Source organism: Nicotiana tabacum, chromosome 16, assembly GCF_000715075.1.
Source record: "Nicotiana tabacum cultivar K326 chromosome 16, ASM71507v2, whole genome shotgun sequence".
Classification (NCBI taxonomy): domain Eukaryota; kingdom Viridiplantae; phylum Streptophyta; class Magnoliopsida; order Solanales; family Solanaceae; genus Nicotiana; species Nicotiana tabacum.
This window is the reverse complement of record NC_134095.1, coordinates 45796626-45868714: the sequence shown is the minus strand read 5'-3', so window position 1 is coordinate 45868714 and position 72089 is coordinate 45796626. Positions and strand designations below refer to the sequence as shown.

The following is a 72089-nucleotide window of genomic DNA, read 5'->3' as shown; positions in this document are numbered from 1 at the left end:
CGTACGCCAAAGCACCTGGTTGAGCTTTATCAAGCCTCCCTGAAGAAGACAGAGAAAAATGCTGAAGCAAATTTTATTTCTGAAGATAATTTAGACTTCATGCATTTGGATGTAGCTGATTACTTTGCACTCCCAGAAGGAGAAACAAGTCATGTAATCGGTGGTGAATCTGTAGAAATGTAAATATTTTAATTTTTGTTATTTGTAATAGATAGTATGGTTATGTAATTGTTGTACATAAAGAAAAATTATGATTTGATAATGATGTTTACTATAATATATCTTATTTATGTCATTTTAAAGAATATGGATAATATTATTAGATCAACTTAAATTCTAGCAGAGTTTGCAAGAAATATACAACCACCAGAAGTAGTTATATTTCATATATCTCATTGTAATTATATTTTGTTAACCACCAGAAGTGGTATATGTCTATGATCACCAGAAGTGATAATTTAGGTTTTCTATAGTTACAATTGAAGATAAGCTACATAAATATTCTCTATATTAAATGCACCCCTCGATTTGCTCCTGAAGTAGTAAATATTTTAAAAGAGGTTGAGGCATCACAATTTGATGTGATTAATGCGCATTCAGATAATTATGTTCGATTTCCTGAAGGATGAGAACTTTTGATAATATTAATCCATTCCCTGAAGTGAATGTGACAATACTAATAAGTCGGGTAAATATGAACGCGCTCTTGATGTGAATACATTACAATTCACCTCCAGAAGAGTTAATATAATTGAGAGAATATATACTCAATATTTCGTATTTTAAATTTGCTCCTGAAGAAGTAACACAGTTGAAATTGCCTCCTGAAGTGGAAAAATATTATGAAGAAGAGTTTTCGTGTGCTTAAACAATTGTTTTACATTGTTTATTTGATTGTGATTTTCTCTCATGACACCAGCAGTGTCTGAGCAATATTTGATAGTACAAAATGTATCAATAACTCCTGAAGAGCTAAATGTTTGCCTAAAGAATACATGACACCAGTAGTGCCAGATAAATATTAGATTGTGGATAATAAATTAAGGCTCTCGAAGAGCTTATATACAAATATGTCATTCATATTATATGATTATGGTCAAAACATATGTTGTAGTAAACCTTGAAGTTTACTAATACAAATGGCTATCATATTGAGACTACAAATGATTGGAAGATTGATAATCTTCATGTTTCCACAATCATAGGGGTAAAATAATATGTATGTGAGAAGTTACCTGCCTTATTCTTTAATTTGTACTATATCATGTATCACAGTAAACCAGAAGTTTACTAAAGCAAAAGTTTATGCCATAGTAAACCAGAAGTTTACTAAGAGATAACACATGACATGATAAACTTGAAGTTTTCATTTGCCATTTTTAAATGAGCTATTTGAGAATTCAGATAAGCATATACTAAAGAACTAGAAGATTCTTCAGGAATTCTCATGTGTTGCTTGTTCTCATAATGAATTGATTATACCAGTTAAAGTTGGGACTAAGACCCCTGATTCTGAAATATATAAAAGGTGAATATGAGCTCGTTCACCTATCATGTGAACCACTTATAGGTGCATATATGAGATGGTTACATGTGTAATTATTGTCAACCTGCAGTTTGGCATTTGGAATTGCTTTTCTCGATTAAGAGCATAATTTTCAGATTATGAAATCAAGACAGTTCATCTTGATAATGTTGGTTTATATCCAAGCTGGTTTAGCATTGAATACCTCCTATTAATGTCTAAACCATTGCTTATGAGAACAAAGTTTCATGTGTTGGTCTAAGATTTTCTAAATTGCATATAGCAGCACTTGTATGCATCAGATCAATAATATATGATAAGTCCTCCCTTCACAATTGGTTTAGGATCAGAAACCAAATATTTTTACTATCTTTTGTTTCGTGGTATATGATTAATTTCTCTACCATAATACACAAAGATATGTTTCCCAAAGATGATTGGGGATATATGTTAGTTTTTCTAACATTTGGGGGATGGAATAAACAGTTGAAAAATATGCTATATGAAACGAATTATCATGATCCTCACTTAGAAGATAATTCAAGTCGAATGCCAGAAGCATTTGCTGATCCAAAATTAAATAGCATATTTCAGCTGCAAATGCTCCTATTAAAATTAAAGTCCCTGAAGGATAGAGTTTACTGTACGCATGAAGCGTGGTAGACCAATCGGTTCCAAAGGTAACAATCCTTGAAAAATAGTAGGAGCTAATGATCATAATGATCATAATGAGGAGGAAATATGCTCTAGAAGAGCCCACGACATAACATTTCATGAAACTCCCGGAAAAGTTCAGGTACCTGAAAATAAAGAAAGTGATGAGATCTCCACAAGTTATGTCATTTCGAAACTGACACAAAATGATCATCGACGATACATTTAATACAATATAGTGCACAATATTGTAAACGATTGTGAGGATCGGACTAGCAGTCCAGACACTTGAAGATGTCGTACCATTTAGATACAAGTCTTAACCTATATGACTTATTTGGCTAAATCTATATGAAGATCCTTGAAGGATTGAAAATGCCCGAAGCATATAATTCAAAGTCTTGAGAAATGTACTAGATCAAATTATAAAGATCTTTGTACGGTTTAAAGCAATCTGGGCGCTTGTGGTATAATCGCCTTAGTGAATATTTGCTGAAAGAAGGTTACATAAATGATGTTATTTGTCCATGTATTTTTATAAAGAAAATGACATCAGAATTTGTTATACTTGCTGTTTATGTTGATGACATAAATCTTGTTGGAACTCCAGAAGAGCTTCAAAAGGCAATTGAATATCTTAAGAAAGAATTTGAGATGAAAGATTTTGGAAAGACAAAACTTTGTCTTGGTCTGCAAATTGAATATTTAGAAGATGAGATCTTTATCCATCAATCTGCTTATACAGAAAGGGTCTTAAAATGCTTTTACATGGACAAAGCGCACCCATTGAGTACACCAATGGTTGTTCGATCACTTGAAGTAAATAAGGATTTGTTCCGACCTCCAGAAGAGGACGATGAACTCCTTGGTCCTGAAATACTCTATCTCGGTGTAGATGATGCACTTATTTATCTTGCTAATGCTAACAAAAGTGGTGCAGATCATATTGGTAATGCAGGTTATTTATCCGATACCCATAAAGTTCGATTTCAAACCGGCAAGCAGGGAATGCATATGATTGAGATCAGTGATTCATTCGAGAAACATGTGGGTTGGAATGTGATAAAAGACCCACAATATTATACAGAGACAATGTTTCATGCATAGCACTATTAAAGGGAGGATTTATAAAAGGAGATAGAACGAAGCACATTTCACCAAAATTGTTCTACACACACGATCTTCAGAAAAGTGGTGACATTGATGTGCAACAAATCCGTTCAAGTAATAATCCAGCAGATTTATTCACTAAATCTATGCCAACTTCAACTTTTGAGAAGATGGTATACAAGATTGGAATGCGGAGACTCAAATATTTGAAACAATGTTTTCATCAGGGGGAATAAAATACGCGATGCACTCTTTTTCCCTTAATAAGGTTTTTCCCATGGGGTTTTCCTTATAAGGTTTTTAATGAGACACCTAGCAATGCGTCTTACTAAATATGTGTACTCTTTTTCCTTCACTGGGATTTTTTTTCCTCGTGGTTTTTCCTAGTAAGGTTTTGATGAGGCACATTATCTTTTAATGAACATCCAAGGGGGAGTGTTATGAATATATTATATTATGGATGTTCATTTAGTACTCCGTTGTAAATAAGCTTCCTGAAGAAGCTTATCCATATGGGACTCCACCGTAAATATGTTTATCTATTTAGTACTATATTGGAAATAAGCTTCCTGAAGAAGCTTATCACTTCGGTATCCGGTTATGGATAAACATTACCCCCAGTAGAAGTTTATCCATACCGGGTATAATAAGCTTATCTTTTCAGTACCCAGTTATGGATAAATATTACCCCCGGTAGAAGATTATCCATACCGGGTATAATAAGCTTATCACTTCAGTACCCAATTATGGATAAACATTACCCCCGGTAGAAGATTATCCATACCGGGTATAATAAGCTTATCTTTTCAGTACCTGATTATGGATAAACATTACCCCCGGTAGAAAATTATCCATACCGGATATAATAAGCTTATCCATTCAGTACTCTGTTATGGATAAATATTGCTCTCAGTAGAAGATTATCCATATCTGGTATAGCAGCAGCTTACACAACAGCTTGTAGCAGCTTACACAACAACTTGTAATAGCAGCTTACACATCAGCTTATAGTAGCTTACACTGCAGCTTGTAGTAGCAGCTTACACAGCAGCTTGTAGTAGCTGCTTATAGAGCAACTTCCTTTCTTCTATAAATAGAAGAGATTTCAGTTCATTATGTACATCAGTTTGAATTCGAATAATATATTAGTTTCTCTCTATACTTGTCTTTACTTTATAGTTTTTGTTTCATAACAAAAACATATATATTAGCCTTTTAATTAGTTTCTCATTCCATGTACTCTCGAGATGCTAAGATTTCAAAAATGCTTTAGGAAATGATTAATATTAAAATTCTTTTTATTTAAATTTTAGAAAATTCTAGTAGATATGTGATGATTATGCTAACAAATTTATCAATATTTGTAATCAAATACTCCTTGATAAACAGTCAAAAATGACTTAGTTATTGGCTTATTATTTATTAGACTGAAAATAAAAATAAAAAAACCTGGAATAAGAAAACACTATCGAAAAATTGTGTTCTTCCGTTACTATAATTTTTGTGTAAGTTAGTGAAAGTTGTATGATTTTTGTGTAAGAAACAAAATTATATGACTTTGGTGAAAAAAAGTCACAATTATATGACCATTTGTGAAATTTACCCATAAATTTTAAGATATAAAAGAAATTTCGCATATTCCGTTAACATAATTTTAGGTCTATTTCGCTCATTTAATATAAGAATCATGCTAACCTTTGAAGGTAATTTAATATTTTTTACCTGGTGTACTAAGTTCCTGCTATGCACGGGGTCCGGGAAAGGGTCGGACCACAAAGATCTATCTTACTTCTAAATCTAAATAGTTGAATATTCGTCACATACATTTCCATCTTCTAAACATGAATTAAATATGTATGAATTATCTAATTTTATTTCCTCTATCTCCTCCTGTTTAACCAAAAAGAGTTAAGCTTTTTAGTTAAATCAATTAATGATAAAATAGAGGATAAATCTTAGCCAAACATAATCGACTTTAGATATAAGCATAATGGGTATTAAAATCAAAGAGACCTAGTTTATACAACATTTCTTAGAATGATTGAAAGACATTAAATGTAAATAATAAGCTTACATCTTTGATATAATGTTCCGTACTTGTAAAGGCAAAGAAGATAGCGAAGGAATATCGTTGATAACTATGAGATCTAGCTTTATTAATCCAACTATGGAGATTACAAAGGTTTGTAACCAAAAATCTAGACTTCTTCCTTTGTTCCTTGGAGGTCTCTTCCATGTCCTCTGCTATCCTCCTTCTTATTCCCAGATCCTCCTTATATATACTATCAATTTTCCCTTTTACCCAACAATTCTTAACTAGCATACTCTCTCATGAATGTACTCTCCCTCCCTTGCCCAAGTGTTATGCTCTGCTTTATAAACCTTCTGACGGCTCGATCTCGGCAGTGGCCGAGATACTCGTCGCCATTACGCCTTGTGGGCACGATCATGGCTTGGTCGATCTCTTACCATTCTTTAATTGATAGCCATTTGGTGGTCAGATTTTGACCCATACAGTTAGTCCCTCAGCCCGTTGGGGTTACTTTTGGCGAGCTCGATGGGCGGATTCTGTTGATTCAAGAGTTAGGAGAAATCTGAGCATTTTGCGGGGGACGAGGTCCTTATGGCGAGGTGGCGACGTGATGCTTCAAGGATTTTATTGGGTCGTTACGTCAGTTCAGAGTTGGATCATCACATCGATTCAGGATAACATGAATACCTGTTATGCGTCATTATGACGCACATTTCCCAGGCACCGTATCGTTTCCCATGCCCTTTCAGCTTTTTGATTGGCGGCTCTCGGGTTTCCCGCTAAGGACATTTGCGTTCCTATAAATAAGAGGAATCCCTCATTTGATTGTTATGTTTTTCAATTTACTTGAGAGAATTTTACAAACTCCCACCTTCTTCGGTCTTTCACACTTCTGCTTTCGTCAGAATTCGAAATGATCATTCTCCCTTTTCTTTCACCGTTCTTGTTTATTTCGATCAAGACAGACAAATGGCTGGTACTTCTTCTTAGACTGATAGATTTGTTGAAGCTCTGATGCCGGAAAATGATGTTCCCCTTCTTGAAGAGGGGGTGGAGGTGTGGAAGATGAGGGATTTCCGATAGTGGATGAGATAGTTCCCTGCACGGGGAAGATGAGGACTGACTTTAACAGCCTTGCCGAAAATGAACCGGAGCTTGTCCCTTCCACTATGGACGAAGTGATGATTACGGCGCTCAAGGCCAAGTGGGGAATCCCTGCTCATATCGAAATGGTACTAGCGGCGGGGAAAGACATTATACATTTGCACCGCCTGGGATACTGCGCATTTTACGTGTACCCCTTCGTTATTAGGTACACGCTTCCTCTCCCCTCTCTAATGATAGACTTCTGCCGCTTCTACGAAGTGTGCCCATCTCAGATCTCACTGTACGCGTACAAGCTCTTCCTCAAGCTCATCAAGTGTGCGGAGCTCGCCGATCGAGGGATTACTTTGGGGTACATACTTCATATTTTCTCCTCTCAATTTATTCATGGCACGATGATCCACGTGCGCCATCAAGGAACCAAGAGTTTGGTGGTGAAGATGTACGATAAGGCTAATCGCCTATTTTGGGAAAGCTATTTCTGAGTGCGGACAGAGCACCTTGTGGCGGACTCGACAGGGTTTCCAGAGATGTGGAACTTCGCTCGTGAGTTTTCCTTTATTTATTTTGTGATTCCTCTTAAGAAGGTCGTCGATCGTTCTCCCTTAGGTGATATTGTTAAGGACTTGTTTTTGTTTTTGCAGCCGAGAGACTACCTCCCTACTAGTTGACGATATCCGTAAGTGGGTGAGGCAATTCTCCCCCATACAATGAGGATTCGTGAGTGGGCGTCCTTCCATGAAAGTATGGGTGTAAGCCTCTCACTGGTAAGTCGGCTCGCTACAGTTTTTCTTTATTCTTTGCCTCATGGTTTAACCTTGTCGTTATATGATCGTCTTTCTTTGTTGATAGGGAAAGTGCGAAGGACGAGGGCTCCTACGCTCGTATTCTTTCAACTGGCGCCCCCTACCCGGCCTAAGCCAAGGGCCGTTGCCCGACCTACGACGATAGCTACTTCGCAATCTGTGCCTGCGGCCAAAGACATGTGTGCGGAGGCTACTCCTCAACCAGAGACTCCGGTTCCTGCTGTCCGCTCAACGGGCGAATCTTCTTGCACTGGTAGTGGAGAGTCCCCGTCGAAGAGATGACATGTGGTGTTGGAAGTGGCTCCTTAAGCCGAAACATCTTCGAGGGGCGACCTTGCCTTAGCGGTTCCCGAAATCGGCGATAGTGCCAACCCGGCCACAGAAGCTACGCCTGTTATGAGCGGTCAATAGATTGATGTGGCGGAGAGACGGAGTCCCGAGGCTGTTGTTGCTGTGTTGGGTAGCCCCTCGACATCCTGATAGAGCCGTACTTCTTTTTCAGCCGAAGAGAGGGGAAAAACGTCATGGTTGATGATTAGGAGTCTGAATCCGACATCGATCCTAATAACATTAGGATATTCGAGGAGGGATTTACCCGAACTGTAGTAAGAGCGAGAGGCCCTTCCCGAATTCTAGAAATTCCGTCGGATCTCAACCTTCTGCGAGACACGGTGGATTTTGTGCCGCAGTTTGACCTTCTATGCTCTGCCGCAAAAAGCGAAGCTCTTCAGGATGTCCGCTTCGCTGAATTGTCACGTGGTGTGGCCGCGATGGGCCTAAGGGTAAGTTCCTTTTTTTGTTTTTTTTTTGTTTTGTGACCTTGGTCTTTACCGACTTCTTTCTTCTCTTTGTTTTTAGTCTTACATGCTAGAGATCGAGAGTGCTCGTAGGGCCGAGACTCGGGGCGAGATTTTTCTAAAGATGCTCGAAAAGTATCAGCGGTATCGCAACAAATGTCATGAGATGCACAAGCGACTCAGGGCGGGTACTGGCACCCAATCCATCAGGGAAGAGTTAGAGAAAATGGATCAGAAGCTGATGCAGTCCATCTGCAGGTGTAGTGAGCTCGAGGAGCTGCTCCGTACCAAAGATGAGGAGCTTGAGGTAGGCAAAGGGGTTGCCGCGGAGTGCGAGGACCTTCAGGCGAATGTGTTGTCTCTACAAGCCGAACTCGAGCAGAATGCTACCAGAGTCGAAGCTTTGAGCGCAGAATGGATGGGGAAGTTGGCCGAGCTAGAAAAGAAAGTGGCCGAAATGGAGAGCGTCGGGGAGGCTCGGACATCGGCTCTAGCGAAGGCAGCGGCGCTGGAGGACACTATCCGCATCCTCCAATCTGAGTAAGAATCTGAGATGGCTACGGCCACGCTGAGAGAGGCGCAGCTCGAGGAGCGTATTGGTGAAATCGACCAGGAGGCTTCGAGCCTAGGAGACCGGGTCGTGGCACTCGAGGTTAAGAAAGAACAACTGTTGGACCAGGTCGAGTCTGCCTCTGTCGCGGTCCCACGCCGCCTATACGAGTTATGGGTTCACGCCAAGGCCTAGCGAGATATTTACAAGGGTTTGTAGGAGGCGGGGATTGTCCCAGAGACCACCTATGAAGATGCTCGGGCAAAGGCATGCGAGGCTCGCACTACCTGTGGATATGACCCTGCGACTCCGGAGGCTGGGGAGAGCATTGATAACGAGGATGAGCTCCCTTCTGATGGTGATGATGATGTTGTGGAGAACGGCGGTGGGGATGATGCGGAGTGAAGCTTATGCTGCATCCTATGTACTTAGTTTTTTTTTGTTCTTTCGTTGTTTTCATATTTTCCCAAGGGCCCGTTTCGGTCCTTTGTAAGGTGCGGCTATCGCGCATGTACATTTGAATAAAATAGTTGTTTGGTCTTCATTTGTGTATCTTTTGATTTTCACTATGATGAGTCCTTGACTCTTTTGATTGTAAATTCGAACTTATGAGTTTGGGCGAGATCGGCTTCTGATTTTCCAACTCAGATGGAACCAACCTTAATTCGGACGAGGTCGAATTTAGATTCGCTATCTTGGGCGAAGTCAGTTCCGATTTGTATACTCGAGTGGGACTGAATTTCGACCTACTAATTTAAGCGAAGTCAATTTTTCCGTGTATATTCAAGCGAGGTCGAACTTGGAGTCTCCATCTTGGGTGGAGTCAATTTCTGACATATATTCAAACAAGGTATAAATTATAACCAGCTGTAAATTCGGGTGAGACCGAACCTTCCTTTCATATGGTGATGGCCGATAGTTGTAGGGGCGTTATTTCGAGCGAGGTTGAAATTATAACCCATTGTGAATTCGAGCGAGGTCGAACTTCTCTTTTGGCGAAGGCCGATGGCCGTAGGGGTGTTATTTCGAGCAAGGTCGAAATTATAACCCGTTGTAAATTCGAGCGAGGTCAAACTTCTCTTTTGGCGAAGGCCGATGGCCGTAAGGGTGTTATTTCGAGCAAGGTCGAAATTATAACCCGTTATAAATTTGAGCGAGGTTGAACTTCTTTTTTGGCGAAATCCGATGGCCGTAGGGGTGTTATTTCGAGCAAGGTCGAAATTATAACCCGTTGTGAATTCGAGCGAAGTCGAACTTCTCTTTTGGCGAAGGCCGATGGCCGTAGGGGTGTTATTTCGAGCAAGGTTAAAATTATAACCCGTTGTAAATTCGAGAGAGGTCGAACTTCTCTTTTGGCGAAGGCCGATGGCCGTAGGGGTGTTATTTCGAGCAAGGTCAAAATTATAACCCGTTGTAAATTCGAGCGAGGTCGAACTTCTCTTTTGGCGAAGGCCGATGGTCTTAGGGGTGTTATTTCCAGCGAGATCGAAATTATAACCCGTTGTAAATTCGAGCAAGGTCGAACTTCTCTTTAGGCGAAGGCCGATGGCTGTAGGGGTGTTATTTCGAGCAAGGTCGAAATTTTAACCCGTTATAAATTCGAGCGAGTTCGAACTTCTCTTTTGGCAAAGGCCGATGGTCGTAGGGGTGTTATTTCGAGCAAGGTCGAAATTATAACCCGTTGTGTTATTTCCGCTGGGGAACATTACTCATCGCCATATTGTTTACGCGTGCATCGGGGCAAGTCCTGGTTTGCTTAATTTCTCTTTCATTTGGAGAGAACTGTGCATTTCCTAGGTGAGTCCCAGTTCGCTTGATCGCAGCAGACTCAACATAAGGATGAGTGGGCGCTAATACTTTTACCCAATAGCGATATCGGGGTCGATTTTCCACAGGGAACTTCAAATTGGAGTCGAGTATTTGTATGGTCTAGGATAGTGTTTTAGCTCATAATTGATCTTCTAACATTTTTGGTTTTCTTTTGTTTAAGAGCTACAATTTATCAACTACAGTTGTAAAACTAGGTTATGCTAAAATTATGATTCTAAATTGTATGCAAGATAGATAAAAACACTAGGGATGCAGCATTTACCTAGGTGGTCCACTAACGGGTAGAAATTCCTAATGCAAGAATGACGAATATGGGGCTTATGCTATAACCGTTGCACCTTTTACACCCACTCTCACACCTCTCGGTAGAGAGAGTGATTTTGCCCAATTGACTCTCTCGAGACCAATTGGGTAGGCTAATTTGCCCAAGCAACTTATGGTTCAAGTTGAGTAATTACTCTCTCGAGGTTTAACCCGTTAATTGGGACTACCATTCTCATGGGTCCATCCCGATTCCTTGTTGGAGTTAATCTTGAGGTCATAGACTCTCTTTCTCAAGAAGAGTCAAGACCCACTAAGCTAGACTTAGTGTTTGCAACCACCAAATCTTAGTGAAAACTTAAGATTAATCCAAATAGCAAACACCCAACATCATTCATGCACTAAACAATCACACCCATCAATTTCCCACACTAGGGTTGAGCCACAACCCTAGCTAATGGGTTTAGCTAGACATAGTAGTAACAAAAATCAAAGAAATAATAGATGAAATTGACATAATAGTTAACTACAATGTTAATCTACTTGATTCCACTTTAAAACTAGAAGAAATGACCCAAAATAGGGTGATAATAGGGTAACACGAGTTCAGCTGCTTTCTGCTCTCGAACCGCCTTCCAAAAAAAACTGCTGCTAAAAAGTAAAATATTCTATTTATACTACACAGGAAAAACCAGACAAAAATACCCCTGAGGGTCTGGCGCGGACCGCGCACAAATGACGCGCGGCCGCGTAGGGCTTTGGGTCTTCATTACTTGCATCTGGTACTGGGGGGCGCGGACCGCACAAAAGTGACGTGCGGCCGCATGAACTTCATCCACGCGGACCGCACTAATTAGGTGCGCGGTCGCATGGGCTTTTGTCTCGAGTGATTGCTTCTCTGATTCTCTTAGGCGCGGACCGCACAAAAAGGGATGCGGACCGCGTTGGAACTGGGCGCGGACCGCGCGAAAAGAGGCACGGACCGCACAGCTTATCTTAAAAATATCATGGCCTCTGAACTTTCCTGCGCGGCCGCGTGGCAAAACAGTGTGGTCCGCGCAAGTTGAACTTGGATATGCCCAGCTTCTGAACTCTCTTGCGCGGCCGCGTGACAGAATAGTGCGGACCGCGCAGGGCCTTTTGATCCCTCCTTTCAGTTGTCTCTTGACACTTGGCAGATTTCACTCCTTTTTGAGCCGATCTTTAGTATTTGTCATCTTGTCGCTCAAACCTGCAATCAAGTGTCATTTGTAAGCATTTTGGGACTATTATATGGCAATAAATGCACAAAGCTCAGGTAAGAATGGGTATAAAAAACATGCAGAAATCGCAGTTATCAACTCTCCCAAACTTAAACCTTTGCTTGTCCTCAAACAAATAAAATGAGACCTACCCCTCAATGGAAAACTACCAAGTAATTCCTATTTATCCTAAAGTAACCTCAGCAGGCATCAATTGGGACTAGAAATTGCCCTCAATGCAAATGCATCCTCAACATATTTAAACTTGCAAACTTGTGGATCAAGTGCGACACAAGAGCATCAAGAGTTGACACATTTCATCACGGAACCTTTCTCAATTTCTTTGGTCATCATGGAACCCAAACTCACACATCCTTGACTTTCCCTGAGTGAATCTCACCTATTAGGGTATTTGCACACAAATCGAGATGAATGGATTTCTCTCTCGTCTTTCACAAAGAAGAGGCCCTGAGTTCGGCTCTAAGTACCATATGCTTGCCCCTTATGTAAGTATCCACTAATGTAGGCTTCCCTCAACTCAAGATCATATAGGGCTTTTGAGGAGTCATTGTGAAGGCTTTTGGTAAAGGTAGGACGTGTTTTTGTTCAAATGAGTTTAATCTTCCCTTAAGCCCTTCTTTTGATTTATTTTGGCACACTTTCTTGACTCAATTGAGTAGTTCACTTCTTTCAAGGGGTTAGAGGGACACATTGTCACTCTTTCTTTTGCAATTCAAATCCTTTCTCCTTTTTATCACTTTTCTACACCTTTTTCACTTCTTTTTGTCGTCCTTGGATTCCCTTTTTGGTTTTATTCATTTTTGTCTTTCTTTTTGTCTTTTTCTCTTTTTCATTGCCTTCCTTTTCTTTTGCTTTTGCATCTTTTTAGCACATTGATGCCCTTCCTATCTCTCCCACCCAAACTTAGACATTTGCCATTTACTCAAGGGAAGATTTGGGTGCCAAGAGGGGGTTTCGTTAGGAACGGGTATAGGTTTTTAGCTTGGTTCATGAACGAAAAAGATTTAAGGCTCAAAAGGGTTGAACTAGGGATTATTTCATTGGTAGGTCATGAAAAGTGTTCAAATTTTGCATTTTGGATCAAGGAGAGCCTATACTCACGTCTCAAGTCAAGTTCTACCTATGATTTCGCCTCAACAAACATTCAGGGCAAGTTCTAGACCATCGGCTCGGTACTTGGGCTCGCGATTCGAATTCTCACCACACACACTCAAGGGTTGCCTAAGACGGAGTTGAGGGCCCACAACAACCTTAGATATGATTCAAGCACCCCATGGCCCAAAATGACCACGTGATGATTATTTGGTCAACACAAGAGTCTCAAGGCCACAACTTTCACCATCCTAAACACAACATAATGTCTTCGACCATAGGATCAAAGGCAAATGTGTTAGGCCCAAGTGAGGCTTTGCCTGAGGTATCCTTAACTACAAAAACTTGAAAATCAAAAAAGAAAAGAAAAATCAAAAACGGACTCAAACCCTTAAGAAAGGTTGTCACACCATCTATCATTGGGAAGAGCCACCCGGTTCGCACAATATCTACCCTTGGAAAGAACCGTGGCATTAAGAAAACCAAGGGCTTATTGCAAACGCCAAAACAAAACACAAAGGCTACGAGCCTAACTTTGCAACTAAAACAAAAAATAGAAAATCAAGATGAAAACCTAATGAATATGTACAAACGGGGAGTAGAATATACAACCAGGGGGAAATGAATATATACATAAACTCTGAAGATCATCTGGAATGAACAGTTATACACAAACCATCTATCCACTACTAATGTATAGAAATTAAAAGAAGGTAAAATAATATATACAGTCATCCTGACAGTTAATCCAAATAGTAGGGCCACACCCCCATGAATAAGAGCTAGCATTGTCCCCAATGCTAACTACCAAATAAGACATCAAAAATAAAAAATAAGCAAAGGATATAGAGCGGCCCCTCAAGCCTCACTAAACAATAGAAATCCAAACTAACAGTCATTAAGTCCAAATAATAAGTTATATTAGTAGAGAGTAATGAGAAGAAACAAAAAATTAGGCTATGCATGAAATGAACAAGATTTGTTACCAGGGATTAGTGAAAAATCGACTAAATGAGCAGGGAGTGTGGATGAACAGTGAAAATTTAGAGCTCCAGATTAAAATTTGCGAAAAGGTTCAAATGATGCCCAAGGCTTCTATTTATAGAAAAACCCTGGGGCTTTCAGCTTACCTACCAGCGCGGCCGCACAAAAATGGCCGCGGTCCGCGCTGGTTTTCTTTTAGTCATATTTTGACTACTCAGCCCACGCGGACCGCACTGCTTTGATGCGCAGCCGCGTGGGAGTTTATCAGAGACTTGGTAATTCCAGCTTCTCACACGCGGACCGCACAGAAAGGGACGTGGTCCGCGTTGAATTTTTTTCTGAGGATGAACTCACTGTTGCTCAAGCCCACGCGGACCGTACTGCTTTGATGTGCGGCCGCATGGGGCAATTTCCATGGACTGATCATTTTTTTGTACTTCTTCCCTGCACTGGTTCAACATAATCCCTGCAACACTTCCCAAATTATCAGCTCAAAAATCCTACTCTACAACAGAAAAACAAAGAAAAGGAAGAAGACATGGGTTGCCTCCCACGAAGCGCCTGATTTAACGTCGCGGCACGACGCATGTTACCATCACAGTCATTTCAAATGAATGCGCGCCACCACGTGACTGTCATCAATCTTTCCCAAATAATGCTTGACGCGATGCCCATTGACTCGGAAGACTTCACCATTTTTATTTTTGAGATCAATGGCACCAAAGGGAGTTATCCCAACCACTTCAAAAGGGCCGCTCCACTTGGACTTCAACTTGCCCGGAAATAACCTCAACCGGGAATTGAAAAGAAGAACCATATCACCCACTTTGAATTCCTTCCCTCTGGCATACTTGTCATGAAGGTACTTCATCTTGTCCTTATACAAGGACGAGCTGGAGTAAGCATGAAACCTAAACTCATCAAGTTCATTCAATTGCTCCACCCGAAAATTTGCAGCTGCATCCCATTCTAAGTTTAACTTTTTCAGCGCCCACATAGCTTTATGTTCCAATTCTACCGGAAGATGACAAACCTTCCCAAATACCAACCGATACAGCGACATACCAATCGGCATCTTGAAAGCTGTACGATAAGCCCAAAGAGCATCATCCAATTTCTTCGACCAGTCAGTCCTATTTGCATTGACAGTTTTGGATAAAATACTCTTAATCTCACGGTTGGACACCTCAACTTGGCCACTCGCTTGAGGATGATAAGGGGTGGTTACCTTGTGATTTACCTCATACTTGGCTATCAGAGAGTCAAAATCCCGGTTGCAAAAATGAAAACCCCCGTCACTAATTATGGCACGTGGAGTGCCAAACCTCGTGAAGATACCCTTTTTCAAAAATGCCACCACACTTCGAGCTTCATTATTTGGCAAAACTATGGCCTCAACCCATTTCGACACATAGTCAACCGCTACCAAGATGTAAGTGTTGCCACAGGAACTTACAAATGGTCCCATAAAGTCTATCCCCCAAACATCAAAGATGTCAACCTCTAGAATTGTGTTAAGGGGCATCTCATCTTTCTTCGAAATCCCTCCGGCATGTTGGCATTCATCACATCTTTTCACAAAGTCACCGGCATACTTGAACAACGAAGGCCAATAGAAACCACAGCTCAACACTTTAGACGTCGTCCTTGCCCCGCCATGATGTCCACCATAGGGCGAAGAGTAACAAGCTTCCACAATACTCAGTTGCTCTTCTTCAGGAACACACCGGCGAATTACACCATCGGTGCAGATTTTAAAAAGATACGGCTCATCCCAATAGTAATCCAAGCAATCCCGCTTGAGCTTCTTCCTTTGGTTAGAAGAGAGCTCATACGGAACCACACCGGTAACAAGGTAATTGGCAATGTCGGCAAACCATGACATGTCTAGCATTGAAACCGAGAGGAGTTGTTCATCCGGAAAAGCATCATTTATCTCAAGGCCATCCAAAGGCCTGCCTTCCTCCTCCAATCGAGGCAAGTGGTTCGCCACTTGGTTTTCACTACCTTTTCTATCAATGATCTCCAAATCAAATTCTTGAAGAAGAAGCACCCATCTCATTAACCTCGCTTTAGAATCTTTCTTCGTCATCAAATACCTAAGGGCGGCGTGATCGGTATAAATAATCACTTTGGCCCCCATAAGGTATAGGCGAAACTTCTCCATGGCAAAAACAATGGCAAGCAATTCCTTTTCGGTGACCGTATAGTTCCTTTGAGCTTCATTCATTGTCTTACTTGCGTAGTACACCGGATGGAACATCTTGTTGATTCTTTGGCCCAAGACCGCCCCCACCGCAACATCACTAGCGTCGCACATGAGCTCAAAGGGCAAGCTCCAATTTGGTGCGGTAATAATGGGGGTAGTCGTCAACTTTTGCTTTAGAAGCTCGAAAGCCTCCATACATTTCTCATCAAACACATATTTGACATCTTTCTCAAGCAATTTACACAACGGGTTAACTACCTTAGAGAAGTCTTTGATGAATCTTCGGTAGAAACCCGCGTGTCCAAGAAAACTCCTCACCCCTTTGACAGAAGTAGGGGGAGGGAGCTTCGAGATAACCTCAATTTTCGCTTTATCAACCTCAATCCCTCTTTTTGAAATTTTGTGACCCAACACAATGCCTTCTTCTACCATAAAATGGCATTTTTCCCGATTGAGAACCAAGTTTGTATCTTCGTATCGGGCCAATACACGATCCAAGTTTTGCAAGCAATCACCGAAAGAGTCCCCGACCACACTAAAATCATCCATGAAGACCTCCAAAATGTCTTCCACCATATCGGTGAAGATTGCCATCATACATCGTTGGAAAGTCGCCGGTGCATTACATAACCCAAATGGCATTCGAGAGAAGGCGAATGTGCCATAAGGACATGTGAAAATTGTCTTTTCTTGGTCTTCCGGGGCAATGAGAATTTGGTTATAGCCTGAATACCCATCCAGAAAACAATAGAAAGCCCGACCTGCAAGACGATCAAGCATTTGGTCCAAGAACGACAATGGGAAATGATCCTTTCTAGTCACCTTGTTCAACTTCCGGTAGTCCATGCATACCCTCCAACCCGTCACAGTGCGAGTTGGAATAAGTTCATTATTGTCATTAGTCACCACAGTCATTCCTCCCTTCTTTGGCACACATTGTACTGGAGAAGTCCACGAACTATCAGAAATTGGATACACCACACCGGTGTCAAGCCATTTGATGACTTCCTTTTTAACCACATCTTGCATGACTTCATTGAGTCTCCTTTGATGTTCAAGAGACGGCCTAGCATCATCCTCCAATATTATCTTGTGCATGCAAAACGCGGGGCTAATACCCCGAATATCCGCCAAGGTCCATCCAATTGCCCGCTTGCGCTTTTGAAGAACCGCCAAAGTGGCTTCAACCTGCACGTTAGTCAAGCAAGAAGAAAGTATAACCGGCAAAGTAAAATTAGGACCAAGAAATTCATACCTGAGGTGAGGAGGAAGTGGTTTCAACTCCAACACCGGTGGCTCCTCAATAGATGGCTTGGTGGGAGGAGTTTTGCGATTTTCAAGATCAAGAGATAACTTCCTCGGTTCATAAGAATATGAGCCCATGCCATGTAATGCATTCACACACTCCACCCTTCTAGCATCATCATCAACATCCATGTTCAATAGCACGGCCTCAAGTGGGTCCTCAACATTAGCCATAGCGCTTGTGTCATCCACTATCACTGCCGTGACAATGTCAACAAACGAGCATACCTCGTTGCTATTTGGTTGCCTCATTGATTTGCATACGTGGAACACAACCTTTTTATCACCAACACGGAAGGTCAATTCTCCCACTTCCACATCAACCAAGGCCTTTCCCGTAGCTAGGAAGGGCCTCCCAAGAATGATAGGCACCTCAAAATCCACTTCACAATCCAAGATCACGAAATCGGTTGGCAATATGAACTTATCAACACGAACAAGGACATCATCAATAATTCCCAAAGGCCGCTTCATTGATCGGTCCGCCATTTGAAGCCTCATAGAGGTTGGACGAGGTTATCCGATTCCCAAGGTCTTGAAGACCGAATATGGCATTAAATTGATACTTTCCCCCAAGTCGCAAAGGGCTTTTGCAAAGTCGGCACTTCCAATGGTACATGGGATAGTGAATGCGCTGGGATCCTCAAGTTTTGGAGCCATAGAATGCACAATTGCGCTCACTTGATGGGTCATCTTGATTGTCTCACACTCCATTGATCTCTTTTTTGTAACCAAATCTTTCATAAACTTTGCGTATCCCGGCATTTGCTCGAGTGCCTCCACCAAAGGCACATTGATAGTCAAACTCTTCATCATTTCAATAAATTTCTTAAATTGGTTGTCACCCTTTTGATTGGCCAACCATTGAGGGTAGGGCAGAGGAGGTCTAGGCAAGGGTGCCTTGTCTTTTGGCACCTCCGGTTCGGGCATATCAATGACGTGTTCCCTAGACGGGTTCACGGCCTCTTGAGTCTCCTCCTCACCCTCATCAATTGCAATTCTCCCATCATCATTTGCACTTGGTTCGACAACATCCTCAACTACCAACGGGGTCTCATCATTTTGCAACTCATCTTCATCTACCGGAACTCGGTTATCTCTTGAGGCATGCACATCACCGCCTCGTCCACTTCGTGTTGTCACTGCCATCACATGATTGTTGTTCCCTCCCTTGGGGTTTACTACCGTGTCACTTGGTAGAGCACCCTTTGGGCGAGTATTTAAAGATTGAGAGATTTGGCCTAATTGCACTTCCAAGTTCCTGATAGATGTGTTATGCGAAGCTAATTGGGCCTCGGAATCTTGACTTTTTTTCATCATTTGTTCGAACATGCTCTCTATTCGACTCATGTCATTGCCCGACGAACTCGACCCTTGAGATTAGAACGGAGGCGGGTTATTGGGCTGTTGATACATTGGGAGCCTTTGATAGCCTTGCCCCCTATTACCTTGACCACCATTGTTGTTGTTCCAATTGTTGTTCCCGCTCCAATTTCCTTGATTCCCAGAATTATTGTTCCCCCAATTACCTCATTGATTGTTGTTGTAATTCCAATTTCCGCCTTGTTGATTGCCCCAATTACCTTGGGGTCTCCATTACTGATTCCCTTGGTTGCCTCTATTCCCTTGGTAGTTGTTGACATATTGGACTTCCTCACTTTGGTCATCAAAACCTTCATTCGAATACCCACCACCATCATTGTTGTTGTCATATTGTTCACAATTACCTTGAGGTTGTTGTCCTCTTTGCCTCCTTTTCAACATAGAAACACCTTCCATTGCATTGACTTGGCGCGAGTTTTGGACTTGTTGCAATTGCGCCTTTGCTAATTGATTCATAGTTGTTGTAAGTTCGGCTATCGCTTGGCCATGATCGTGCAATTCCTTGTGCAAATGGATGACCGTGGGGTCACCTTGTGGCACGTTTGCTCGGCTTTGCCATGCCGAAGAGGTGTCGGCCATTTCATCAAGTACATCACATGCCTCTTGGTAAGAAAGTTTCATAAAATTCCCTCTGGCCAATTGGTTCACAATGCATTGATTTGTGGTGTTGATGCCCCGATAAAAAGTTTGTTGAATCATAGCCTCGGTCATGTCGTTATTAGGGCACTCTTTCACCATTGTTCTATATCTTTCCCATATTTCATGCAAAGGTTCTGTTGGCTCCTGCTTGAAAGCTAGAATTTCATCCCGAAGAGCCGCCATATGACTTGGAGAGAAGAACTTGGCAATAAATTTGTCCGCCAATTCATCCCATGTTGTGATAGAATGATTGGGGAGCCTTTCTAACCAATCCAATGCTTTACCCCGAAGAGAGAACGGGAAAAGCCTCAATCTCAACGTGTCTTTGGACACGTTTGTCTGCTTGCTACCCCAACAAGTATCCACGAACCCCTTCAAGTGCTTGTAGGCATTTTGATCGGAGGCACCCGTGAAATAACCTCGTTGCTCGAGCAAGGTCAGCATAACATTTGTGATTTGAAAGTTCCCCGCCCGGATTCGGGGAGGAACAATAGCACTGGCGTATCCTTGATTTGGTAGAACTCTGGGAGCCACTCTCGGCGGTTGCGGAGGAGGGTCTGAAATGTTGTTGTTCTCATTTGCATTTATATTGACATTCCGGCCTCTCCGTGGAAGTTGAGGTAAGACCTCATCTTGTTCTAGATCTTCTACCTCCTCCCCCGCTATCACATTGCCGAGAGGGTCATTTGCATTAAGAGCCATGGTACCTGATTGATCAACACACAAAATTAGTAAATAAGAAGGAAAGAGAAGCAAAACACAATACTAGCTACACAGATAGTCAACACCGTAAAGTTCCCCGACAACAGCGCCAAAAAGTGATCGCAACAGACTCAACCTAAGGATGAGTGGGCGCTAATACTTTTACCCAATAGCGATATCGGGGTCGATTTTCCACAGGGAACTTCAAATTGGAGTCGAGTATTTGTATGGTCTAGGATAGTGTTTTAGCTCATAATTAATCTTCTAACATTTTTGGTTTTCTTTTGTTTAAGAGCTACAATTTATCAACTACAGTTGTAAAACTAGGTTATGCTAAAATTATGATTCTAAATTGTATGCAAGATAGATAAGAGCACTAGGGATGCAACATTTACCTAGATGGTCCACTAACTGGTAGAAATTCCTAATGCAAGAATGACGAATATGGGGCTTATGCTATAACCGTTGCACCTTTTACACCCACTCTCACACCTCTCGGTAGAGAGTGTCCCAATTGACTCTCTCGAGACCAATTGGGTAGGCTAATTTTCCCAAGCAACTTATGGTTCAAGTTGGGTAATTACTCTCTCGAGGTTTAACCCGTTAATTGGGACTACCATTCTCATGGGTCCATCCCGATTCCTTGTTGGAGTTAATCTTGAGGTCATAGACTCTCTTTCTCAAGAAGAGTCAAGACCCACTAAGCTAGACTTAGTGTTTGCAACCACCAAATCTTAGTGAAAACTTAAGATTAATCCAAATAGCAAACACCCAACATCATTCATGCACTAAACAATCACACCCATAAATTTCCCACACTAGGGTTGAGCCACAACCCTAGCTAATGGGTTTAGCTAGACATAGTAGTAACAAAAATCAAAGAAATAATAGATGAAATTGACTTAATAGTTAACTACAATGTTAATCTACTTGATTCCACTTTAAAATTAGAAGAAATGGCCCAAAATAGGTTGATAATAGGGTAACACGAGTTCAGCTGCTCTCTGCTCTTGAACCGCCTTCCAAAAAAAACTACTGCTAAAAAGTAAAATGTTCTATTTATACTACACAGGAAAAACCGGACAAAAATACCCCTGAGGGTCTGGCGCGGACCGCGCACAAATGACGCGCGGCCGCGTAGGGCTCTGGGTCTTCATTACTTGCATCTGGTACTGGGGGGCGCGGACCGCACAAAAGTGACGTGCGGCCGCATGAACTTCATCCACACGGACCGCACTGATTAGGTGCGCGGCCGCATGGGCTTTTGTCTCGAGTGATTGCTTCTCTGATTCTCTTAGGCGCGGACCGCACAAAAAGGGACGCGGACCGCGTTGGAACTGGGCGCGGACCGCGCGAGAAGAGGCGCGAACCGCACAGCTTATCTTAAAAATATCATGGCCTCTGAACTTTCCTGCGCGGCCGCGTGGCAAAACAGTGCGGTCCGCGCAGGTTGAACTTGGATATGCCCATCTTCTAAACTCTCCTGCGCGGCCGCGTGATAGAACAGTGCGGACCGCGCAGGGCCTTTTGATCCCTCCTTTCAGTTGTCTTTTGACACTTGGCAGATTTCACTCCTTTTTGAGCCGATCTTTAGTATTTGTCATCTTGTCGCTCAAACCTGCAATCAAGTGTCATTTGTAAGCATTTTGGGACTATTATATGGCAATAAATGCACAAAGCTCAGGTAAGAATGGGTATAAAAAACATGCAGAAATCGCAGTTATCATCGCTCAATTTTGCTTTTATTGGAGAATGCCGCATGTTTCATGGGTGTGTCCCAGTTTGCTTAGTTATGCTTTTACTGGAGAATGTTGCGTGTTTTATGGACGAGTCCCAGTTTGCTCGATTTTGCTTTCACTGGAGATTGTTTTTCGATAGTTGATCTGTACTGAGACATTTCTGTTATTTGTGATATGCTGCGACTTAGAGGGTTTTGCTCGATTGTTACTTGTGAGATGGCATGCTATGAAACCATTTCCTGGGGTGTTTTGGTGGCATTGGTCCCTTGCTTGCATACCTATGCGAGTGCTTGCGTTCCTGTTTTGAACCAACAAAAGAGTGAAGATAAACCCAAATGAAATTATCTGTTACCTCGACCCAGCAAGCTGGTGAAAGGAGAAGCGGTGTTGTAGGGTTACTCGCTCCGCCTAGTACTCGAATAGTGGTTTCTGATTTGGTAGCCACATTTAACTTTGCCATTTAGCTGCGCCTAGACTTTCGTGAGTTGGCTTACCTCACCCCACACCGAGGCCGAGTCCGAGTCCGATATGCGTAAACAATAAGGGAAACATGTCATGCTTTGTTTATAAATCATCCAACATGCGTGATACGAAAATAATATGGGATATGCCTGATCTTCCAAAGGGTCATGTAGTAGGTTATCATCCCTTCCCAAGGGGTGGAAGTACAGGTCGGTATACAGGGTGAATACATCGCATTGGATCGCGGTCATGACAAGCACATAATGATCGTGGTTCTACTTCGATCGTGTGTATGACCTGCTAAACCCATCGTTACGATTGGGGCATGGGTCTCGTATAGACATTGGTCATAATTTTTATTTTGTGCAGGGATCTGACCTAGATTGATACGGTTATTTCAAAAACTTATCTACCATTCTTTTCAAGTTGGCTTTGTCATCGAAATGGTGAGGTTGTAACAGCCTGGAAGTAATACTTGACTGGTTCTAGATCTAAAAGAAACTAAAAAGTTTAGCTAAGAAATCCTCACATACAGCGCCAAATTAACCAAAAAGTGTTCGGCCTTTTAGTTAAACCAATTAATGATAAAATAGAGAGTAAATCTTAGCCAAACTTAATCGTCTTTAGATCTAAGCATAATGGGTATTAAAATCAAAGAGACCGAGTTTATACAACATTTCTTAGAATGATTGAAAGACATTAAATGTAAATAATAAGCTTACATCGTTGATATAATATTCCGTACTTGTAAAAGCAAAGAAGATAGGGAAGGAATCTCGTTGATAACTATGAGATCTAGCTTTATTGATCCAACTAGGGAGATTACAAAGGTTTGTAACCCAAAATCTAGACTTCTTCCTTTGTTCCTTGGAGGTCTCTTCCATGCCCTCTGTCCTCCTCCTTCTTATTCCCAGACCCTCCTTATATATACTATCAATTTTTCCTTTTGCCCAACGGTTCTTAACCAAATACCCTCTCATGACTGTACTCTCCCTCCCTAGCCTAAGCGTTATGCTCTGCTTTATAAACCTTCTGACGGCTCGATCTCGACAGTGGCCGAGATACTCGTCGCCATTATGCCTCGGGGGCACGACCATGACTTGGTCGACCCCTTACCATTCCCTTTAATTGATAGCCATCTGGTGATCAAATTTTGACCCATACACCTCCCATGTCTATTCATAACTGAAATATGAAAATATATTGGTTGATGGTAATAATAACCGTTATACCCGCAGCAGTCAAAAGAGGGAGGAGAGTCCGACGAATCACAGATTCGAAACGGGCCGTGAGGATGAAACGTGAAAAATATTGTCACCGTTTTACGTGGAGCCGCCAAGTCATGATGAACGGTGCACCCTAGCCCACGGATTTTCGTGATCTAGTGTTTTTCTCCGGAATCCCGGTGGGTCCCACACTCTAACCCACCACTTTTGGTTATAAGTACCAGCTCAGCTCTCTCCAAATTTCGCCGTTTAGCAAACAGCGTTTCTCAAAAGATTTCCAGAAGTTTCAATTCATCTTCTCCTTTCTCCCAAAAAACTCCGTTTTCATATCATTTTTCAATCTCCGACACCGGAGAATTTTTCCAGTATTGAAGCGGTTACTTCTCCGTTTATTTCTCGTCAAAAGTCTCTCAGCTTCCCTTTCTTTCAAGGTTCGTTTGTGGAACCTCCTTTTCCGCTAACTATTTCCTTCTAGAATGTACTGTAAACGACGGTTGCACTTGTGTTTTTCAATTAGTGTTGCTTATTTACGGTTTTCTATGATAAATCAATGAAGTTCCAGTTTCATTGCCTTTTTGTGTGCTAATACCTATGAAAATGCAGCTAAAATTTATTCTGCGCCGAGTTTATGATGTACTTAGTTTCGATGTTGTTAAACTTTTATTCCACCGAATTCCCGGCTATTTTCTTTTAATTGTTTCTGCAAACCTTGTAATTCAAAGGTTTAGATGTTTTTCCTCAGCAGGCACGATTTCATTTTTTATAAATTCATGTGAATGGTTTAGTATTTCAATTTTTTGTTAACTGTTAATCTCCTTATGCGTGAAGACTTGTCAAATTAGTTCATGAATTAGTGCTTATTTAAGTTTCTTTTGGTGTATTTAGGATAATGGCTCACTGTCAAAACCAGGAGTTAGAGTATATGGTGGATGAGTACTATGACACTACTGATTTTGATGACAGTACTTTCGCGGATGAATCTCCACGAAGTACTGATGTTGATGACTCTTTAGACTCCGATTTTGAGGATGATTTCGAAGTGGTATGCGAACAAATTTTAAACTTTTGACATGTTAGTGGTGGTATTGTTAATTTTTAGTTAACCATGTTGAGTTACTGTTCTTTGATTTTGCAGAGTAAGTCAAAGACTGATACATCAGCTGTAGAAGCTAGAAATGGCAAGGATATACAAGGAATTCCGTGGGAAAGGCTTAATTTTACAAGAGATAAGTACCGTGAGACGAGGTTGAAGCAGTATAAGAACTACGAGAACCTCCCCCGCTCTCGTGAAGATCTTGAAAAGGTTTTTCTTCCGCTCTTTTCCTTTCCAACCAATCAATACTAGGAGTTTATGCAATTTATGCAACTTTGGGAATTGACAGTTGGAGGAACATGTGGATTATCTTATTCACGGTTTACTGGCTTATATCTAGAGGATCTAGACTTATGTTATGTGCAGTTGAGATCCCTGAAGAGGTCTGAAATGACAGCGTGGACTATGATTAAGCACCTTTTCTTGGAATTTAAGAAAAATTTAATTGATTGACGTTTTATAAAGCTGCTGTCTTTTAGTCCATAGATGCCTTTCCTTCAGTTAGTGATTTTAGGAATCTTTAAAATGGACAACTAGTGTCCCTTTTTTGGTGACTGTTTGGTGTCATATTGTTCCTTTTAGCTTATCCCCGTACATCTTTGGAGAATTGGATTAGTTTCATTATTTGTTTATTTACATCTTTCACCAGAGTGATCATGTAAAAGTTGCTTCGTAAACAAAATTAGTAGGCCTTTGCAGCATAAGACAATCGAAATCTGTTCAATGCCAAGTTAAAAGCTTTTTTTTTTCTAGTCTTTTCCAAGCTTCTATTTAGAACTTTTGACGTGGCCAAGTCTAAAATTTCCCTCACTATTTTAGGGGTGCAAGGAAGTAGGAAAAGGACACAGCTTCTACGACTTCCAGTTCAATACAAGGCTCGTCAAATCCACTATTGTGCACTTTCAGGTACAAAAATTCTGTCTTTTTTGTTTGTATAAATCATTGGTTAACCTTGATGCAGAAAGCAGTTGATTGGTCTGCTTCACCTGTAGTCCTAGTGTTTTGATTTAGTCTCTGCTGTCCCATTTTGCATAATTCAATTAAACATGGCAAACGACTCCATGGTCGCTTTTCTTCATTCTGGCCTTTCATGTTGTTATTTCCTCTTCCTTTTTAAGTTCTTCTGTAGTTTGTTATTTACATCATAATAATTTTAGTCTAATCTTAGCGTGAATTTAGAGTTAACAATAGGATTTGGTCATTTTGAGTCTTTTCATTGTGTGGGCCTTAGGGTTGATGATCCCTGTAACCTTTTTCTTCTTTCCATGCAATAACTGTACCTTTGCAGGTGCTATGCTCCTCTAACGTTAAGGATATTTTAATTTAAACCTTTAAGCTGTAAGCTTGCCCTCTCTTTCTTCAGAGGTATGGAGTTCGTACCATTGTCGAAGAATTTAGCGAGTGTGATGCTTGATGTGGAATTACTCAAACATTAACTTTTTGTACCTCTGACGCATCTTGGACAGCTTTCTGGGACAGTTTCTCGAATAATATGTCACCGGGGCTAGTATGTTTGATGCTTCATATGGCCTCCGAGCTGGCGAACTTGCTTCTGATATAAATTTAGTGTTAACTTGCCAATTTTTCTAGCAGCTTTCTTTTTCTTCTTCTGTCTAGAACACCAAAACACTATCCTGAACTTTGGGTGTTGTCAGTTTCATTTTGTTGCTTCCACAATATATAGGCTCTCTGCTTGTGGAAGCTACAAGATTTATGTAGGGGCCAATCTTTCTGATTTGCAGAATTTAGATTTTTTAAATTTTCTTTTCAGTATAAGCAGTTCTCTTGTGCCTGGATCGAGTTTTGATCCGGGAGTTTTATTCACAATATCCTTTTTGTGCAGATTGTAAACACTTAGGGAAGTGTGTCTCATGAAACTTTGTAATAGTACAAGATCCTTGTTTGGCGCTTCACTCTTGAATATTTCATCATGAATCAGCTGAATGTATTTTGAGGCCAGGGTTTTGATATGGAAGCTCAGCGGTGAGGACTGAACTTGGCTTTTGGTGGGTTTGTAATATGTTGCTGACATCGAATGTAGTTCTTAGTCCAAGTTGCATGTTGTGTTCCATTCTAGCATCTATGTGATTGAGAGTTCGTGCGACAGAGTAGATAAAAGAGCACACATCATTTAGTTCTACAGTGTCAAACAGTAAAGTTGAGCTGATGATTGAAATTTCCAAATTCCCCTTTTCGCTTTGTGTGTCCCTCTATAGAATTGCTTGATTTTATTTCTTTTGATCTTTTTATTTCCATGGTCCTGCATTTTCAGTTGGTCACTGACTAGCTCTGTTGCCTTCCCTGCATGGTTCACGCATTCCTAGTTAGATCCCAGTGATCATTGCATACTTCTTGGCTGTCACTTTAGAAGATATTTAGTTGATGAACATTTTTGCTAGTCATTATGTTGAGTGGTTAAGTTTTAATTCTTGTTGTAATGTTGTTTGCTTGAATTGTATCTTTCCAATTAACCAATATCATGTGGGCATTTCAATTGTATCTGTATTTCAGCCTTAAATGCAGGATAGCGGTTATTATGTTGAGCAGCTGGGGCGAGCGTTTTCCATATGGTATGATAGGGAATCTCTGAGAATTTAAGAGGCCTTTTGGTCATTCTTCCGTTTATTCTAACCTCTTAATGGCAGCAATAAGTTATTAAAATATTTTTGCTGCTTCATCATCTGAATCATTTATTGTGTGAATGTGCAACCTCAAATGTCTCCTTACGTATTGTTCCATGTGATATCTCTATTAAATGCATACACGAGTTCTCAACTTTTCATTATCTTGTTTATGGTTCTCTCTTCCGTTTAAGAGGGTTGCATTTTCTCTTCTTTTTGTTTGTTGGAGATGGATTCTGCACCAGGCTCTTTAAGTACTTGCACAGAGTGGGGTGTAAATTTCAATCTGATGTATCACAACTATTGACAGTTTTGATCATTATCAGATTTCTTTGGTACGTCTTCTCTTGTAGCTGCCATCTGCAGCCAGTATCTTTTTCCATTAAGGAAAAAAGATTAACTGATCTGTGATATTCCGTTGCGTTGTCCTTTGAACTTTCTGACAACTGCATTTCTTAGTTATGTAGTGTATTAGTTGGGAAGTTTGAGATTGAGTTGTGTGTGTGTCATTCATTTGACAGTTCATGAATTCATTTAAAATCTTTCAGTGGCATTATTGTGTGGTGTTCTGCCTTGATGAACCACATTTTGAACTTGGGAGCGTAGTTGCTAGGGGTGGGCATAAAAGCTGAAAAACCAAATTCCGAACCGGACCGAATTATTTCGATATTTCGGTATCGATTTATTCGGTATTTCGGTACTATTTCGGTATAGGATTTTTAGTTATTCGGTATTTCGGTACGGTCCTCGGTATTGAAATTTTGATATTTCGGTTTACCGAAATACCGAAATACCGAATAATTTAAGTACACCTTCCTTCACTGCCCAGCCCGTTATCAATTTTCAGCCCAAGTTTCTAACTTGTTATTTCTTATCCTTAGCCATTAGCCCACTAAGATTAAGCCCAACGCCCCAACCTAACATTAGAAATTATTATAATTAGAAAAGTAAAGGAACTTCTCATATGTGTTGCTGTTCTACTCATTTATCACTTTATTAGAATTTTTTAATGATATGATTTCTATTATAAATTGTTAGAAGTAAAGAAAGTACTCACATTCTACTGCTACTGCTATGTTCATGTAGTGATTTCTATTAGAAATTATTAGAAGTGAAGGTACTGCCCACATTTTCTTCTTGCTATACTCATTATCACGCAATTAGAAATTTTCTAATGAATTAGAATTCAGTAGTTCAGCATTGTTTAGTTCACAAAAATATGGTATGATATCGAACCGTACCGAAACCATACCGAACCAAACAAGAAGATACCGAACCATACCGAACTACTTTGGTACGGTATTTGGTATGCACACTTGATATACCGAATACCGAAATACCGAACCGTAATTTTCAAATACCGTACCGAAATACCGAACGCCCACCTCTAGTAGTTGCTGATTTATTGTCTTTGTTATGTGGTGCTCTACGCTTAATTATCACATGTGAACTTTGGGCTCAGTTGCTTATTTACTGCTCCCAAGAGTTTTCCTCTCTTTCCTATTCTTGTTGGTCCTTTCTACAGCACTTGGCACCTTCGCAATCTATCTATTAAGCTATTTGATTCCATAGATGTATCATGCATTATTTGGGTTGTGTTGCCTTTTATATGGACAATTACCAAGGCATAGTGTAGCTTGCTCACCCATGGTCTTTTCTTTACATCTAGCGTTCTAGATTGCGGTGAGGCATCTCTTTCGAGTCTCTCTGGCATTCTTCTTTTGCTGCATCATGTTTCCTCTCGTCATTGTGACAGTTGGCAGTTCCTGACTTCTTGGTTTCTTCTCTGTTTCGATTTATAGTATGAGGAAAGAATTACTATTCGTTTGCTTGCCCGACTTGCTTTCTAACAAACCAGCTCTATCACAGGTGATATGTGTATCTATGAGTGGTAGATTGTTCAGTTGTAGCAGGCTAGCAGCTGTTCAGTCGCTAGCTTATGCGTCATTGACCACTAATAGTTAGGACTAACTAAATGCTGACTTTCGACTTAACTTTGTTTTTAGGGTTTTCATATGTTGTTCTCTTCTATTTTCTTTGTTCTTCTGGAGCCTGACCCAGCGAAGGAGAGAGGGGGGCGATTGATTTTTGTGGTCCATTCTGCATTGTGTTTGTGTAGGTTATTTATTCCAAATTAGATACTTCGCTCTTCAGCTAGTCATATGGTTGACTGTTATTGAGAACTGTCTGAACACTGAACTGTACACGACTGCATGCCTAGCTTCTGATATTATCCAAGTAAAACTTAGGTTCAGATATCATGATCAAGTACTGCTGTGCAGAAATGATGCTTTGTTTATCTTAAGCTTTATAATCTGCCAGCATTTTTCTTAAATATTTTATGATAAGTTTTTTTTAACAAGTGACAGCATTCTGAAGTTGTTGTTTTTGCTTTATTGGATATTTTTGTATTATGTGATGTCATTGTTTGCTCCATTAAAAGCTTGTATGCTGTCCATTGTTTAGTGTATCAACCAGTTTATATTTTTGTTTCAGTTGAGGAATCTCTTATGGTCTACATCAAAACATGATGTGTATCTGATGCAAAACTACTCCGTGATGCACTGGTCCTCACTTCTCAGGAGGGGAAAAGAACTGCTAAATGTTGCTAAGCCATTGGTGCCCACTATGGTTAGGAATGCTTTGTGAATTTGTCTATATGCTTAAATGACTTTTGGCAGTCAAGAATTAATTCTTTGGTTTGTGTAGAAATACCCTGGATCAGTGTCTCAAACACTTTCTCGAGTGCAAATCAGCACTTTGGCTGTCAGAGATGGTTTAATGGCTGCTGGTGGTTTCCAAGGGGAGCTTATCTGTAAGGTAGGATGATAATATACTGTTTGAACAGATTTGTATTCTTCCTGAAGTAATGGATACTGATATGATTTTAACTCGTGCAGTATCTACACCATCCTGAAGTTGCATTCAGTACAAAAATAAGTAACGAAGAGAATGCTATAACTAATGCGGTGGATATTTGTTATAGTCCGACGTAAGTCCCTGAAATTGTCTTTCTGTAGCTTTTCTTGAATTTGTTGTGGAGACTGTTGTACCAATGCTTATATGGTTCTTTGCAGTGGCTTGATGAGGGTAATCACTGCTAATAATGATCAGCAAGTCAGAGTCTTCGATGTGAAAAACTTCGCTTGTACCAGTCGTTATACATTCCCTTGGTCTGTTAATGTGAGTAGCAGGGTTTTAAATTGCCTCTTATGAAGTAGTATCACAACTTTGACAATTCTCGTTGGCTTTCTACTCACAACTCTCTATTTCATTGCAGAACACCTCTGTTAGCCCAGATGGTAAACTACTTGCTGTCCTTGGTGATAGTCCAGAATGTCTAATTGCTGATGGTCAAAGCGGGAAGGTTGGTCTCGTCCATATTTTTTAAACGAGGGGGTGTTAACCTTTTAACCCTTTTAACGATTAGTTGCTCATGTGTTGACCTTTGCCTGATGCTTCAGGTTGTCAGCAACCTAAAAGGTCACCTAGATTATTCATTTGCATCAGCTTGGCACCCGAATGGAACAATTTTGGCAACTGGTAACCAAGACACAACTTGCAGATTGTGGGATATAAGGAACACATCACAGTCTATAGCAGTACTCAGGGGAAGGATGGGTGCTATCCGTGCAATCAAGTTCACATCAGATGGTCGCTTCATGGCCATGGCTGAGCCAGCTGATTTTGTCCACATTTTCGATACACAATCTGATTATGGTGCCTGTCAAGAGATTGATTTGTTTGGCGAAATTGCTGGGATATCCTTCAGCCCTGATACTGAAGCTCTCTTTATTGGAGTGGCTGACCGAACCTATGGAAGCTTGTTGGAGTTCAACAGTAAACGTTGCCACCACTACCTTGATTATGTTTTCTAGTGAAGTGCGCCTGAGCATGTGGTTTAGTTTGGTCATCTGCTTGTTTGGTGTATAATTTGTGTATAGTAATGCGGGCCTTCTATGACGATGATCAGAAGGCAGGTACCTCTAGGATTTGGACAACTAGTGGGATCTGGAAAGAGCTATGGTGACGTTCCAGTGTCTGGCTTTGTAGGGAGACTTTCTGCGGAAGTATATTTTTTAAGCTTCAAGAAATCGGAAGATTTTGCAGTAGTAAATGCAAATCGCAGTGGATTTGTATATCAGAACGAATTAAATGGTCAAACTTTTGCCTTCTATTTTTGTTTTTATATTTTATTTTAACTTTCTGTTTCATTTTGCCCTTTCCTCTTCTCGCTTTTCCCCGGATGGAGGTGCCAGTTAATTGTCTGTATCCAACTATCTAAGAAACGCAGCGTAGTCTAACCCCTAACGTCTCGTAGTTTCTGTGCGAGGACTCCAAACTGAGCCTCTTTTATTTGCAGCGTAAGGAAAAGAGAACGATACTGAACTTTGGACGTTATACGGGTCTCAGTTCGATCAGAAACAGTTCAATAGACAAACTTGCCAGCTTGCCCTGGTTAAGGTAAACATTCGAGATTAACGTATAGAGTGTGGTATCCATTTTTTTTTTTAATTAGCTCCTTTCACGAATCTGAAAGTACTTAGGTCAGCTATCACAAAAGGCATGTCAACTAGGATTTCCGTGAGTTTTGCCAAAAGTTTGAACACTTGAAAAGTTGGTTTATCGTTTAAGGCTTTAAGCTGTCACGATTATTATCCATTTGGATTGTTTGCAATGACTGCCAATTTCACCAAGGGTACCAATTCCAAAATTAACTAAAAAGGTACCTGCGAAAAAGGAATACGTTTTTACTGTTAAAAAAAAAGTTACATAAATACATAAAACGCAGTATTGAACCCGAAACTTAAATAGTGCAAAAATTGGCACAAAATACGTTTTTACTGTTAAAAAAAGTTACATAAATACATAAAACGCAGTATAATACTGCGTTTACTTTAACGAAAAGTTAGCCATTAAAGTTAAACGCAGTACTATACTGCGTTTTATTAAAAAATTATTTTTTTTAGAAAAACGCAGTACAATACTGCATTTAACTTAAACGCAGTATTGTACTGCGTTTCCCTATAATATTTGGGCCCACTTCTGCAGGACTGCAGAGAATTAATTTTTAGTGTAAAACGCAGTATTATACTGCATTGCAGTATTGTACTGCGTTTCCCTATAATATTTGGGCCCACTTCTGCAGGACTGCAGAGAATTAATTTTTAGTGTAAAACGCAGTATTATACTGCATTTTACACTGAAACGTATTATTATACTGTGTTTTACTCTGATTTTTGGGCCCACCAATAAGTGTTCTGCGGATAACTGACATAACAATAATTCAAATACATAAAACGTGGTATTGTACTGCATTTTACATAAAAAAATTTTGTACCCCAGGCTCGGACTTGCCTTATTTAAAGGCGTTTCAATTTTATGAAAATTCATTCAATACTTTCTTCAAACTTCCGTTCATACTTCTCTCTTCTTCTTATCATTCATTTTTTTATAATGTCTGAAGAGCCAAAAATAAGAGTTTTATTATATTGGGGGAGAGGGGGGGTGAGGTTGTGCTGGAGAATAACTCTGTGAGGTATAACTCACCTCCACAGTGTCATGTTAAATTGCCGCTTACAATGGAGTACGATAAATTGGTATCGTTGTTACGTAAAAAGATGAGTGTGAGGAAGCGTTCGGTTAACCTTAAAGTAACCGGTAGATTTCCGTATTCAGTGACTCCGTAGGGGTTTGCTTATTATTCTGAGTTTAACATCGAAGATGATGAAACTCTTAGAGATTTTTTGGGGATTCCGGATGAATACAGGGAATTTATTGTAATAAAATTGTTGGAAATATACGTCAAGATTGAAGACGTTCCCAATAATGAGGGCGTGCATAGTAGGGATAACTCCCAGTCATCGGGTGGTTATTCTGGAGCAGTTTTTGCCGGACAGATTGCTGGTGAAAGAGCTTGCCTTGATTTAAACTTGTCACCACCGGCGAATGAGCAGCCACAAAATAATTTTTTGACTTTATATAATCCACAAGACGACTGGTAAACTTCAATTTTTTTACGCTTTAGCATTGTTTATTTTATGTTTTAATTGGATTTGTATTAACACTCATATTTTTCATAGGGGGTACCGTCTGGATATGAATTTTACAAGTTATGACCCTGCCCCTAGTTAGAATATGCGTAGTTCTGGCGTATTGGACCACGGTGGTCCATCCGGGAGTCGTCACCAACAAGAAAATATCCATTATGAAACGTCAAGACAGTACGACTTGTAAGTAAAATGATATAGCTATATGTAAAGTATTTATCTAGTTGGGTAACTTATCATTTTGTTCTTTTTGTGCAGTGAAAACGTGCTTCTTGATGTTCCTGACCTCACACAGTTGCTCATATACGACGTATTAACTCGTGATTTAGCAGATGCGCAGAGTCAGGAAGATAATAGTGATTATGACAACAATGCGGATGAGTCTGGAGATGACACACCCTTCCCTGATGAGGGTGATGATGAGGAGGAAGTGAATGTTGAACCTGAGCTGACGAAGGAACATGTTCATCCACCTTCCGCTAGACAAAGATTGTACGAGTCCCATGTGCCATTTCATGAGCGGAATATTCCCTCCCTTGATAATTTGCCAAGTATGCCAAACGTGGATGCCCTCACAAGGGATGATGATGAAATTCGGTCAGCGATGTGGGATGAGTCTAGACCAGCGGTTCTGACAAAGGGCATGTATTTCCCCGATAAAGCTCGCCTAATTAGGGCTGTAAAAATCTACAATGTAAGAGAATGCCGTGAGATGATGGTAAGTGAGTCAACTACGGAGGTATACAAGGCTGTATGCCGTAGAGACTTTATGGGTTGTCACTGGATGTTGCGTGCCAGCAAGAAGAAATCAGGTTTGTGGAAAGTGGGTAAATTTATTAGCACCCACAGATGTGAAATGGACACATTCAAAGAGAATCATTTCCACCTGGATGTAGACTTGATTTCTCTTGTCTTGATTCCATATTTGGAAGTGTCCATTAGGTTCAAGATTAAAGAGTATATTACAGCCGTCCACCAGGAGTATGGTTGTACTATAACCAAAAGAAAGGCATATCTCGGTCGCAAACGTGCCTTTGAACTTATTTATGGCGACTGGGATAAGTCTTTTTCATCTCTGCCCAGGTACATGGCCGCACTGCAACACTTTAACCCCGGGACTGTTGTTGAATAAAGGCTTGAGCGGAGTCCGGATAGACCGGAATATATTTTCAACTAGTCATTTAAACCAGCAATTGATGGTTTTGTGCATTGTCGTCCTGTAATTTCCATAGACGGTACTCATGTCTATGGAAAGTATGATATTAAGCTTTGTTGCAGTAGATGCCAACAAACAAATATTTCCACTAGCTTTTGCCATTTGTGCCAACGAAAGCGAAGAGACGTGGATGCTTTTCTTGAACCACTTGAAGCAACACGTTGTCAAATAACGTTCAGGTATTTGTCTAATATCTGATCGACATGGTGGTATTTTAAGTTATGTACGGCACTTGCCTGAATGGCAGGAACCCTATGCGTACCACCGTTACTGTGTGAGGCACCTGAAGGCCAATTTCCAGAAGAAATATCCTGATAAGGCCTTGCATGACTTAATGTGGATGGCTGCAACTGAGCACCAGCAGTGCAAATTCATGAGGCGCATGGAAGCGATCTGACAGCTAGATCCATGAGCCTATACTTGGCTGATGGGACATGAGCTTCATATGTGGACATTGCATGCTGATGGCGGCAGAAGATGGGGAGCCCTAACTATAAATATGTCGGAGTCATTCAACGGCTTGTTGAAGTCTGTCAGTGGATTGCCTGTCACTGCCATGGTCCGCATGACATTCAAATATAGTGCGGAGAGGTTAGTTGAAAGGCATGAAGCTGCATCGGCATTGATGTACAGGGGTGTTCAATTTATGTCAATACCCATGAGAAGATTTGAAAGGTATATGAGGCGAGCACATTGGCATTCATTTCTACAGTACGATCATGACCGGGGTGTTTTTGAAGTTAAGACCTCTATCCGCGGACACCGTGGGAATAATCTACAGACGGTGAACCAGAAGGTTGTGTTCATGTGGGAAATGAACCATCTACCACATGCCGTGCACACATGCATTGAAGTGCTTTCAACAAGTTGGTTTTGGGGCAACCAACTATATTGATAGGCAATACAGTGTTGCTGCATATGTAGACACGTATAGTGGGTAGTTGCAGCAATTAGGTGCTGAGCATTATTGGCCGCCGGGACCTTTTAAGATGGTATGTAACAAGGACTATTTGTGCAAGCTACAAGTGCAAAAGAGAACGCGTATACAGAACCAAATGGATGTTGGTGACACCGTTTATGCACGTAAATGTGGCATACGCTCGCAAACTGGACACGACCGTCATAAATGTCCTTCAGGTGGTATGCGTGGCGGTGGTAATCTAACTCCTGGTGCAAGTTCGTCGAATGTACCCAACTATCAAGGATACCCCTAGTCTTTTGTTTTTGTATTATTTTTTTTAATACGTGTCTGTACTTGTGTATGTTGCAATATCTATCAAATAAAATTATTTTCCATAATCTTGGTACATCTTATTTTTTAACATGACCTTTTGATATAGTTGTTCAAATATTAAACTTATTGGTGTTTGTAAAAAATACAAAAAATTTAATATTAAAAAATAAATTTAATATGTAAAGCGCGATATAATACTACGTTTTTTTTTGAACTGTCTTGTCATTCTGAAAAAGCTGAAAATCATGTGAAAAGCAGTTTTCTTGCAGAAAATTTAATATGTAAAGCGCGGTATAATACTACGTTTTATTGAGTTGCTTGTCGTTATGAAAAAGCTGAAAACCATGTGAAAAAGCAGTTTCGTTTAAGAGAAATTTAATATGTAAAACGTGGTATAATACTACGTTTTATGTGAAATCTTGCCTATAAATAACGGGCGCATTCTAGTTATTTTATGTGCTTAACAATAACCAATAGCAAATATTTCCATAAAACCAAAGTTTCTCTTTAAGAAATATCTCAACAGCCCCTTTATGTCCCAAGGTGCTATTGCGGAGAAAATTGCAGTTTGTACAATTGGTGGGAAGAAGGTGGACGCCGCTACTGGGCGTGTATGAAAAAGTTTGATAGGCAACCCGACGAGCCTATATGTGATTTTGAGGTATGGATGGATGAACCATGTGAGCAGAAATACTACAAAGAGAGAATTTATGATTTTCATAATTTGTGTATGAGGCAATGGGAAAGAGAGTGCCGAACCAACCAAGAAATTGAGGAGTTGAAGGCGAAACTCAAGGAGGTGGAAGAAGAAAAAAAAAAGCTGGAAGACCAACTCAAGTGGTTAGAGCAGAGAGTAGTAGCCGGTCGTGACTAAATAGTGGCTTGTACGTATTGAGCGTAGTAGTGTATCTTTATGTTTCCCTTGTCAAGTGTTTTCATTAGTTGTACTGTTTGTTTTTTGTTATGTGTATCTTTAGGTTTGCTATGTTTGTGTTTGTGTTGTCATGTTAAAATAAAATTGTTGTTCAAATTCTGTTACAATAAAAATATTGTTAAAATAGAATTTTGCCATTATTTACATAATGTAGTATTTTCTTCATAGAATTGTTTAAATATTCAACTTATTGGTGTTACTAAGGAAGACCAATCTAAAAATTAAAAAAAAAATTATGTAAAACGCAGTATAATACTACGTTTTTTTGAGTTGTCTTGTCGTTCTGAAAAAGCTGAAAATCATGTAAAAAAAGCTGTTTTCTTGCAGAAAAATTGAATATATAAAGTGTAGTATAATACTTCGTTTATGTGTATGTAAAGCATGGTATAATACTACATTTTATGTGAAATCTTGCCTATAAATAACGAGCGCGTTCTAGTTATTTTCTGCGCTTAACAACAACCTATAGCAAATATTTCCATAAAACCAAAGTTTCTCTTTAAGAAATGTATCAACAACCCTTTTATTGCCCAAGGTGCGACTGTGGAACCAAAAACATGATGTACGATTGTTGGGAAGAAGCTGGACGCCGCTACTAGGCGTGTATGAACAAGTTTTATAGGCAACCCGACGTACCTACATGCAATTTTAAGGTGTGGATTGATGAACCATGTGAGCAGGAATACTACAAAGACAAGTTGTATCATCTTAATAATGTGTGTATGGGGCAGTGGGACAGAGAGCGCCAATCCAAGCAAGAAATTGCGGAGTTGAAGGCGAAACTCAAGGAGGTGGAAGAAGAGAAAAAAAACTGGAAGACCAGCTCAAATGGTTGGAGCAGAGAATACTAGGCAGTAGTGACTAAACAATGGCATGTACGTGTTGAGCGGTGTAGTGTATCTTTATGTTTCCTTTGTCAAGTGTTTTCATTAGTTCTACTGTTTGTTTTTGTGTTAGGTTTGCAAGGTTTGTGTTTGTGTTGTACTGTTAAAGTAAAATTATTGTTCAAACGCAGTTAAAATAAAATTGTTTCTAAAACATAATTGTTACCATTATTTACATAATGTACTATTTACACAAAGTAAAAACATAAGTAAATCAATGTGTCTCGCAGCCTGTGTGCTTCAGTGCTGCTGCTGCCCTGAGTCGCATCCCCTGTCGCCCGGGTACACTATCTAGATCATCATCATCAAGCTACCTCTTTATGTGAGGATGTGCAGCAGCATCGACACTACAACTGGCAGGATCGGTAGAAGAGGCCGTCGGGCCGTCAACAACCTACAAAACAAGTACTAAGCTTAGCATGTGAAAATGTATATTAGTATTGTACGTGTTAAGTCAAAAAATATTTTCTTACCGTGTTCTCGTCGGCCTCCTGAGTATATGCATCCGTGGTGTCCTCATCAAAGCATGTAGTGGCCTCAAAGATGGGCTGGGACAAAGCCTTCATAAGAAAGTTAAAAATTAATTAATGGCAGCTCATTAAGGAAAAGAAAACAAATTGAAATTTTACAGTAATAAAAACATACCTGCGCCTGTGGTAGATCCGCATCAACCGCCGAGGATGAGGCATAACTCAACCTGCGCCTGCCATCCACGTCCCGCGTTGGCCGATCCTCAGCTGCGGTAGATGGGACTGCAAAGTACTGGTCTACATCCCCGTCGAATGTACCCGTGAGCAACAATGCTCCTGACGGGGTGACCTGCGATGCTGGCAGAGATAGCTGAAGGCTGTACGACGGCATGCTGCTGGAAGGCTCATTTACCTGAGGTATATAACCTGGATGATCATCTCCAAGATCCTCATCTCCAAAATCCTCATCATGTCCCTCAATAGGTAGGTCGACAGGTGCCTCAACGCCCCCTTGCTAGGGACCACCTCCTCGCCGTCCCCCGCGACCCCGTGGGGCACCCCTCCCTCGTGCCCTACCCCTGCCTCGTGGGACAGCCCTACCCCGATGATAGTCCTCTGGCGCCGCATAATGAGCCTCGTGATCCAACCTCGTGCCATCTCTCGCTTGAAACAGGGTCCAACGAGCCAGATCTGCCACCCGCCGGCCATACTCAACGAGTGCAGCATTGTCGGCATGCTGCTGCATCTCCCATCCCAACTGGTAGACCAGGTGATGCCCAATAGCCTGTGAAACACTTAAGATATTAATTAAATAACGCTATATCACAAAGATATTAATAAGCCACAAAAACATACCAGTTCCTCGTGCCTCCCGACGTATGGTTTGTAGCGCTCGCCAAGTACATGAATGGGGTTCCGATCATTAGTCGGGTGTGACGGCGGTACCATGACGTATACAGCTGAATAGTGGACTCCTGGGTAAATGAAGGTGGTGGTGGAATACAGTCACCTCGCTGCTCCCAAATATGGACCTGCTGCTCTAGCCATCCCATAAATCTATCGTCCACCCTGGTACAGTCATCCCGCTGATAGTGTGTAGGCACCCATGCAGGCTCCTCCGGTATAGGCTGGGGACGGTGAAACTGGCGAAGCACACACTCTGTGGCATGATACTCAACCATATCGAAGAAGATCATCGGGACGGAGGAGCTCCAAAGCAGTCGGTCGACTGAGCAATAATCGGGCAGCTGAGCTAGCAACTCGTCGCTGTATGTCGTCCAGATGAACTACCAAATAATAACATAAAAGTGAGTATGCACAACACAACTCAATTTATAACAAGTAAGTGTAGGTACATATTTACCTGTCCGGCCACCAGCATATCTAACACATCCCTGACAAGGGGGAGATTATGATGAGCATCGGTCCCTCGGTAGTTCCCACGCCGGAGAACCCACCTAGAAGCTAGAGGGAGAAACGGATGAGTCTCACTGGGCTCTAGTGGTGGTAGAGGTGGCTGCAACGACATGATCCGCTGCCAGGTCCAAACCTACGATAAAAGGTTGACGTAAAATTTAAGAGTTATTTCGACCATATAGAATTCAGAGTAATGAATAGAGTATTCGAAAATATTGTCACCTGTAGAAGGGGTAGAAAACCACATATGTCCACCTGCCAAAGCATGCTCGCCCGACACATGCTCCTATACAGTTATGCGAGAACAGCAGCACCCTAACTGTACAGGAGTAAATCATCTAGCTGCTGCAGATGATGGAGAAAGCGCATACTCACTAGACTTCCCGAAGTGTTCGGGAACAAGACACCCCCAAAAAGCAGGAGCAATGACAACCTCGTGTACCGCTCAATATGGAGATTCTTCGTCTCGCCGGTAATGTGTGGGTGCAAAAACGCCATATGATCTCTGATGGCTGACAAAGCAACGCGACTGCCCCCTCTCTGTACAGCGTCACCCTGAGGTCTGTAACCAGTATACTGCCCCATCATATCCAAATACTGTCCACGCGTCATGGATCTAATGTACTGGGGCAGCGCAACGGCCCGTCCATCTACGCGCAGCCCGTACAAAACCTGAACATCCTCCAGCGTGATGGTGGCCTCTCCAGTGGGCAATTGAAAAGTGTGCGTCTTCGGTCGCCACCGCTCTACCAAGGCCGTGATGAGAGACCAATCAAGCTGCATCCGCCCAATCCAAAAAATTGTATAGAAGCCTGTAGCCTGTAGGCGCGTGACTACGCGGACATGGAAATGATGCTGCGCCATGAAGTCCCACAAATTGTCAGGTCTCCGGGCGCGGAGAGGCTAATCCGATATATGTCCCTCCCATACAAAGGAGGACCTATGGTCGCCCTGCAACACTAATAGCTGATCCTCGGCTGGTCCAGGATGCGCAGGCGGAAAGTCCATGTCATCTACTATAATTTAAAGAAAATTAATTGTGTGTGTTAGTTTATTAAATTAAATAATTATTTTTAAAATTGGACTGAGTAATTATCTATGGGTTCCAGGCTCGATATTTGAGGCCCGGTAGCACCAAGTTATCCTTAATTATTATGTGTGTCAATTTCAACATTTTTAGAATTTTGTTAGTTTAATAAATTAAATAATTATTTTTAAAATTGGACTGAGTGATTATGTATGGGTTCCAGGCTCGATATTTGAGGCCCGATAGCTCCATGTTATCCTTAATTATTATGTGTGCCAATATCAACATTTTTAGAATTTTGTTAGTTTGATAAATTAAATAGTTATTTTTAAAATTGGATTGAGTAATTATCTATGGTTTTCAGGCTCGATATTTGAGGCCCGGTAGCACCAAGTTATCCTTAATTATTATATGTGTCAATTTCAACATTTTTAGAATTTTGTTAGTTTAATAAATTAAATAATTATTTTTAAAATTGGACTGAGTAATTATGTATGGGTTCGAGGCTCGATATTTGAGGCCCGGTAGTACCAAGTTATCCTTAATTATTATGCATATCAATTTCAGCATTTTTACAATTTTGTTAATTTAATAAATTAAATAATTAATTATTGAATTGAACTGAGTAATTATCTATGAGTTCCAGTTACTACATACTTAAACTACAGAGATTCTACGCTTAAAGGCTCTACATTTTACTACGCTAAAAGTCTATATATTTTACTACGCTAAAAGGCTCTATATTTTACTACGCTAAAAGACTCTATATTTTACTACGCTAAAAGGCCACTATTACATATAAAAACAACAAACATAACATACATATGAACAACAAACTAAATAAATAATATTTATTTATTATTTAAGCAAATAAAAACATAACATTAACAATAAAAATTATTTATCAAGTTTTAACTATTTTTTGTCCCAAAGCTAATAAATCAATCCGGGTATAAATAAGATACAAATTTAAATACAAACATAACACAAATTAACATGGAAACACATTCAACAATACAAATATGCATGTACTATACGAGTTTCAAGTTTTTTGAAATAGATTCAAATCGAATTTTTGAACCCGAAAGAAGGAATCCAAAGCTTGTGTTGTGTGGGGACCTACACTCTTTGACTTTTGGGTGACGGGTGGGGCCCAATTTTTTTTTAATTTGACCGGGGGGAGGGGGGGACCAGCAGTGAGGAGGGGGAGTTTTTTTAATGGAGTCGTTGTCTTGGAGAAGAAGAAGGGGCCCTATATTTTATTAAAGGAAAACACAGTACAATACTGCGTTTTCCTTCAATTAAATATAGGCATTTTGCTTTCCTTTAATTAAATATAGGCATTTATGGCAGAGTTATAAGGTGGGTCCAATTTTAATAGGAAAATGCAGTACAATACTGCGTTTAAGGGAAACACAGTATTATACTGCGTTTTCCTTAAAAAATTTATTTTTTTAATAAATTGCAGTATAGTGCTGCATTTAACTTTAACGGCTAACTTTCCGTTAAAGTAAAACGCAGTATTATATTGTGTTTTATGTACTTATGTAATTTTTTTAATAGCAGAAAGGTATTTTTTGGCCAAAAGGGCACTATTTAAGTTTCGGATTGCAACAACAATGACAAGACTTCGGATAATCTTTTCTAATTCCTATGAAGATTATGTATTGAAACTGACGTAGACTTCCTTGAAAACAACCTTCAAGTTCAGAGGCGGACCCAGGATTTGAGTATAACGGGAGCACCATTGTCATTAGAGTGAATTACCCAAAGCTAATAAAAAAATACATATAAACTCTATGATAGACCAATAAATAAGCAGCACAATCCACTATATAATATAAACTTGCTAAGCAAAAAACTAAAATAAAGTAAGAAGAGCTTACGCTTTGATTTCATCATACTCCCCAATTGACCCGCGAACACAAACTTCGATTTCATCAGATTCTCCAATTGATCTGCGAATTTTTAAAAAAAATAAGCATTCCAAGAAAATAAACAACTTTTTGCACATCCTTGCACACACATAGACTAAACTGGAATAAACTTTAAAATATAAAATAAGTGTAATGGCCTTAATCGCAATTCTTGACATACTAATAGTAATATCTACTGTTATCCAAAAATGAGAACTAAAGAAGACACAATTTACATCAAAAGAAAAACTTCAATGTTATAGAATATCTTTAATTGATATTAATACAACAAAAGTACATCATCCACTTATACTTGAACTCGACACGTTTTCATACTCTGAAAACGGTCAATAATAGCATCATTGCTTACATTTGTAAATACTTCTTTTTCAAAGTAACAAACTAAACAATCATTTAAAAATGCATCACCAATACTACTACGCAATTCATCTTTGATGTACTTCATGGATGAGAATGCTCTTTCTACCGTTGCAGTCGCGACAGGTAAAATTAGAGTCAATTTCACAAGTAAATAAACAAGTGAATATATCTCCACAAGATTTGCCTCAACCAACGCTTTTGCCAAATCACTAATTCCTTTCAAATTTGAGAATCTAGGGTCACCATGTTGCATGTGCAATATGAAAGTGTCAAGTTGGTGACTAAGATCTCGAAGCTTCAATTCGCCAAACTCATCTGGATAATACTTGGCCAAGGTCATTATTCTTTCTTTGTCAAAGTTAGCAAACGAGTTAGCCGGATTCAAGCTAGCCATACCAAGAAGCAAGTTACTACTAACAACATCAAAACGACGGTTAAGCTCCTGAAGTTGCAAATCAATCACTGTATAAAAAAGCTCAACACGTAGGTGATGTGAATAAGTAACACTTGAAGGCCTACACTTTGACTTTCCAGGAATATAGAATTCTTCCATATTAGGCACCAAAATGTCATGTTTAGTACAAAACAAATATAATTCATCCATTAATGATTTCCATCCTTCATCTCTCATTTCTTGCAACCTTTCCTTTGTAAGGTCAAGAAATATCATGGCATTAACAATATCTTGCTCTTTCTTCTGTAAAGCTTTACTCAGCTCGTTCGACATTAACAATACCTTCAACATCAAGTGAAGCAAGAACACAAATTCAAATGAATTGATTTTACTCAAAAAAGCTTCTGCTTGCAATCTATCATTAGCCTCTTGACCCTCATATTCAATCACCCCAAGCACATGAACAATAGATGCAAATAAAACAACAAAATTATCTAATGTTTTACAATGTGATCCCCAACGAGTGTCACCTGGCCTTTGAAGCCCTCGCTCTTGATTTAATCCTTTCCCACTTTGAACTTCACCACTCTCTAGCAATTGAACCAATAATTCGGCATGATGATCCCGAAGTTGATCTCTACATTTAAAGGGTGCTCCAATCACATTCAACACATTAGCAGCAATAGCAAAGAAAGTTTCCACCTCCTTATGTTTTTTAGCAACCACTACAAGCGTCAACTGTAATTGATGAGCGAAACAATGAATGCAATGTGCCGAAGGAGTTTCTTGCAAATTAAAGCTTTAAGACCATTCATTTTTCTTTGCATATTACTAGCTCCATCATAACCTTGTCCACGTATTTTGGATGGACTTAATGAGTGTTTCATAAGCAAAGAAAGTATTGCTTCCTTCAACGACTTTGCAGAGGTATCATGAACACGAACAAGACCAATAAATGGCTCGTTCACTTGGCCTTTTTTGTCAACATACCGCAAAACAAGGGCCATTTGTTCATGCTGTGAAATATCCTTGGATTCGTCAACTAATATCCCGAAATAATCTCCATCCAAATCATTGATTATAGCTTTCACGGTTTCTTGAGCACAAGCACTCACAATGTCCTTTTGAATTTTTGGCGAAGTCATCATATCATTTTTTGGTGCATGTTTCAATATGACTCTATCTACTTCAGGGAGCCTTTTTGCAAGCCATTCCAAAAGCCCTAGAAAAAGGCCTTTGTTTTTTGAAGAATCACTTTCATCATGACCTCGAAAAGACAATCCAAAATACAAGAGAAACCTTACAACATCGATTGATGCATTTAAACGAATTCGGTGTTCATTTCTTTGTTTCTCGGATTGCTTATCAAAAGCAACTTGAATTGATTGGGATTGATTTGATAAGTCTAGCATCTTGTTGAAACACTTGTGGTGGAGGCTATTTACTTTACCAACATGTAAATCAAGTCTTTCCGAAGCTTTATTCCAAGCCTTAAAGCCCGTTTTTGTGAAAGAGTCACCCGTGCTTCCATGAACATAATCATTTTTGAATAAATAACAACATAAACAAAATGCGGCATCTTTCTTCACACTATACTCCAACCATCTAGAATACGAACCTTTAAACCAACCCAAACTAAATTGACGCATTTTATTCCCGAATAAAGTTTTAGGAAATTTATGATCAACCGGTTGGCAAGGTCCATTTTGAATGTAGTGTCTTCTTACGTCATCCCGTATTCTAAGACTATATTTATTAATGGGTACTCTCTCACTAGGGTTGGGATTGAGTAATTTCTCATCAAACTCATCGATAAAATGAGAGGAATTGTTTCTAAGACTAAAACTTGGTTGAGAAGAATTAAACTTCGTCAAAATACATTCATCTCAATTCACAAGAACAAGAGCTTCCTACAAAAAATGAGTTCAATAAATTTAATAGTCTATCAAGAATAGAAATTCATGAAATGCAAAAAGGGTCAAAGCAGAAAACACAACAAGAGAAAATTTGATTTAATTACCAGTGGCAAACCTAAATTTTGGGGATTCTTGAACCAAAAATTTCAAACCTAAATAAAATCATAGGTAGATATACAGAAAGGGCTAAGCACTCTCAGTATTTTCAGCAAATAGTTACAGGTTTAGCAGAAAAACTGAATGAATAAATATATAAGTAATTCCATTTTCCCATTAATCCCTTTCTATAAGCTAAGTCCACAAGATATGAAAATGGGTTACCATCAAACAATGCCCAGAAGGACTAAGCTCAAAAATCAGATTGAAACACAAGTATTACTATTTATTAGCGCTAATCCTTTACTTTTTTTTTTTTTATGGAGAAAGTAAATAAGAAAACAAGAATATAAGAATCTGGGAGAAAGAAACTCCATCTAAAGCACGCATAGGATCTAGTAAAATCCATCCCAAATTCTCCATGCTCTTACAAGAAGCACTGACCAGAGATTCGATGCCCGCTACTTTTTCAAAGTAATGAGAGGAATTGAGATTGAGTTGGAGTGAGGAGTGATGGCTGAGGGGAGTTCTGCATTTGAGCGAGGAAGAACTAGGAAAGGTTTACTGGTTTAGGGATTTAATATTTTGGGGCTTTTGTAGAAGAACTAAATAATAAAATTGACTATTATCTATAACTATTAAAATACAATAAAATTGAGAAAAGGTTAAATAAAAAATTATAAATTAGTCAACTGTTGATTAGTGACTAATAAATAGTATTATTGTACTAATAAAATTGATTATTCCAGTTATAAAAAGTGAAAGAAACTAAAAAGAAATATTTGTGGAAAGGGGTTTCGAACCCCAGTCCTTTGTAGCAAAAGGAAGGTAAATATTGAAGACAGGCGGACCATTGCTCCAAGCAGCATTTCATTTTTAAAGGGGCCAAGAAAAATATTTAATGGGTCCCTAAAGTATATACTACATACAATATATATACAGAGTTTTTGCCGAGGTTAACGGGTTCACGTGACCCCTCAAAGCCTAGTGTAGGTCCGCCTCTGTTCAAGTTGTCTGTATTTTATAAAGCAAAGATGCCTCAAACAAATAGTGGGAGTAACACCTTTCGTAGTTACGAGAAACACACGAATAATCTAGCTTGAATTTGGGGTGCCCTTCGGTCGTTGAAATTTGTTGGTTTAAAGCAACTATCTTTGATCTCTCAAGGATAATGTTATCTTTTCTATGCTATGAAGCTGAAATTTGTTGAAAGTTATATTGATTTAAAGAGGATTCTGGGTATATTTAGACAGACATTTATAACTTGTTAGTATATGAATGGCCAACGTAGTAGCACGTGACACGTTTGATGCGACTGCCGACTAGGTAATGAGGTTTCTAATCAGTCAACAAAAGGATCCATAATTTGTAATATTCAACAAGGTTGTTGAAAAATGTAAAGAGAGCTCCGAGTGATGCTCGATCAGTTGAAAGTTGAAGTACTAAATATATTCAATGTTTAATTTTTTTAAAATACTATGATAGGTTATATGCATCATTGTTATATTTTGATGATCTAACAAATTTAATGATAAAAAATCAGATAAGGAACCTATCATATATCCTCAAGTACTCAAGAACAACAAGTTTCAAGCCAGGGACGTGGTTCAACTTTTCATAGTCAAAGAAACAACAGAGGGAACAGATGTAGGGCTATGCATAATTTGGTAAATACCGAATTACTATACTGAAATCGAAAATTTTGGTATTTGGTTTAAGTTTTAAAAAAAAATTGGTATTAGGTATGGTGTTTGATATTTTAAAATAAAATATCGAAATACCGATACCGTACCGAAATATATATTATCAATTATAACATAAATATAAAAAATCTGAAATTTCACTTTCCTTTATTCTCTAAGTTCATCAATTAACTCTAAACAAGTAACAAGACATTTCTAATGATCAAATATTCTTTTATGTACAATTTTCTCTATTTGGGTCGATATTTGCTAGTTTTGGACAAAAAATTTATCAACAAACATTTTTCAATTTTGTATTTTTGAGTACTTTAATTAAGAATATTAGAGTCTATGGCTCTATGCACTAGTTAGTATTCAAACCGAATAAACCGGAGTTACCGAACTGAATAAAGCGAAACCGAAAGGAGAAAAATTGAACCATACCGAATTTAATTAGGTACGGTATTGGTATAGGATTTTAAGAAACTGAAACTGAATATCGAACAGAAATGTCTAAATACCGTACCGTACCGACCGACGAACACCCCTAAACAGATGGACACCAGTTCCTTTACTGACTGTACTAGTCAACCCCCCACAGCTGTAAAGTTGCTGCCTGCACACACAAACTGTGCAGCAGTCAACTTTATGGGGAATGCCCTTGTACCAAACATGCTTGCATCATTCAAGTGATGTCACCTATGTAATATTAACATTGAAGCAAAGGCAAAACATTGCACTTGCACATTCTATAATTGATCAAACTTTCTCTCAAGTGTGTGAATCTTGCAAGTGACTGTTACACCCCGTAAGTTTAACAACCTTGATACCGTTATATATGGTAATTTGAGTGGAATATATTTGTAAAGTAGTTTGAAAAAAAATATATAATTTTAGATAGTTATAAATATTACTACTTTCAATTATACACATAATATAAGAAAGTTTATGAGATTTTCTTTATTGTAAAGATATAAATTAATTTTTTTTCGCAAGAAAAGAAGGTTATCTTTTTACCATTTTAAGAATTAAACGTATGAAAATTTTTGCTCTTTATATGAGATTAGGAAAATTATAAGTTGAGAAAATATATGTATTTTTACATGGATATTTTACTGAAATAATACTGTATATATTTATCAGTGTTTTTAAAGGCGAGGGCGTGAGGCGGGGTGTTTTACTTAATACGGGGCGAGGCAAAAGCCTCGAGACATAGGGCGTAAGCCTCACGGATCTTTAATTTTTTAAATTTATGAATAAATAATATAGCATTATAACACAATAAAATATAAAGAGATGCATTAAAAATTTAAGAAAACTAAAAAGAATTAAAGAAACTCATATAAAATAAAATATTTAGCATGTTTTATAAGTATAAATAATACAATACTGTTAAAGTTACTATGAAATATAAATTAACTCCAACCTCTTAACTTTCAAACAATTAAAAATTATAATTTCTTAAAAAATATTATCAAACTGCATATTTTACCTCTTTAAAAGTAAATACACAATAAGTTTTTTAACAACTATAATTTAAAATATTACTCATTCATGAGTCAATATAAAATTATTTTTAAATACTAAAATAAAAAAATTATGATAATTTTGAGAGACATACTAAGACATGAAGATCAATATAAATTTTGGTTATCTATTTTTAGAAGAAATATTCAAATGATATTCACCCTCACGATGTTCTCAATTAGTAATTATGCAATAATATATTTCGTTATTTGAATTATTCACAATTTTTATATTTGTATAGATAAAAAGAACTTTAGCCATTCATTTGTTAAAGAATTTTGATAGTTAACAGTGCAAATTAGTGAATTCAACACATAATTTGCATAAGAACTATTGGGCGAGTCCCGAGCGTTGGGCGCTAGGCGTGTTTAGGGCGCACCGTCGGACGCTTGGGGGTGTAAGCCTCAAAGAACTAAGCCCCACACATGACTCTCAAGGCGTGTTGATAGTGCCCCGCCCCGGGGCGTGCCCTGAGGCGAGTCCCAAAAAAGCCTTTTAAAACAATGATATTTATTTTATATGGTACCACCTGACCATGATAGTAAGTTATATAAAGTGTATTAAAAATAAGTAGAATTTTAAGTAATTTAAGATAATTTTTAATTACGTAATTAATTATCAGATAACGGGACATTACCTAATTAACTAATTAGTTGGACAAAGATTAAATTCTTCCCACCCCTACGTGTGGCATGAAGCCACTAACCAAACCAATGACTCTTAAGTGATTTTGATTAGGTGGCAACCATGTATTAAATAAATTCAAGACACTATTTTTTTCTTTGGTTTTTGTTTACTTCCAAAGACATCAGGACAGAGAGTATATGCTCTCTTTGACAATTCCAAGGTTAGATTTTTCCTATATTAAACATCCTAAGGATTTCGATGAAACATAAACGGGAATTTTTGCAACTCTTTCTCTTTGGGCCACTTTCGTAATCCTCCAGATCAGCGACTTCAGGTTGTTGGCCAAATTGCCATAAAAATAGTGAATTTTTTGTATTGAGCTGCCTTTAATACAACCAGTAGCAGAACGCTACATAAATATGGAAGATATTGAAGAAACATCTCCCTGGGTAGCCCAACTTGCTGTCACAAAAGGAAAGAGAGGTCTCAAGCTTCATTGGATGATTGAATAACAATGACTACCATGAATCATCAGTTCGCAGATGAAGATGTTACTTATAATCACTTGAGATAAGATTAAGCTACATTTTATTATGGTATTTTTCTTATAATCCCTGAATTTCTATTTACCTTAAGCTACTTGAGTTGTGTCTCTGTATTCTCACCGAGTAGTATTGGTGAACAGTGGTAAGCTGTAGTAGATAAGTAATATTCTGACTACCTTCTGGCACTCACTGAGAAGTTAATTAAACTTATGAATCTTATTTGTAAGCTTAATAAATTGTAGGTAGCATTTTTACGTCAATTCATTTATTTGTGAACGGTAACATCGAATATGTATTAACAATTTGGTAAATTCAAACTTGAAGTTAGTGTAACGTACTATTGCGTCTGGCCAATATGAACTAAAACAGTTGCACTTCTTCTTTATCTTGTGTTTGTCATTAATTAGTGTTCTTATTTTTATGCATATTAACTTTTCATATGACTTATTCTATTTCTCCCTCTGTTTCCTTCATTTACTTGTAGTATACATTGGTACTTTATGTTATATGGTTATTAACATTTGGGAATTTCTTCATATTCTACCACTGCCAATAGTTTTGTCAGGTACCAGAAAGGAGAAGACTAATCACAGGATGAAAAATGCACTAACTTTCATAAAATACTCTATTCGTAGGAATGCTAAAGATGTGTATATTTTTATTCTTCCATGTGTCATATTATTTTAGCATATGTTCATTGGCCTCAGAAATATGTACGTTGATAAAGTTTATTTCAGGATATTAATCAGAGACATAATGGCTTTATGATGTACCAAGAGATTTTATTAACATATTTCATATGCATTTCATGCATTTATACATGCACATAGACCCATGACCAGATGACGTTATATACACGTATATATGTATATATATGTATATGGGATATGAGAAAAGGTTACGGCGTTATATACGCACCATCACCTGATCAGCTGGTATACGATGATGATGTTGCCCACAGTGGCTGAAATATGACTCAAACGGCGTTATATACACGTATATATGTATATATATGTATATGGGATATGAGAAAAGGTTACGACGTTATATACGCACCACCACCTGATCAGCTGGTATACGATGATGATGTTGTCCACAGTGGCTGAAATATGACTCAGACGGCGTTATATACACGTATATATATGTATATGGGATATGAGAAAGGTTATGGGGTTATGTACGCACCACCACCTGATCAGCTGATATACATTGATGATTTGCCCACAATGACCGAGATGATATGATGAGATGCCCTCAGAGGCTTTATGATGTTATGTACGTACAAACCTATGCATTGCATGCCATTTATATGCCATTTATATGCATATGCATGATAATATAACTCTTTCACGATTTCCAGTTTGGGGAGTGTGTGCTACAGTGGCTTCCCTGTGAAGGTAAGGTCCGCAGGCCCATGTACAATATACATTTTTGGTACTTATTATTTGAGTAGGTTGTTTTAAATTGGCATCTGGGTGTTTATGATATTTTTGCGCTAAAATTGTCTAAATACCATCAGATTGTTAAGGTTTAGTTCAAAAGGAAAATAGGTATTCAACATAATTGATAGTCGAACTTAAAAATTTTGACTGCCAAAGTCAACTTAGAACAATTAGTTTAAAACATACTATATGAAGGATGACTAGCCTTAAGGTCATGTTGCAGTAGTAGACCCACATACAAGACATGAAGCCTATATATTAATTAACTAACTAATTAATTAATTATTTAATATTGACTATATGAGAATAATACGAGAACAGAAATGCATCAAACATGAGACCTATTTATACAATGGAATGCTTCTTGTTCGTGAGGACAATAAGAAGGGCAACAAAATTCAGTTCATATTTGATCGATTGCGAATGTAAGATTTCAGTCCTATGGGTGCAATATCCTCCTAGGTTCTTAGATCGGACTTATTATATTTTTAAATAGTGAGTTCATAATTACTATTGTTTAATTTTAATAAATTTTCAAAGAGAAAATGACTCTCTATAGCCTTTCAAAATTTTAATAGAGACTTGCATGATGAGTCATTTACTCCATGTTTCTTCTATGCTTTTTATATATTATTTTACATGCTTTACATATTCAGTACATTATTCGTACTGACGTCCGGGAATGCTGCATTCATGCCTGCAGGTATAGATAATTAGTTTGATGAGCCCTCATAGTAGACGATATTGGCATTCAGCAAAGGATCGGTAAGACTCTACCTCATTCGGAGCGCAGTCGAGTTTTATGAGTCATCGTGTCAAAATTTTGCCACATACTTATGGGTAGGTCAGTATCCTGTCCAATTTGATGTCAAATAATCTTAGCGGCTTTGTTGACAGAGGATCATTTTGTGCAGTATGTTAGAAGTCTTGACGACCCATATGTATTTATGCTTTAAGAACGATGATTCATTAATATAACATTTGACCATTTACAATTGTACATTTCAAGTTGTGGCCATGTTGGTCCATGATAGTTACAAAAGGAATGAATGAGTTACAGAGTGGTTCATTCGGGCCAGTGCGGCACCGGGTGCCAGCCACGCCTCCCAAGGTTTGGGCGTGGTAGTGACTCTCAAGGCTTCAAGAAAAAAGAACAACATAACGAAGGACCAGTTTCCTGCATTGTGTCATTACATGTCCTTAGTTGTGTTGCACCTTTATTAAAGTGATTTGTTTGTAATTCCTACTTAGTTTAGTTAAGAAGTATTATGTTGGAAACCGTTGTAAAATCATAAACCTTTGTGTTTGTGTCTTGGCTAGAGTTAGTCGAGTTGTAAGCTTTATAATAGAGTTATTGCAAAGGGGCTTGTAAAAGAGTTATTACAAGTTAGTGGAGGGATTAAAAATTTAATTCCTAGGTTATAATAATTTGTAATCTAAAGTTTGCTCAGTAGTGAAGTTGAAATACTATGAGTGTAAGTCGTGATTTTTAATCCCGTGAGTTAGGAGTTTTCCATGTAAAATTCCATTATGTCATTTATTTACTGATGTGTGTGTGTGTTCCGTGGGAATAAATAGAGAACCTAGTTCTCTATATAGTTTGGTGGACCCTTAGTTTCTATCAATTGGTATCAGAGTTGGTTCTTTTTATCAGGCTAATACCTAGAAAAGATCCTCATGGTTGCTCCACCAAATTTTGAAGAAGGTCAATCTACCTACAGACCACCAAGATTCAACGGCCAATACTATGGATGGTGCAAGATAAGGATACATGATTTTATCATGGCTGAAGATTTAGAACTGTGGGATGTTATCTGCAAGGGCCCCTTTGTTCCTACGAAGACCATTGGTGAGCCAGTAGTGATAGTTCCTAAAATAAGAAAGGAGTTTAACAATGTTGACCACAAGACTGTAGAGAAGAATTTTCGAGCAAAAAAGATTCTCGTATGCGGTATTGGTCTAGATAAATACAACAGGATCTCAGCTTGTCAATCTGCTTAAGGAGATCTGAGAAGCTCTCCAAACAGCACACAAAGGGACAACTCAAGTCAAGCAGTCGAAGATTGACATGTTAACCACTGAGTATGAGCTCTTCAGGATGAAGGATGATGAGTCCATTCAGGACATGCACACTCGCTTCACCTCCATCATCATTGAGCTTCACTCTCTGGGAGAAATCATTCCTAAGAACAAACTTGTCAGGAAAATACTTAGTGTATTACCTGGTTCCTGAGAAAGCAAGGTAAATGCCATCACAGAGGCAAAGGATTTGCAGAAGTTGACCATTGATAACGAGTTCTGTGCTGAAAATGGTATAAGTCACAATTTTTCAGCTCCAAAAATACCTCAACAAAGCGGTGTTGTGGAGAGGTAAAATAGGACTCTTGAAGACATAGCTCGGACAATGCTGATTGACAGTGGTGTTGCAAAAGGTTTCTAGGAAGAGGCAGTCAACACTGCATGCTACTTGGTGAACAAGTGTATGATCAGGTCCCTCCTAAACAAAATCCCGTATGAACTGCTGAATGGGAGAAAACCTAAGCTTACACACTTGAGGACATTGGTTGCAAATGTTTTGTCCTCAACAATGGTAAGGAACCTTTGGGAAAATTTGATGCCAAAAGTGATGACGAAATATTTCTTGGATATTCATCACAAAGAAAGCTTACAAGGTGTACAACAAAAGAACTCAATGTGTTGAGGAAAGCATACATGTGATATTTGACGAATCACACCACCCTATTGGAAGAGATGCACACGATAGGGCTGATCAAGATGGAGAGCTATCAAATGTTCCCGGTGGAGTCATTGATATGGCAAATGGAAAGGTCAACATGATGAGTCAGGTCAAGGAATCAAATGACAATGGCACATTTGAATCTCCAACTGATGTAGAGGAACCTGGTCCCTCAATCACGTTAACTGAAGCAGAAAATAGAGTTGTGGATGTTGTTCATGGAACTCCAGCTGTTGAGGTGAGAAACAGGACTCATGAATCATATACAGAAGGACTTGGATCCTCTCATAATAAAATTCAGGTGTCTAATTGGAAGCATAAGAGTTCACATCCTCTTCGGAATGTGATCACCCTTCTTGACTTAGGGATTCAAACTAGATCAAAGTCAAGAAACTCATTTGCCTTCTCAATATTTCTCTCTCAAATTGAGCCCAAAAATATCAAGGAAGCATTGAAAGATGCTGATGGGATTACGGCTATGCAAGATGAGCTCCATCAATTTAAGAGGAACAATATATGGCACCCGGTTCCTCGACCTGCTGACAGAACTGTCATAAGAACCAGGTGGATATTTAGAAACAAACTTGATGAGTTTGGAAGCACAACAAGAAATAAGGCAAGGCTAGTAATTCAAGGCTACAATTAAGAAGAAGGAATTGACTATGATGAAAGTTTTGTTCTAGTTGCTCGAATGGAGGCCATCAGAATCCTCATTGCCTTTGCATCTCATATGGAATTCAAATTGTTTCAGATGGATGTCAAAAGTACTTTTCTGAATGGTTTTCTAAAAGAAGAAGTTTTCGTCAAGCAACCGTCTGGTTTCGAGTTCCATGAGCATCCTAAGCACGTGTTTAAACTGGACAAGGCATTATATGGACTGACGCAGGCTCCTCGTGCATGATATGAAAGGTTGTCCAAAGTTCTCTTAGAAAATGGCTTTACAAGAGAAAAAATTGACAACACCTTATTTCTGAAGAAACGGGGGAGGAAACTACTCTTTGTGCAAGTCTATGTTGATGACATCATCTTTGGAGCAACAAATGATTCTTTATGTGAGGAATTACAAAACTCATGGGAAGTGAGTTTGAAATGAGCATGGTGGGGGAATTGAATTTCTTCTTGGGTCTACAAGTCAAGCAAACTCATAAGGGCACAATGATAAGTCAGCAGAAGCATATCAAAGAGATTCTGAGGAGATTTGAGATGGAAAGCTCAAAAATCATTGATACTCCCATCGCCACTTCCACTCGCCTGGACATGGATGAACCTGGTTCTCCTGTAAACAAGACCATGTATAGAGGTATCATTGGGTCAATCCTGTATCTCACAGCAAGCATACCAGATATTGTTTTAAGTGTGGGACTTTGTGCTAGGTTTCAATCTAATCCAAAGGAATCTCATCTGAAGGTTGCCAAGAGAATCCTGAGGTATCTCAAAGGAACGCAGGACCTGGTTCTCTACTATCCCTCAAGAGATAATTTTGATTTAATAGGGTATGCTAATGCTGACTATGCTGGTTATCTGGTGGATAGGAAAAGCACTTCTGGCATGGCACATTTTCTGGGTTCGTGTCTAATTTCATGGGGCACAAGAAAGCAAAACTCAGTGGCTCTTTCAACTGCAGAAGCTGAGTATGTGGCACCTGCCTCTTGCTTTGCTCAACTGCTGTGGATCAAGCAACAACTAGAAGATTTTGGTGTGTTTTTTGATTGTGTTCCCTTACTATGTGACAATACTAATGCTCTCAACATGGTAAAGAATCCAATTCAACATAAGAGAACAAAGAATATTAATGTGCGACATCATTTCCTCAGAGACAATGTTGAAAAAGGGCTCATCTGCATAAAGTTTTGCATCATAGAAGATCAAATTGCAGATATCTTTACCACAACACTGAGCAGAGAGCACTTTGAAAAGAATCACTTGGCACTAGGATTGATGAACTCAAGCTAAGGACCTGATCCCTCAATGATTAGCTATGAAAGAAATGAACATGTAAAATAGCTAAAACGTATTTTCTGGCAAAGTCTAACTTATCTCTATACCGTTGTTGGTAGACACGCATGACGATTACAGAGCAAACAAGTAGCTAATTGTATCGCACTTTAGTCAAAGGATGTGGCTCACACTTACAAAATCTGTCAGGGAACCTGGTTCCATTGACACAGGTTAGTAGTTCCTCTGTACTCTCAAGCACAACTTTTTAACGGCTAAAACGGTGCCACGTCATTAAAATGTCAGTTTTCATCTTTCCCGCTTTATTGAACCCAAGCGTCCTACACGTTATGAAATGACCCGTCTAGCCAAAAATTGATAACTGTTTCTAACTGGTCCCTCATCCCTTTTAAACAAATCCAAACACGGTCACTCTCATAACTGTTCACATCACAAGCCAAAATTCCCATTTTTTCTTCAACAACCAAACACTCTCTTATTCCATAAACTCTCACTACACTCCACCATGTCTGAAAATCTCAAAGCCAAAATTGTTCCAAGCATCGTCCCCACTGCGTCTTCACCTGTTAAAGCACCAGTGGCAGAGCCTTTGACCCCTATGACATCCAGTCCAAACCTTAAGCTAGAGTCACAACCACCCACTGCCTCGTCTCCAACCCAATCAAGTACTGGTCTCATCGGAGTCGCAAACTTTGACTCCCAAGAAGTTTGTGGGTACAACCTCTCATTTAGCCTCACCAGAAAAATGGTCAACGAAAATACAGTGGAGGGAGAAGAAAATCAGGAAATTTCTAGTTTGCAGTGGAAGAAAGTTCTAAGATACAACAAGGCATGGGTCGAAAGAGTGATGAACCAGCAATGACTACCCCAGGCCTTGACTTAAATGTTGTTGTATCTACATGTAATGCTCTTCCTATGTATTCTGAGTTTACTCTGGTGTTGCAAGAATAAGAGGCTATAAAGAATATGCTTAACTGCTGAGGGAAGTCTGGTTGGTGGTTATAAGGGTGTGTCTGAAACCAATGGTTCTTATAGGGAAGGTAATAATATACAGGTAGAGGGTAGGGAACTGGTGCCTGTCGAAACTTTGGCACTTGACAGTATTAATGGGGAACAACTGAGGGAACTGATCCCTCCACCCAAAAGGAGTCCTCTACTTCTACTTGGGCTAAAACCCCTGGTTCTCCACAAGAACCCAAGTCAGTACTGATCCCGCTCCCTCACCTCATTTCTATGCTGAGTCATTATCAATTGTTGTTCCTAAAATAAGATCTCTTTTTGAGGAGAAGAATGAGGATAGTGAAGAAAACTATGACAATGTGGCTATTGCAAGCTTCATTAGTGCTAGGAGTAGAAAGGCAGCTCCCAAGGAGTCAATTCCTAAGAGACCTACCACTAGGTTGCAAAAGAAGGAAGCTCTTAAGTCAGTTCTAAGGAAAACAAAGAAGAAAAGAAGAAGAGGAGATTGGTCAAGGATGGAAAGGTTATAAATGAGAAGGTAGTGCCTCCAGCACTAGTTGTTGATATTGATGATGAGGTGAATAAGGAACCTGGTTCCTAACTTCGTAAGTCCTTAAAGAAACTTACAATTCCAATGTCTAGGAAGGAGTCATCTATGAGTGAGATTGGTTCGAGCAATGTTGAGGGTGAAAAATATGGTGAGAAAGTAGTTGAGGACTCTGGTGAAAGAGTGGCTGAGGAATCTGTTGAGAAAGTGTCTGAGAAGGTATCTAAGAAATATGCAGACAAAGGAAAAAGTGTGAGAAAATCAGTGATGCGGAAGGCTGGTACCAATAAGGAATATGGTTCCTATAAGAAGGCCAAGGTGAATATGGCCAAGGAGGAGGGAAGGGAAAATTTGAGAAACCAGAAGGTGCTATGGGGCCGCACATTTGCCCTTAATATTCTTGACATGTTAGGAATGCGCCAACTGGCTGTATCTATGAATTCCAGTAGTGGACACATTTGTTCACAAGTGACAGTCCTAAAGTGTATGAGATAGAGGTACATAGCTTCTATGTCGACTCATTTACAGTCGAGGATGATAACATCTGCATGAAAGTGAATGGTGTTGATTTTGTGATGGATACTACTGTACTGAGAACCATCTTGGGAGTGCCTACTAGCTGAATGTCCTCTATTGAGGGGGACTTGTTCTTCGAACTTTAGAAATGTCATCTTGAAGGATAAGGTAGTACAACAAGGGGAACATGTACACAAGAAGGCCCTCCTTCCAGTGTACCAACTGATGTTTGAAATGGTGAACAAAGTTCTTCTCCCACGTGTAGAAAGAGTTCCATTACGTCACGAGCAGACTTGGTTCTCATGGAAGCACTGGATGGCTACACCATTATAAACCTGCATGGTCTTATGATAGAGCACATAAAGAAAGTGACATATTTCAAGGATGGTAATCATAGGCTGCCTTACGGGTTCCTCCGCACTAAAATATTTGAATTCTTCAAAGTCCCTTTCGGAAAGGCTAAAGTGGATACTCGCAAGCAAACCTTCTCCAAGATCACCTTAGAAGAGTGTGAGTGCATTGATAGAAGGGGAGGGGCTGGCAGTAATTCCTCTATCTCTCAGGTGATTAACGCTCAAAATAGTGCCACTGAAGAGATAAGGGAGCTGAAGACATGGAATACCATTCTCGAAGGGTAGCTCAGTCAGATCTAGAAGGCACCTAGTTCCAACAATTCCCAAAGCACAGAGGTTTCCTGTCTGACAAAGGAAAATGCTGACTTCAGGAAACAGGTTGAGGACCTGAAGGAGAGGCTGCCCAACGAGCAGATGTCAGCAAATGCTCGAATGGACATCCTCTTTAGAACCCTTGCCTCCTCATCTGGGCCTCCCCCTTCCAGTGCTCCTTGAAAGTGTTCCCTTCAAAGTGTCTAATTATCTGTCTTTGTTCCCATGTGTTTAGATATGTTTTAATGGTTGGTACCTTTTGTTGTTTTATTTTGTGGATGATTATGTAACATCTGGAACTGCTCCCTATTTTATTTCGAAAAATTAATAAATATCCCGTCCTTTGCTATGCATGCCTTGCTCTTCTGATCTATTTTTAGTCATGTTTGCGTGCACACATGTGGCATGAGTTAACCAAGCTAGACTTCTTTTTGATTATTGCTTGCTACTGTTCTTTTTATGATGCCAAAAGGAAAAAAATTAATTGAGGGGGAACAAGATGGGGAAAAAATTCAGGGGGAATACATGAAATACGTATGTCATTCTGGTTCTTAGGGGGAACTTCAATTATAAGTTTGTCATCATCAAAAAAAGGAAAATTGATAGGTTATATGCATCCTTGTTATGTTTTGATGATCTAACAAACTTAATGATAAGAACCAGATAAGGAACCTGTTACATATCCTCAAGCACTCAAGAAGAACAAGTCTCAAGCCAGGTACGTGGTTTAACTCTTCAGAGTCAAAGAAACAACAGACGAAATAGATAACTACCTTGCTGACTATACCAGTCAACCCCCCACAACTGTAAAGTTGTTGCCTGCACACGCAACAGTGCAAACTGTGCAACAATCAACTTTATAGGAAATTGACTTGTACCAAACATGCTTGCATCATTCAAGTGATGTCACGTATGTAATATTAACATTGAAGCAAAGGCAAATCATTGCGCTTGCATATCCTAGAATTGATCAAGCCTTTCCTCAAGTGTATCAATCTTGCAAGTGACTCTCAAGGCTTCAAGAACAAAGAACAACATTACGAAGGACTAGTTTCTTGCATTGTTTCATTACATATCCTTAGTTGTGTTGCTTCTTTGTTAAAGTGATTTGCTTGTAATTCCTACTTAGCTTAGTTAAGAAGCATTGTGTAGGAAACCGTTGTAAAACCGTAAACCTTGTGTTTGTGTCTTGGCTAGAGTTAGTCGAATTGTAAGCTTTGTAATAGAGTTATTGTAAAGGGACTTGTAATAGGGTTATTACAAGTTAGTGAGGGATTAAGAGTTTAATTACTAGGTTACTATAGTTTGTAATCTAAAGTTTGTTCAGTAGTGAAGTTGAAATCCTACGAGTGTAGGTCGTGATTTTTAATCCCGTGAGCTGGGAGTTTTCCACGTAAAACTCCATTGTGTCATTTACTTACTATTGTGTGCGTATGTTCTGTGGGAACAAATAACAAACCTGGTTCTCTATATAGTTTGGTGGACCCTTAGTTTCTATCATACTATATATATATATAAAAACTTTAGGTGATCAAGTTACTTAAAAATAACTTTAGATGATCGGTCATAAAAAATGATTATAACTAAAAAATAAAATAGGATACGAACTGCGACAAGTTAACATACATTAATAGTGTAGGCAAATTTTACATTGTCAAGTGTGTATAAACTATATTTATTAATTCAAACTTATAATCGAGACAGAGACCGTTTACTATAAACTGATTCACGGCTCCTATGCTGCTGGTCACCTTAGAGAAGAAGAACCCAATTTTTATCTGCGGAAGCATTTCCCATGCGGGGTGTCAGTCGATATTTAAAAATCGATTAAACATATCGAAATGATATAAAAAAAAAATATTTAAGTTTTTTAAAATAAAAACGAAGGTTAATATATATATATATATATATATATATATATATATATATATATATTGTACCGATAATTAGGGGAGATTTTTTATTTTTTTTATTTTATGAAAATAAACTGATAAAATACCGAACCGTACTGAATATATTTACAGGTGAAAAATATATTTATATATTAAGCTTAATAATAATAAGGATCTTTACACAAAATAACCGGCCATATTAATTATTTACTTTTTCTAGCCATACACATAGATTATCCATAATTATATATATGTAATACGTAAATCATGCATATATTATACACATTGGCTATTTTTAGGTTAAGTAGTAGGGTGCGCGACTATTTGAGTTAATTCTTCTAATAATAATGCATTAAATTTTTCTTGGGCTTTGGAATTATGAAAATGGCTACAGCCAACAAGTGATTAGAATTAAAATCAAAATCTTAATTTCCAAATCTATTATGCTATTCCTACTGAAATTTAATTATTTCCAGCATATTCTCTAGCAAGACACAAAGTATTCTAGTGATTATGAGTAGCAAATTACAATGTATTGAATATATTTTCTTTCGTATGATTTGGTTTGATCTTTTTGAATATTTAATCTTCTATAGACTTTATTCTTGAGTCCCAACTTAGTTAATATCTTTCTATTCGTGTGATTTATTTTTTCATTGTCTTTGCTTAGTTTATTTTATATTGTTGTAGAGTAGTTGATGGATCTATACTTTGGCCATCTTTCATATTTTCTTAATTCATTACCATTTAAATAGTAAAACTGTTTAGATAGTTTTGCTAACTCCTATAAAAGTATGTATGTTATTGCATTCTACTTTTACTAGTGACTTTTACCTGATATTTAAAAAATATCGAAAATTAACCGAACCTTACCGATATCGTAGAGAAACTGACATGATTGTGACAGTTTCGAAAAGTCTAATTTTGGTTATACGTAATAGAATTACCGAAAAATTGATATGGTAAAATTTTGTAAAAGGGAAACTATCAACTATGTCCACTTATAAGTAGCTCATTACAAAAATTGGTCAATTCATAAAATATTAATAATATTAGCCAAATATTATTAATATTAGCCAATTAGCTATTTGTAGCAAAAAAAAAAATTAAATTTTTGCTTTCTTTTGAGTGAGTGTTATTAGAATAGATTGAGTACATCTTAAGGAGCTTCAATCTCAATTTTGGGATGATTTGGTGAAGTTTTAAGGTGATTTGAATTGAAAATTCGAAGTAAAAACTGAACATGAAAAAAAAATGATATGTGTATCACACTGTGTATCATTTGTGTATCACATATGTATCATATTTGTATCAATTGTATATCACATGTATATCCATGTATACTTGTGTGTGAGATATGTGTGTAATACATATTTGATACATGTGTCGCAGAAGAATTTTTTGAACTCGATTTAATTATGAATTTTGATACAAAACCAATCCAAATCACCTCAAATCTTGCTCAAATTTTGTATATTGACTTATCTATATGTTTTCAATGAATTTCAACTATACCCATTGAAAAAGTTTCTTTTTTGCTTTGATTTTTGGAATATTGTATATATTTATTTGTATTTCATCATCTTATTTTCTATCTCATCCATGAAATTTCCTTTCCGTCTTGCATCTCATGTTGCTAATCACGCTTAAAAATATGAAAGTGATTTTTGCATATGAGATTCTTTGAGAGAAAGAACATATTTATTTAATTTTTTAATTTTTATATGTACTTGGCTAGTTTTTGTAAGTCTATAACCGATGGTTAGATATTGGTAAGTTGAGACTTATTTTGGATATTTGTATAAGTTTTCCTTTATAAAATAACTGGCTGAACCGAATCATTAACAATTTAACAATGCTCCTCCTTGTTCCAGCTTTTTGTTGTTTTCTGTTCTCCGAATTCCAAGTATTATTGTTAAGTGATTTAACAAGTATTTTAGAATTTATTTTGTTTATCAATTTGATACGAGGAAAATTAAACTCATATACTGTAGTATTTTGGTGTACTTTTGATTTAAATGACCAAATTTTTATTTAATAAAGATGAACCAAATAAGTTCGATTTAACTCCAAAAATTAATAAAATCAACCTTCGATAAGTAAAAAAATACTACTCCTACCAAACAAATGAAGCAGAGGAGTGATTTAACGCTGTTAGTTGGAGTCAGTTGGAGTGTTCTTGTTACATCTTGTACCTTAGCATTAGAATGTGCCGCAGTAAATCCACATAAGTTCGAAGGGATTATGTCTATTAGTAGGTTATAGAGGATTTAAGACATTACTATTATAAGACCCTGTAAGTTTACAACCTTGATACCGTTAGATATTATGTTAGTGTGGTATTTTCTTTTAAGTGAAGTATTTTACTAAAAGTTTTATAAGTATAATTTTGGATAGTTACCATTATTACTTATTTTCGGATATGATAAATTATACACCTAATATGAGAAAGTTTATGAGATTTTCTTTATTGTAAAGATAAAAATTATTTTTTCACAAGAAAAGAAGGTTATCTTTTTACCATTTTAAGAATTAAGCGTACGAGAATTTTTACTCTTTATATGAGATTAGGAAAATTATAAGTTGAGAAAATATATGTATTTTTACATGGATGTTTTAATAAAATTATAATGTATGTATTTATTTTATATGGTACCACTTGACCATCATAGTAAGTTATATAAAGTGTATTAAAAATGAGTAGTATTTTAAGTAATTTGAGATAATTCTTAATTATGCTAGTAATTATTGATTTTTAGTGGGAGATTAACTAATTTATTAGTATATTTTGGATAAGACTATTCCCCTCCTAACATGGCAGCAAATTAACCCCAAAATTAGTGATTCTTAAATTTGTATGATAAGGTGTCACATTAGAGGCTCATCCACTTTTTTTTTTTTTGCATGTGTATTAATTTAAGAGCTTCTCTTAAAGGAAAGTTTATTGAAAAATATACTGGCTTATTGTTTCGAATCTGTAACGACCCGACCAGTCATTTTGCTTTTTAGAATCCCGTCTTCCAAAATAAATTTTTTTGCGCTCGCTTTAACTAATTTACGACCTTCAGGGATGGTTGGTTCGGAATTTGGAAGAGCTTGGGTTGAAATAGGCTCATTTGATTCCTTAAGATTTTCTTAAAAGGCTAAGTTTGACTTTGGTCAACATTTTCAGCAAACGGACCCGGATTTATGTTTTGATGGTCCCAGAAGGTCCGTAGGAAAATATGGGACCTGGGCATATGCCCGGAATCGAATTCCGAGGTCCCTAGCTCGAGTAATAAAGTTTTATTAGAAATTGTTAAACTGAAATTCTAAGGATTTAAAGAAATTAAATAATGATTGATCACGTTGGTATCGGGCTTGTATGTTAGCTCCGGAGCCTAGTACAGGTCCAATATAATATTTAAGACTTGCCCGCAAAATTTATTGTCAATCCAAATAGTATAAGCACGTTTCGGCGCGTTAGAAGTGAACTGAAGAACTTGAAGTTCATAAGTTTGATTCAATTGGTTATAGGGGTGATTCTTAGATTTAGCGTTGTTTTGGGCGTTCCGAAGGTTTGAGCGAGTCCGTTTCATGATTTCAAACTTGTTGGTATGTTCGGACGGGGCCCGGGAGCCTCGACCGTCAATCGGACGAGGCTCGAGTGAAGTTAGAAAATTTGGGAAGAGCTGAAGCTTCAGGTTGCTGTCATAACCGCACCTGTGGTTGGTCAGCTGCTGGTCAGATGCAGCCAAAGCAGGCCAAGCCAAAGCCGTAGAATCGGCTCCTTAGCCGTAGAATCGGCTCCTTAGCCGCAGAAGTGGTCCCATCTCGCTTGGCCAATTCCGCAGATACGGCCTTCCTCTCGCAGAAGCGGGACCGTGGATGCGGTCCCCTGACCGCAGATGCGGAAATCACTGAAGCAATGAGCTTCATTTAATACGAGCTCTAAGCCATTTTGGCCATTTTTCACTCACCCATTGGGCGATTTTGGAGCTCTTGAGAGAGGACTTCTACCTAGCATCTTGAGTTTCGGATCGTTCGACTCCAAATTGAGGGTTTTGAGCACGTTCTTGGTATTGGAAGTACACTTTGGAGCGAGGTGAGTCTCCTATCTAACCTTGTAAGAGGGAAATTATCCCCATAGGTGATATAATCAAATAATTTGCCATTGAATGCGGGGGCTACGTACGCACTAGATGACGAGAGTCCGTGCGTACCTACTATTATGCTAAGTCCGGGTAGTCTAAGACCCAAAAGCATGCTTTATGTGATATTCTTATAATTTTACGTTTAATTTGGATTGTTTAAAACATGATGATTATGGTAAATAAGACTAATAAGAGGAACATTTTCTTCTTGCCCCTTTTAAAGAGAAGTTGATATTTCTGTGAGTAATTGCTCCCCGGATATATATTGTTGTCTGCCTGTTGTTGTGTTTAATTACATTTGATTGCGTCGTATGTCTGATTCGCGAGCGGGGTAATAGATGCATCTATGGTTCGCGCCGTTTGACCCTCGACAGTACACAATTTACTTTTATGTTGGATCGGGCCGTATGACCTCGGCACTACTTGCGCATGCTTTTACTCAGTATTTTTCTGTGGATTGAGCTTTGTTATATGCCATGAAATGTAAGTGGCCAACTGTGATATTATCTAGGAAAGGACCTGTTATTTCCCGCTATAAACTGTTAATTATTTGTACTATCCATGCTCAGTATGATTCATTTCTCATATTATTTGACCCTAGTAAGTGTCAAGTCGACCTCTCGTCTCTACTTCTTCGAGATTAGACATGATACTTACTGGGTACCTATTGTTTATGTACTCATACAATACTTCTGTACTTAATTGTACAGGATATGAGGTAGGTACATCTGGTTCCCAGTCTGGTGCGCATTCTTGATCAGTGTCCGAGACTTCCACGGTGAGCTGCTCCCTTCCTGTGCCATTCAACAGCATGATGAAGTCTCTCTTTATTTTGTCTGTCTATTCTATTTCAGACAGTAGGATAGATTTATTTTTTTATATATTCTACTAGTTGTCCATAAACTTGTGACATCAGGTCTTGGCACACACATTGGTAGACTATTCTTTTGGGGATTGTATAACTATTTTTATACGTTACTAATTATCACATGCTTTTAACTTCAAATTTAGAAATTTCTGTACTTGTTTTAGTAAAGTGAAAATGAGAACTTATTAATTACTTATTAATTCTTCCGCGTTGGCTTGCATGATAAGGGTGTTGGGCGCCATCATGACCTATAATGGAATTGGGTCGTGATAATATGGTATCAGAGTACTAGGTTCACGTATGTCTCACAAGTCATGGGAAAACCTAATAGAGTCTTGCGGATCGGTACGGAGACGTCTGTATTTATCTTCGAGAGGCTATAGGATATTAGAAAAACTACTATTTATTCAATTTCTATAGTGCAGTGGTTGGTATACTAAATTTCCCTCTTCTATTCTCTCACAGATAGTGAGGACATGCACGATTGATGTTCCAGACCCGGGAGGGGCTGCTCCCCCCGTTGCTAGAGGCCGAGGCAGAGGCCAGGGGAGGGCACCGGCCCGAGGTAGGGGATGAGGGCGTCCCAGAGCTGTCCTAGTAGCACCACCAGCAGATCCTGCGGGAGATCCTATCATTGAGGAGCAGGGCGAGGTGCCCGAAGCTGAGCCTACCCCGGCGGACTTTATGACAGCACCGAGTTTCCCAGAGATCATGAGCCGTATGCTGCGGTTCATGGACACCATGACTTAGGCTGGTTTATTTCCAGCGGATCCAGCTACATCACAGACATGAGGGGGACCATAGACCCCTACTACTCAGGCTCCTGGTCATGCAGCTGCAGTGTATCAGACTCTGGGTGCACTACCCGCAGATGGGGCTCATCCAGTTGCTATAGTGATGCTCGAGCCCAGACCAGCTGCGGATGGTGACCCATAGAATTTATTGGATAGATGGACTAGACTTCACCCTCCTGTCTTCGGGGGTGAGCGTCATTAGGATGCCCAGGACTTCATAGATAGGTGCAGGGACAGACTGCACAATATGAGGATATTAGAGTCGCATGAGGTTGACTTCACTACTTTTCAGCTGGAGGGCAGGGCCCGTAGATGGTGGTAGTCTTATATTCTTGGCAGGCCAGCAAGTTCTCCTCCCATCACTTGGGGTCAGTTCATACAGTTATTCTTGGACAAGTGTATTCCACCCTCTGAGAGGGAAGAGATGCGGTATCAGTTTGAGCATCTTGACCAGGGTCAGATGTCCGTGACCGATTATGAGGTGAGGTTTTCTGAGTTATCTCGCCATGTACTCATGATACTTCCCATGGATGCAGAGAGAGTGCGGAGATTTATTGTAGGCTTGCACCCCGGTATTCGAACTAGCATGGCCCGAGAGGTGGAGATGGGTACTGAGTATCAGCTAGTGGTGGAGATTGCTCGCATGATTGAGGGTTATCGCCAGAGGGATAGAGAGTAGATTCAGCAGGACAAGAGGGCCCGATTTTCTAGAGAGTTCACAGGTGCCCCCGCTAGGGATAGAGGGCACTTTGGGAGGGGTCAGCCCAGCAGGCCCCCGTATTCAGCACCACCACCACCTCCCCGGGGTGCTCTAGTGAGGCCTTATTTCAGTGCGATGCCTAAGAGTTCTTACCGTCCACCAGCTATTCAAGGTTCCTCCGGCGGGTATTCTAGTCATCAGGGTTCTTCCAGTGCTTACTTCAGTGCCATGCCAGAGAGTTCATATCGCCCACCAGCAGTTCAGGGTTCTTCTAGTGGATATTCGGGTCAATAGGCTCAGACTTCAGGGCAGCATGCTATGGTGCCGATTCTACGAGTGTGGAGATCCGGGTCACATGAAGAGGACCTGCCCCAGGCTTCGGGGCAAGGCAGTGCAGCAGGGTCAACAGCCTATGATTTCAGCACTGGTTGCCCAACCGTCTAGAGGTGGGGGTAGACTGGTAGAGGCCATCCTAGAGGTGGAGGCCAGATAGGGAGAGGTCATCCAGCTACTGCTCAGTCAAGTGGAGGCCAGCCAGTCAGCGCTCCAGCCAGATTCTATGCCCTTCCGGCTAGGCCAGATGCATTGGCCTCAGATGCCGTCATCACAGGTATTATTTCCGTCTATGGTAGAGATGCTTTAGTATTATTTGATCCAGGGTCCACCTATTCATATGTATCATCTCTGTTTGCTCGTTTCCTGGTTATTTCTCCTGAGCCTTTGGGCACTCCGATTTATGTGTCCACTCCAGTGGGCGATTCAGTGGTTGTGGATCAGATCTATCTGTCCTGCATGGTCACATTCTGCGGTTTTGAGACTAGAGAAGATCTCTTGTTGCTTGATATGATCGACTTTGAGATCATCCTAGGCATGGATTGGTTATTTCCATATCACGCCGTCCTAGATTGCTATGCCAAGACTGTTACATTAGCAATGCTAGGGTTGCCGAGGTTGGAGTGGAAGGGTTCCACGGTTGATACATCTAGTCGGGTTATCTCTTTCTTAAAGGCTCGGCATATGGTCGAGAAGCGGTGTTTGGCTTATCTGGCTTATGTTCGGGACACCACAGCAGAGTCTCCGATGATTGATTCAGTTCTAGTAGTCCGGGAGTTTGCCGATGTGTTTCATTCTGATCTTCCTGGCATGCCACCGGATCGTGATATTGATTTCTGTATTGATTTGGCTCCTGGAACCCAGCCTATATCTATCCCACCGTACTGTATGGCTCCTAAGGAGTTGAAGGAGTAGCTTGAGGAGTTGTGAGCAAAGGGGTTTGTTAGACCCAGTGTATCACCTTGTGGTGCACCAATGTTATTTGTGAAAAAGAAGAATGTGACTATGCGGATGTGCATTGATTACCTCCAATTGAACAAAGTCACCATCAAGAACAAGTATCCATCGCCTTGAATCGATGATTTGTTTGACCAGTTACAGGGTGCTAGGGTGTTCTCTAAGATTGACTTGAGGTCAGGGTATCATTAGTTGAAGATTTGGGACTTGGATGTTTCGAAGACTGCATTCCGGACTAGATATGGCCATTATAAGTTTCTGGTGATGTCCTTTGGCTTGACTAATAGCCCAACAACATTTATGGACTTGATGAACATGGTGTTCAGGCCTTATATTGATTCCTTTGTCATCGTCTTCATTGAAGACATCTTGATATACTTGCGTAGCCTGGGAGAGCACGAGCAATATTTTAGAGTAGTGCTTCAGACCTTGCGAGAGCAGAAGCTATATGCTAAGTTCTCTAAGTGTGAGTTTTGGCTAGAGTCAGTAGCATTCTTGGGGCATGTTGTGTCGGGAGAAGGTATTAAGGTGGATCCCAAGAAGATTGAGGCAGTTCAGAGTTGGCCACATCTTACTTCAGTGACCGAGATCAAGAGTTTCCTGGGGTTAGCCGGTTATTACAGATGATTCGTGCAAGGCTTTTCATCTATTGCATCACCTCTGACTAGATTGACCCAGAATGGTGCTCCTTTCCGTTGGTTTGATGATTGTGAGGCGAGCTTTCAGAAGCTCAAGACAGTTCTGACTACATCGCCAGTTCTTGTGTTGCCTTCCGGTTCAGGGATGTATACGGTATATTGTAACACTTCGGGCGTTGGATTGGGATATGTATTGATGCAGTAGGAGCGAGTTATTGCTTATGCTTCGCGCCAGCTAAAGATTCATGAGACGAATTATCCTGTACACTATTTGGAGTTAGCCGCAATTGTTCATGCTCTTAAGATATGGAGGCATTATCTGTACGGGGTGTCATGTGAGGTTTATACTGATCTTCGCAGTTTACAGCATTTGTTCAAGCAGAGGGATCTCAATTTGAGGCAACGTAGATGGCTTGAGTTATTGAAGGATTGTGATATCACCATTCTTTATCATCCGAGCAAGGCAAATGTGGTCGCGGATGCCTTAAGCAGGAAAGTAGAGAGTACGGGTAGCTTGGCATTTATTCCAGCAAAGGAGAGGACACTAGCTTTGGACATTTAGTCCTTGGCTAACAGACTTGTGAGGTTGGATATTTTAGAGCCCAACCGAGTTCTTGCATGTGTAGTTGCCCAGTCTTCATTATTGGGGCAGATCAAGGCCCACAGTTTGATGATCTATATTTGGCAGTTCTCGGAGAGACAATGCTGCAGGGAGGTGCCAAGGTGGTTTCTATTGGTGAGGATGGTGTTTTGTGACTCCAGGGTCGTCTATGTGTTCCTAATATTGATGGTCTGAGGGAGAGGATACTAGAGGAGGCACACAGTTCGCGGTATTCCATTCATCCGGGTGCGACAAACATGTATCGTGACTTGAGACAGCATTATTAGTGGCAGAGGATGAAGAAGGACATAGTGGAGTATGTGGGTAGGTGTTTAAATTGCCAGCAGGTTAAGTATGAGCACCAAAGGCCGGGTGGCCTACTTCAGCAGATGCCTATACCAGAGTGGAAGTGGAAGCACATTACTATGGACTTCATAGTTGGGTTGCCCCGGACTTTGCGGAAGTTTGATGTAGTGTGGGTCATAGATGACAGGTTGACCAAGTCGGCACACTTTATTCCGGTTGTGACTACTTACATTCAGAGAGATTGGCTCAGATTTACATTCGAGAGATAGTCTGGTTACACGGTGTACCTGTTTCCATCATATCAGATAGAGGCCCTCAGTTCACTTCCCATTTCTGGAGAGCCATTCAGAGTGAGTTGGGTACCCATGTAGATCTTAGCACAACATTCCATCCTCAGACCGACGGGCAGTCAGAGTGGATAGTTCAGATCTTGGAGGACATGCTTAGAGCATGTGTGATTAATTTTGTAGGACAGTGGGATCAGTTCTTGCCCTTGGTAGAGTTTGCTTACAAAACAGCTATCAGTCCAACATAAAGATGGATCCATTCGAGGCTTTGTTTGGTCGGCGGTGTCGTTCTCCTATCGGGTGGTTTGAGCCTGGTGAGGCTAAGTTATACGGTACAGACTTGGTACAAGATGCCTTGGACAAGGTAAAGTTGATTCAGGAGAGGCTTCGCACAGCTCAGTCCAGACAGAAGAGTTACGCGGATCAGAAGGCGCATGATGTATCATTCATGGTTGGCGAGAAGGTCCTCTGAAAGTCTCGCCAATGAAGGGTGTTATGAGGTTCTAGAAGAGGGGTAAGCTGAGCCCAAGGTTTATTGGCCCATTTAAGGTGTTGAGGCGAGTTGGGGAAGTTGCTTACGAGCTTGCCTTACCCCCCAGTTTATCGAGAGTTCATCTAGTTTTTCACGTGTCTATGCTTCGGAGGTATTGTGCCGACTTGTCCCATGTGTTAGACTTCAGTACTATTCAGCTAGATGAGAGTCTGAGTTATGAGGAGGAGCCAGTTTCCATTATTGATAGACAAGATCGCCAATTAAGATCCAAGAGGATTTCAGCGGTGAAGGTCAAGTGGAAGGGCCAACCAGTCGAGGAGGCAACCTGGGAGTCTGAGGAGGCAACCTGGGAGTCTAAGGAGGATGTGCAGAGCAGATATTCACATTTATTCAGCACCTCAGGTACTTTTCTATGTCCGTTCGAGGACGAACGTCTGTTTAAGAGGTGAAAAATGTAATGACCCGACCGGTCATTTTGCCTTTTAGAACCCTGTCCCCCTAAATAAAACTTTATGCGCTCATTTTAACTAATTTATGACCTCCAGGGATGGTTGGTTCGGGATTTGGAAGAGCTTGGGTTGAAATAGGCTCATTTGATTCCTTAAGATTTTCTTAAAAGGCTAAGTTTGACTTTGGTCAACATTTTTAGCAAATGTATCCGGATTTGTGTTTTGATGGTCCCAGAGAGTCTATAGGAAAATATGGGACCTGGGCGTATGCCCGGAATCGAATTTCGAGGTCCCTAGCCAGAGTAATGAATTTTCATTAGAAATTGTTAAACTGAAATTCTAAGGATTTAAAGAAATTAAATAATGATTGATCACGTTAGTACCGGGCTCGTATGTTGGCTCCGGAGCCCAATATAGGTCCAATATAACATTTAAGACTTTCCCGCAAAATTTGGTGTCAATCCGAGTAGTATAAGCAAGTTTCGGCGCGTTAGAGGTGAATTGAAGAACTTGAAGTTCATAAGTTTGATTCAATTAGTTTTAGGGGTGATTATTAGATTTTACGTTGTTTTGGGCATTCCAAAGGTTCGAGCGAGTCCGTTTCATGATTTCAAACTTGTTGGTATGTTCGGACGGGGCCCGAAAGCCCCGGGCGTAAATCGGACGAGGCTCGACTGAAGTTGGAAAATTTGGGAAGAGCTGAAGCTTCAGGTTACTGTCATAACTGCACCTACGGTTGGTCAACCGCAGGTGCGAGACCGCAAAAGCGGTCGTCCTCTCGCAGATGCGGCCAAGGCAAGCCAAGGCAAAGCCGCAGAAGCGGCTCCTTAGACGCAGAAGCGGCTTCAAGACCGCAGAAGCGGTTCCAACTCGCTTGGCCAATTCCGTAGATGCGGCCTTCCTCTCGCAGAAGTGGGACCGCGGATGCTGTCCCCTGACTGCATATGCGGAAATCACTGAAGCAGTGAGCTTCATTTAATACGGGCTCTAAGCCATTTTGACCATTTTTCACTCACCCATTGGGCGATTTTGGAGCTCTTGAGGGAGGACTTCCACCTAGCATCTTGAGTTTCAGATCGTTTGGCTCCAAATTGAGGGTTTTGAACACGTTCTT

The 72089-nt window shown here is 39.5% G+C and overlaps 2 protein-coding genes across 2 annotated transcripts; one reads left to right on the top strand and one right to left on the bottom strand.

Moving 5' to 3' along the window:
• The first annotated feature begins 23916 nt into the window (after window positions 1–23916).
• Window positions 23917–31597, top strand: LOC107770846 (putative WD repeat-containing protein C2A9.03). The gene is made up of 10 exons (XM_075232770.1): window positions 23917–24103; window positions 24558–24714; window positions 24808–24975; window positions 25585–25671; window positions 29883–30017; window positions 30096–30206; window positions 30287–30378; window positions 30464–30569; window positions 30667–30753; window positions 30851–31597. The coding sequence occupies exons 2-10, from the start codon at window positions 24562–24564 to the stop codon at window positions 31262–31264; spliced, it is 1353 nt and encodes a 450-aa protein (XP_075088871.1). The 5' UTR covers window positions 23917–24103; window positions 24558–24561; the 3' UTR covers window positions 31265–31597.
• An 11243-nt stretch (window positions 31598–42840) lies between these two features.
• Window positions 42841–45743, bottom strand: LOC107769663 (uncharacterized). The gene is made up of 4 exons (XM_075232072.1): window positions 45693–45743; window positions 44700–45173; window positions 44099–44591; window positions 42841–44033 (listed from the first exon to the last, which is right to left on the bottom strand). The coding sequence occupies exons 1-4, from the start codon at window positions 45741–45743 to the stop codon at window positions 42841–42843; spliced, it is 2211 nt and encodes a 736-aa protein (XP_075088173.1).
• Between the last annotated feature and the right edge of the window lie 26346 nt (window positions 45744–72089).

What these genes read in the sequence shown, in the direction of transcription:
- LOC107770846 (XM_075232770.1), top strand. Translation starts at nt 24,562, where the DNA reads ATGGCTCACTGTCAAAACCAGGAGTTAGAGTATATGGTGGATGAGTAC. An exon ending in AAGGGGAGCTTATCTGTAAG is followed by an intron (nt 30,207 to 30,286) that starts GTAGGATGATAA and finishes TAACTCGTGCAG; the next exon opens with TATCTACACCATCCTGAAGT. An exon ending in CATTCCCTTGGTCTGTTAAT is followed by an intron (nt 30,570 to 30,666) that starts GTGAGTAGCAGG and finishes ATTTCATTGCAG; the next exon opens with AACACCTCTGTTAGCCCAGA.
- LOC107769663 (XM_075232072.1), bottom strand. Translation starts at nt 45,743, where the DNA reads ATGGAGAATTTGGGATGGATTTTACTAGATCCTATGCGTGCTTTAGAT. An exon ending in CTATGCGTGCTTTAGATGGA is followed by an intron (nt 45,174 to 45,692) that starts GTTTCTTTCTCC and finishes ATTTTGACGAAG; the next exon opens with TTTAATTCTTCTCAACCAAG. An exon ending in TGGTCTTAAAGCTTTAATTT is followed by an intron (nt 44,034 to 44,098) that starts GCAAGAAACTCC and finishes TGACGCTTGTAG; the next exon opens with TGGTTGCTAAAAAACATAAG.